At 34.7% G+C, this 72,089-nt stretch overlaps 5 protein-coding genes, 1 long non-coding RNA gene and 2 pseudogenes across 6 annotated transcripts in view; 4 read left to right on the forward strand and 4 right to left on the reverse strand.

The window, feature by feature from the left end:
* Nucleotides 1-375: 375 nt before the first annotated feature.
* LOC148170571 (uncharacterized) lies at nt 376-6,980 on the reverse strand (annotated as a pseudogene).
* Nucleotides 5,258-14,463, forward strand: LOC148170572 (uncharacterized). Its single transcript, XM_088041343.1, has 4 exons — nt 5,258-5,351; nt 5,416-5,966; nt 6,019-6,120; nt 14,329-14,463. The coding sequence occupies exons 1-4, from the start codon at nt 5,258-5,260 to the stop codon at nt 14,461-14,463; spliced, it is 882 nt and encodes a 293-aa protein (XP_087897469.1).
* Nucleotides 14,464-15,082: 619 nt separating this feature from the next.
* On the forward strand, nt 15,083-21,217 carry LOC148170573 (uncharacterized; annotated as a pseudogene).
* A 2,276-nt stretch (nt 21,218-23,493) lies between these two features.
* LOC148170574 (uncharacterized) lies at nt 23,494-26,515 on the forward strand. Its single transcript, XM_088041508.1, has 2 exons — nt 23,494-23,574; nt 23,633-26,515. The coding sequence occupies exons 1-2, from the start codon at nt 23,509-23,511 to the stop codon at nt 25,730-25,732; spliced, it is 2,166 nt and encodes a 721-aa protein (XP_087897634.1). The 5' UTR covers nt 23,494-23,508; the 3' UTR covers nt 25,733-26,515.
* A 772-nt stretch (nt 26,516-27,287) lies between these two features.
* LOC148170575 (uncharacterized) lies at nt 27,288-40,087 on the reverse strand. The gene is made up of 2 exons (XM_088041347.1): nt 39,064-40,087; nt 27,288-30,073 (listed from the first exon to the last, which is right to left on the reverse strand). Exons 1-2 carry the CDS (start codon nt 40,085-40,087, stop codon nt 27,288-27,290), a joined length of 3,810 nt encoding a protein of 1,269 aa, XP_087897473.1.
* An 8,561-nt stretch (nt 40,088-48,648) lies between these two features.
* LOC148170576 (sperm-specific sodium:proton exchanger-like) lies at nt 48,649-59,394 on the reverse strand. The gene is made up of 6 exons (XM_088041354.1): nt 59,390-59,394; nt 53,420-53,594; nt 53,017-53,372; nt 51,803-52,807; nt 48,899-49,286; nt 48,649-48,849 (listed from the first exon to the last, which is right to left on the reverse strand). The coding sequence occupies exons 1-6, from the start codon at nt 59,392-59,394 to the stop codon at nt 48,649-48,651; spliced, it is 2,130 nt and encodes a 709-aa protein (XP_087897480.1).
* A 3,136-nt stretch (nt 59,395-62,530) lies between these two features.
* Nucleotides 62,531-63,208, reverse strand: LOC148170577 (uncharacterized). Its single transcript, XR_015770414.1, has 2 exons — nt 62,952-63,208; nt 62,531-62,894 (listed from the first exon to the last, which is right to left on the reverse strand). It is a non-coding gene; the product is annotated as an uncharacterized LOC148170577 (long non-coding RNA).
* A 6,909-nt stretch (nt 63,209-70,117) lies between these two features.
* The window catches only part of LOC148170578 (putative multidrug resistance-associated protein lethal(2)03659), a 2,412-nt gene continuing 440 nt past the window's right edge, over nt 70,118-72,089 (forward strand). The window contains exons 1-6 of the mRNA XM_088041131.1: nt 70,118-70,473; nt 70,520-70,631; nt 70,679-71,393; nt 71,440-71,716; nt 71,765-71,915; nt 71,963-72,089. The exon at nt 71,963-72,089 is cut by the window's right edge and continues 104 nt beyond it. Of these exons, the coding sequence (XP_087897257.1) occupies nt 70,732-71,393; nt 71,440-71,716; nt 71,765-71,915; nt 71,963-72,089 (1,217 nt within the window). The 5' untranslated portion in view covers nt 70,118-70,473; nt 70,520-70,631; nt 70,679-70,731. The remainder of the gene's footprint in view (nt 70,474-70,519; nt 70,632-70,678; nt 71,394-71,439; nt 71,717-71,764; nt 71,916-71,962) is intronic.

The raw sequence follows: 72,089 nt of genomic DNA on the forward strand, positions 1-72,089 counted from the left end.
TGGTTTCTAACAGATTGCATAGACTTACCATATGGTGCATTAACCATTAGTTTCCAGAAATCTTTTTCAAAATCATTTTTCGCCTTCTGTCTTTGTTCAGTATTAAATTTTACATATGGTGCTATGAAATTTGACTGAGTAAATTTTATACCTCTGTGAACCTTTGTTATTCTAATACCTAAACTTTTGTAAAGTTTTAATGTTTTGTAATGAATTATATAATTTTTCTTATCATAGAAATGACAAAGTAGTTTTTCTACTTTTCCGCCCGGGGGAATTTTATTTTCCGGAGCCAAAGGCAAGTCATTGAATTTGTTATGAATAGCCAAGTCTACAGGTAATGCTAAATCGACTTCTAAAACATAACCGGTATCACTATCTGATAACAGTATACCATCAACATTTTTAATTTCATCACAAGTCAACCATTTAAAGTTTTTTTCTGGTTCTCTCTGAGATAAAGCCCATCCATATAGATTATTAGCATCTATATAGATAATCTGAGTATTTTCATCTGCCTGCGAATACCTGTTACTACACTGTGAAATACCTCCTCTAATTCCGTTTTCAAAAAACAAATACATTTCATAATCAGTTAATAATTCCAACTTCACTGAAGTATATTTGAGCATACAGTCCCAAGCTAACCCCGGAGTTGTATAATACCAAACAGGATCCAGTCCATAACTCTTTTCTAAACATAAATCTCTAAAATTTTCAAATACATCAGTTAATAGCAAAACATCTAGTTTTAAGTATAAATCATGCCATTCACCCAAGTTTTCAATTTTAAAATATTTCCATACTTTCACTGCATGTTTGAATTCTTCTTGAGAAATTCCTTCTTTTGTGAGCGAAGAATAAAATTTATCTATTGATGGAAGTTTTGTTTCAGAAAATTCCTTTTCTAATTATCTTGCTTTTTTCTTTCCTAAATAACACATCTAATTCATGATTTGAAAAGTATTTAATTATTTCTCTCAACTGACTTGATTCCAGGTTAGATGACAAATTGTCTAGGCTACTTGCTAAAAATCTAAATGAATCGATAAATCTCAGTTCGATATATCCATTATCATCCATTCTTAAAATTTTACTGAAAGAAATATATTTCTCTTCGTTATTAGGTATTAATTTCAATTGACTTTTATCTTCTCCTAGATTTTTTATAAACAAATGACAATCGTAAGCGCTTAAATTATGAAACAAAATTGGAATAAACAATGGTTGTCTATATTTCAAATTGTATTTTCTACAAGCAGCTCCTCTATATTTTCCAGTGTAGTGATCATGATCTCTTACTTTTGGGTTTTCTATAGAAAAAAGATAACAAATTTTTGTTTTTTTATATTCTTCTAGTTCGATATCTTTTATGGGTTTATTTTCTTTTAATAACTTGTATATTGTTCTGGCATATTCAGTTATTCTTTTTATAAAACATTTATCACTTTCCTCTCCTCTGTAAATTTCCAATGGGTTACCAATATTATTATAAGCACTCTTAATGTATAATCCATAACCACAGGGAATATGAAATTGTGTTTTATGAGTATATGATGATTCAGGATTTGGTTCGCATGTATGAATAGGTTTCAGAATAGATTCAAAATCAGAATAAATTACATTCTTTGAATATTTTTAAATTTTAATATATTATCTTCAGGCATGTTCGGAACACATGGTTCATTACTAAAGCACACATTTTGATGTTTCTTTAAAGCATCTTCAGTTCTAGTGGAGTAGTTTAAACATCTTCTACAGAAATGTTTTTTGTTTCTATTTACTTCCAACTGATCATTCAACAATCGACTCAAATTCTTGATCCAACAATAATGATTTTTGTCTTTATTTCCAAAGTATAGTAAGTCGATATTCATTTCATATATTTGCTTATTAGTATGATACAAAGGATAAAATATTTGTTCTTCGTAACTAAACACGGTAACATTAATTTTATTATGTGATTCAAATTTAGGTATGTCCTGGATTTTGACAGGAATTTAATTCATTTATATATTCCGGCTTATTATAATGATTCAGTCTATCTACGTGTTCTTTTGCTTGATGTAAACATGATATTACGCTGTACATAAAGCATTTATTATCGTTGTTTTTAACATTAACGCAAGCTTTTTTATCTTTAATCCACTTGGGTAATTCTACATATGAATTTCCGCTTAACGGTGTATATTTGTTTATATTAATGCGCAAATAATTTATATTTTTCACAGTCCATCCAGATCCCTTATCTTGCAATTCATCACATCTTGATATAAATAAATCCTTTTGTTCATCCCAATATTCCTCCAGATCATCTTGTTCTCTTAGTATAACATTTGGTAACTGAAATTTATGTATCATTATAAAGTCTTCATTTTCCAGTTTCATAAACTCGCATTCCATCTCTAAATTGATTTTAATATTTTTATGGAGATTTAAAGCATTTATAACTACTTTAATAGCCTTTTCTTTTATCATATCCATATATGTTTCTATATCTATACCTTCTTCTAGATTATTATGCTGATAGGTTAATAATCTTCCTTTAAAAGCAACCTGAACTAAAATAAAATCTGGCTCTGGATTATGTCTTGCTTTATGCAACTGCATTCGACTTTCCTTAATATATTTTCCACATTCATCACACTTGATCTTTTTTACTCTTTCTTTTTTCGGTTTAGAAAATATGCCATCATTAAACGGAAAGCTCTTTTTGTTTTCTCTTGTTATTTTTAATTGCTCTTCAGCATGAATAATCTCGTTTACCAATTCTGCCTTATTGTATCTTTTAATGTATCTTATACCTAAAGATTTTGCCATATTACGTAATTCAAGCAAACGACGACTATTCAAATCATGTTTTAATTTATGCAAATGTATTCGAGTTTCCTCGATATATGTTCCACATATATCACATTTGATCTTCTTTACTCTATTTTTTTTTGGTTTAGCAAATATATCGTCATCAAACTGAAATGTTTTTAGGTTCTTTTTGTTTTCTTTCTCTTTATGTAGCTGCATTCGGGTGCTTTTGATATATTTTCCACATATGTCACACTCGATTTTCTTAACTCTCTTTTCCTTTGGTTTAGCAAATAAATCATCAAATGCTTCGCTCATTATTTTGTTTTCGTTTTTTATTTTCTCATGTAATCGCTCTTCAGCTTTAATAATAGCTTTAATCAAGTCTGCTTTATTATATTTTCTAATATATTTGATGTCTAATGATTTTGCAATATTAAACAGATCAGATAAACGTAGATTACTCAAGTTCCTTCGTTCCATTTATTATAGAAAAAAATCTAACAAACAATTTTTAGCAAATAAATAAATTCAATCCATTTTTATGCAAATCTGTTTTTATATGCCTTTTAAAATTAGTTCTAGTGTAATATCTACCACAAACACATACCAAACGAGTAGAATTAACTGCTTTTTTACATTGTTTACATGTTTTTTCATATTTATTTTTATAGTTATAAAAATCACCTGGACATTTTGGTTCTAAACAAACCGAGCAACGACTAGTCATTTATTAGAAAATTTATTCATCAAAGACTTCAAGATTAGGAAAGTGTATTTTAAGAAAACCTAATTTTGCCAAGTTTAACATATTGTTTTCATACATTTTAAATGGATTATGCATATTTTTAAATACTAATCGTTCAAAGTCATTATTTGGTTTGCTTCTCATATCGTTAAACTTTTTTTGAAACAGTTGCCATGCTTCTTGGTCATCGTTATGTAAGCGATTCATTTAATTTATTACATTTTTTTTCACAAGAAATTATCCATAAACAGTGAGTGCTAAAACACACTGTCCCTGTTTAGGTAAAATTGTGAGAAGCCTCGAGATTCAAAAAATATGTGTTGTATATGGAGGTGATCAATTTAATGTTTATTTAATTAATTGTCGAAAAAAATAATACTTGTAATCAATCAAATTACATATGAAGAAATAGAGTAGATGGAATGAATGAATATATACAAAATGATTAAAAATTTTAAAGAATTAATAATGATGTTGAATAACAATAAGGCAAAAAAAGTTATGAAATATTATTTTAATTAAAAGAGTTGGTAGATAAATAGGAAAATTACGGTAACGAATATAATCTTTTAAAGCAATATAAAATTAATCCTAATCCATTAAACCAGTTTGAGTTTATAAATACAAATAACTAGTCCTATAAAATTAATTTGAGTACGTGGTTTACCGATCTATGGTTTCCGTTATTCAAAAGAAAAATATAATAATAACAAATGATCTTTTATGCTTTATACAATATGGAATTTCAGTGGAGGATAGCTATCTCCCACTGAATTTACACGATATTAAGAAAGATTTAAAGAAAATTTTAGGAAATTATAAAATACAATACCAAATAATAAATTATGATAATATTAAAAATGAATTATCATATTATAAAAAAAAATAATAACAAAAGATATTATATAGGTTTCACCAAATAATTTAAAAAAAACAATAAGGATTTTATTGGGTGTTCGTAATTTTAAATCCCTAATTATATAAAAATTATTAAATACAAATACAAAAACAGCTCAAGAAATTAGAGAATACTATAATATTACTTTGGAAGAAATATTTTATTCATATTTGGAATACACTAAAGACTTTTATTTGAATATAGAAAAATCACTCCATAAAGAGAATCAGATAAAGCAAATTGAAACGATAATCTGAAATTAAGAGAGATTGTCATGTTTTTTAGTCCGCATAAATCTAAGTGTGGGAAAGACATGTTTTCATGATAATTTAATCGATGATGACAACGTAAACAGATAACTCATCTTTTGATAACAAAAATTTTTGGACTGCAGATGTAAGGATCATTTTTAATGTATTTTGACACGCTGAATTCAAATCTGTGCTCAGTTTTTCTCCATCAAGTATAGATTTTGAAATAGCATATGATTGTTGACCCCTCGTGATTGGTCGCGGGTCTCTGTCAAACTGAAAATATATTCAGAAATGGCAAGTAGAAAGTGTATGTTGTGAGTATGTTTTGCGTGGCTGTGATAATTATAACCTAAACCTACCTACCCAGTGTCATTTGTATCCAAACATTCCCTAATGTAAATTCTGAAAATTCTTGGATGTAAGTTGCTGTAGGTACCATCGGTGCCCTTTAAAAACTGGTACAGCAAAAATTTGTTTGCTGTAAATGTTGCTTTACAATTATTGTCAATTTATTTGTCAGCGTCGGTTGATTTGTCACATCCAGTAAATGTCAGCATGCCGAGACTAAATAACATTCAAAAAGAGACAATCGCAGTGCGTTTAAGGGATGGGGTTTCAATTCGTCAAATTAGCAATGAATTAGGTGTGAGTAAGAGTACGGTTTTGCTTGCAAAAAAAAATTAATGAGTACGGGAGCATCGTCAGAAAAGCAGGTTCCGCAAGACCGCGAGTTACCACTCCCCAGGACGATCTGCAGCTAACGAATTATCTAAGAGAAAATTCTTTTGAAAGCGTCATATCTGCTAGACAAGCAACTCTTTTTCCGGCATCTTTGAAAACCGCCCGTAAACGAGTGCGTGAAACTGAACTACGGAATCGATGTGCGGCAAACAAAATATTTTTAACGGAAGAAAATAAAGCACAAAGAATACTGTTTGCTCAACAATATGTTAATGAACCGCAAGACATGTGGGACAGAGTAATATTTTCTGATGAAAAAACTTTTCAATCGTGTAATAATGGACACATCAGGGTTTATAGACCTGATGGGATGAGATATAATGAGAGATATGTGCACGACTACAGTAAATCAGGTCGATTTTCCGTTAACGTATGGGGTTGGATTAGTGGCATGGGTCCTGGAGTCTGCCTAATAATAGAAGAACGACTTAATGCGGCTGTTTACCGAAACATTTTGCGAGATGTAATGCTCCCATCGGTGCTACCAGTATTTGATAATGTTGAAAATTTTATATTCCAGCACGTTGGTGTTGATTTACTATTTTAAAATATATTTTTTCAATGTGTTATTGTAGGACATCTGTCCGGTCCACAAAGCTCGGATAGTAAATGAATATTTAGAAGAACAAGGCGTAAATGTTTTACCTTGGGCGGCCAAGGCGAAAATGTTTGGGCACGTATGAGAAAGGTCATTTATACCAACGATTTTCGTCCAAGAAATGGAGACGAACTTCGTCAGAGTATTGTTCAGTTTTGGGAAAGCATTACTCCCCAATTTACAGCGCACCTAGTTTCTTCTATGCCCCGCCGTCTCCAGAGTGTAATAGACAGCAACGGCGCTATGACCAAATATTAGTTCAGTTGCTTTAAATACTCATAAATGCTTAATTTGTTATTTTTCGAATTACTCTGTGTTTTACAATTATTTATTCAGAAAAACAATTTGACAAGTTGTCATCTAACGTCATGGCAGTTATAACCTAATTTAATAATTCTCACAAAACCCAGGTTAACACGATACAAATTTTCAATTTTTGACACTAATCAGTTGTCAATTCGTACCAGTTTTTAAAGGGCACCGATGGTACGTTCTTTTTGGGAAAATCTTGTGAGAAATTACTGGATGACAAGTGCGAAGTCAAATAATAAACGTTTTTATAAACTGAATATAGGTAGGTATGCCCCTTTAATTATTCTATTAATTGCTATCATGTTTTGGGCGTGAAAACAACGTTTCTTCTTTTACGACATTGGAAAACGATACACTATACCACGTGGCTGTTCAGATGTTTCATTTATTTTAATTTTCGACACAACCGTTAAAAATTACCGAAAAGCAGACGACTTATATTTAACTTATAAACTTATAATACTATTAATAAATAACAAGACATTTTATTACTTACCAGCAGCTTTAACAATTAACACCAAACCAAAACTGAAACGACTGAAACTGTCAATCATCTGTCAACGCAGAACGCAGCGGAACGGACAAAACTGAATTATCGACCGAAAGAGCGTCGCGCGCCATCCTGGTCTAGATGGCGCTAAGCATATTACCGTTTCAAGACCGACTCTATCCGTATAAGAGGCCTGTTCGCTCCCTATTAAAACGGGTTCCCGTCTAGCAAGCCATGGACGTGCGGATTGTGGCGTCACCTACCTGCTAATTCGAATAACTAAATTGTCAAATCTCCGCTGTCAATCATTTTCCGATTCGTAATTCATCGTTTTGGTGTCTTTAAGTTCCTCTTTTGTGGTTACCAGCATTTCTCATCTAACAAACCAACCCTCTCTTGCGTTCTCCTGCCCACGGACTTGCTTTGTCTTCGTTACTTCGTGTTCAGGACTCCACTTGACCTTGATGCCGCAGTTTAGAAGAAACGGTGGGTGCTGTGCGGTGTGCGTCTCGTTCATTTTCATTTAGGGGGGTTGTTGATCGAGTACGTCGCCTTTTTTTCACTTTGGCTAACGCGGTTTTAACTATTGAGATCGAATTTCTTTGATCTCCATGGCATGGCTGCACCCGACTACCTTCCGCGGATTGTTTCTTATTAGACGGCACCACTTTATGAAACGGTTGCGTTATATTGTAGAAAATCTCATGTATCCGTCGATTACTACCCCAAAATCTTCGCGGAGTCCCGCGCAGAGGGTTCTGTTGTTACTTCCGCACCGATAAGGGCTGTCAGACTTTCTCTTCGAACCCGCTTCACGCGCCTGGCGTAGAGAGTCATCATGCGTTCCCAATATTAGCGTAAAAGTGCCTATTTTCGATAAACAGTGTAACTACTGGCGTAATTGACAAATCAACATAACCTATTTGTCTTGTTAGTGCATTGACTTTAACTAAATAACCTAGATGGTGCAAAGTACCCGCCATGATGTTCCTACTCACCAGCCATATTGGAAATAGTGGATTCAAATTTTTAGACAACCCGCAATTCTCAAGAGTAATGTTTTACTCTAAGTTGAAATAAACCACCGAAAATAGTTTGAAGAAACATGCAAAATTTAATAAATTATGACTAAAGTTGTATACCAAACAACCAAAATAATAAACAAGAGCTTTAATTAGAAAATGCTAGGTTCTATTTGACCAGTTTAAAAATTTTCGAAACTTATCATTATCACTCCTACATTTTTAAATATTTTTATACAATATAAAAACTACAGACCATTTAGTATTTACACTTATTATTATTAGATTACAATAAATTAGGAACTAGTTTATCAAAAATCACTGGAAATTCTACGGCAGCAAAGAAAAGAAAACAGACTATTTAACTTGACTTTTTACAAATAAATTTTTATTATAAAACTCATTATTTTAATAAATAACGATGCTTGTCAACTTGTGTTAATGACGTCGTCGAAAAAACATCTTAGATAAATTAAAATTACATCTTTTTTGCTTTTCAAAATGTAAAACGGATTTTGCAATATAGGCAACATTTGATACACCGGTGTACCAGATTTATATCATTGCATACACAAATGCTATTTCCAAGATGGCCCATGCCAGGAACACGGATTTCTACCACCACCACCGGCTTTTCACCGTCTAGGTATATTATAACACGTCACTGCGTTACTGACAATGACTGTCCCAGTAGTAGGGGAAAATTTCACAAGACGGCGCCACAATCCGCACTTTTTGACAGGAACTTCTAAAAGGCCCGAGCGGACAGGCCTCTTAAGGATATAGTCGGCCTTGATCGTTTTTATTATAAAAATGTGTAATCACAAAATAAAAAAACCTCAAATTTAGTAAGTTGTGTAACAAAAACAAATTATACTTATACCGTTCGCAGGGTTACTACGAAACAATAATGACATTATTGGTTGCCTACCGTTGAATACAACAAACAATTTCTATAACGGGAAAAACGAGTTCTAGCGTATTTTTGAGGGATGTTTATAGACCATACCAACGCTCGAGCATCGGCCGTCTTCTATTTAATGAAAACGCTCAAAAGTCAAAATGCGTTATTCGTTATTAAATTTAAACGCTGGACGATCGAGCGTAATAAATAAATTTAGATACAATTGTTATAATTTGTTATAATTAAATTTGGACAAAGACCTCATGAGCGTCCACACAGTGGACTAGTGCGTAGCATGCGAAGCAAATTTATTTTTTTTAATTAATAAGAAAATTAGCATAAACGTAATACATTCAATCCGAAACCGTTTGTATAAAATCCATTATAGGCGTGCTGATAAAACAGAACCGTGTTAGCCCGGAAGTTTAAGCGTCGCACTTTAAACATGTGCGCTCATTTGTTGCGTGTTCAAATCTTGATAAAGCGCAAAATCTTTTTCATAGCGATAGAATATATTCTAGTTGTAAAATAAAATTCGCTCCGCATGCTACGCACTAGTCCACTGTGTGGACGCTCATGAGGGCTTCGCCTGAATTTCAAAACGAATCAAAAAATTCCAAAAAATTTTAAAGGGCCTTATGTTTAGTCACAGCATAGACAATTAAGCTAGGTTTAACGATCTGTGAGTCGCAGACAGGAAGACTTTATTCTCTTTTTGTCTGCTAGATGGCAGATTTTTATTAACTAATATTAACAATGTGCATAATCGTAGATGGGAAGCATAATACTTGGTTCATCTATTTTGAGGTATTTAAAAACAAGAGCTCTTATTTGTCTAATATTTTTACCAGTCGCCATTCCGACCGGTGAATTTTTCGCATGCGCCAATGTATTGGTCTAGAAGTAAATACATTTTGGGGTGACTCAAAACAAGGAATTCTGGTAAGGTTTTTTTTGGGTGCTTTTAACATAATTAGGTTTGATTTTGGATGATTTACAACAGTTTTCTCATATGTCCAATTTCTGATGGGCTATTGATTTACAAGAAAAGAAACTTTAGAGTATTTTTTGCTCACATTAAAAACTATGATTTTTGAAGGATTTTATGTCTTTTTCGGTTGTTAACTTTTGGGAAAACATAAATTTTTAGGATCCTGCCTTGTTTTGTAGGGCGCCAAATATACCTCTTTGATTTGGTAATGTTTTTACTTTTTTTTGCATGCGCCAACTGGTCTGGTCCAGAAATACAAAGCCATTTGGAATGTCTAAAAACAACGGATTTGGAAAGTTTTTCAGAGTGCTCTTGAGATGATTTTGCATTATTTTGGGAGATTTTAACGGTTTTTTCATGTGACCAATTTTTGGTGGTCTACAGATATTTGGGTACTTTTGGAGTGGATAAAAATTAATGCCTTTTTTGGTTGTTGACTTTTGAGCAAACAGCTAAATTTGTAGGATTCTGTCCTGTTTTTTAACACGCCAAATGCCCTGGTCCAGAAATAGAAAGCCATTTTGGGGTGTTTAAAAACAAGGCATTTTCTAAGTTTTTTGGAACGTTTTTGGTTGTCTACTTTTGGAAAAACACTAAATTTGTAGAATTCTACCCCGTTTTTTCGTGTGCCCAATTTTTGGTGGTCTACAGATATTTGGGTACTTTTGGGGTGCATAAAAATTAATGCTTTTTAAAGGGTTTTAGCCCTTTTTTGGTTGTTTGCTTTTAGGCAAACAGTTAAATTTGTAGGATTTTGCCGTGATTTTTAAGACGCCAAATGCCGTGGTCCAGAAGTAACATTTTATAGTCTACTGTTAAAATAATATTTCTGCTAAATTATAGCTAAGAAATGGTTTGAAAATGCTTTTCCCTAAAGTGAAAAGAATCGCTGTATAATTTTCTGATATGTTAATAAAAGTTTAAACATTATTTCTGCGAAATTTAATTGAAATAATCGTAAAATGTTCATGCAAGCGCTGTCTACAGGGCGATTGTGACGTCATCATTCTGTTCGGCTAGAGAGATGCGGCCACCGTATATACTCGATTCACCGTGGACGCTCATGAGGTCTTTGTCCAAATTATAACAATTGTATCTAAATTTATTTTATCGAAACATGAACATTAAGATGTATCTAATACCTTTGTATGCTTACGTGTAAAGTACATCATAATAGTGATGATACAAATAATTCATAATAGCATAGTTACTGTTTCATAATAGCATAGTTACCGTTTCATAATAACACAGTTGCCATTAATCCATAATATTCAACGTTTTTATGCAAACGAAAGCAACTCCAAAGACCAAAATTAAAAACATTCTGAAGATCTGCATTTATTTATATTAATTCTAACATAAAATATCTTGGATAATGCTTTTCTCGCTGTTTCATCGCGTTCAAAACTTCCGTCAAAAATTGGAAATTTGCAGAACTGTTGAGTGGTAACATTGCCACCTTCGTACATGTTTCGATAAAGCTTTGTATTTACTACGGATATTAAGTAATTCATAAAAAACTCGGACGTTAACAAGTAACGTCCTCGTTCATTATAAATTACTTAATATCCTTCTCAAATAAATAGCTATATTACGCTCGATCGTCCAGCGTTTAAATTTAATAACGAATAACGCATTTTGACTTTTTCATTAAACAGAAGACGGCCGATGCTCGAGCGTTGGTATGGTCCAAGATAGATAGAAGACTGGTACGCCAACTCGGTAGCCATTTTGTGTCGTAATTTTGGGCCCAGGTCAAACACTCGCTAGGATAGTGTAGGACTGTCATCGTACTGACAATTGTCAATTAACTGTCAATCTTAAACTGAAAGCCGTTACCTCAACCCGTAACCCAACCGTTACTAATAAAAGACACAGTTTTTCAGTTCTCTGTACGGTGATTTTGTGTTTAAACATTAAACAAGAACCATTAACCTTTTCACTGCGCAATGTTTTTTGGAAAATTTTTTGTAACTCTGCGCGGTTTGTCAGCTCCTGCGTTAATATACGTTCCGAGCAGTTGATCGCTGTTTTGCCTTGGCGTTTATTAACGTCTTGAGCACTGGGCCGATTAACTAGTTTTACAAATGTTCATAGAGATTTTAATTTTCCACAAAGTCAATATATTAACAAGGTAACATTGAGATGAGAGCTGATTATTATGGTGATATTACCTGGCCCTTAGTTCGGACCTACTTTTAAACTGCGTGGATAAAAAAATGTATGGAATAGATTTCAAATGAATTTTAGTCGTAGACGGATATATACTTTCTGAGCAGGGAACGGTAAAAAAAATGTATTTAAAAAAATTAAAGCTATTGTGACTGTGTTTGTTTTGAGCAGTTGACCATTGCAATCAATGCGAATATATCCGTTCGGAGCAGTTTGAGCGAAATATTATTTTGTGGATTTTTCCGGGCCGAGCAGTGTAAAGGTTAAAAATGAAGAAGTGCGTCATTTGTGGACACGTTAAACTTTTAAGGGCCCCACAAACCTCGTTCTTGGACGACGTGTTTGAACGACGGTTTCAACGGTCGGAAAAACCGAGGTCTGTGGGTAAAACTGTCGGTCAACACGGCGGTTTTTGCCCACAGACCTCGGTTTTTCCGACCGTTTCGTTCCAACCGTCGAAACCGTCGTTCAAACACGTCGTGCAAGAACGAGGTTTGTGGGGCCCTTTAAACAGTGATGTTTCTATTTTTAGAGTTCCTTCGGTAATATACACCTACATATTTATTTGAAAAATTACTCCTTAATCAACATGAAGATCAGTACAAAATTTTCTTAACCTCAAAATCACAAATTGACAATTACCTGACAGTCCTTCGCTAGAGTGTCGCCATCTATGTGAGGTTTTATCTGGACCCAAAAATACGACACATTTTTACAGTAGGGAGTTGACGTACCAGTCTTATATGTATCTTGGTATGGTCTATAAACATCCCTCAAAAATACCCTAGAACTCGTTTTTCCCGTTATAGAAATTGTTTGTTGTATTCAACGGTAGGCAACCAATAATGTCATTATTGTTTTGTAGTAACGGTGCGAACGGTATAAGTATAATTTGTTTTTGTTACACAACTTACTAAATTTGAGGCTTTTTATTTTGTGATTACACATTTTTATAATAAAAACGATCAAGGCCGACTATATCCTTAAGAGGCCTGTCCGCTCGGGCCTTTTAGAAGTTCCTGTCAAAAAGTGCGGATTGTGGCGCCGTCTTGTGATATTTTCCCCTACTACTGGGACAGTCATTGTCACTAACGCAGTGACATGTTACACTTTTCCAAGTTGAGACTCGTTATTATGGCCCTGCAATAACGGTTACCGCTAACATTATCAGTGGTTTCAAGGTTGTAAAGAACCCTGCCATAAATTATTTCCTAGGTAGTCCGAGAGATCTCAAACCAGGAAGGGCTGCTGACATTTTCTAATTTTTTTCTGATTTATTTTTAAAATTTAGCAAATGTAATAAATCCTAACACTACTTAGTAAAATTGGTACATATATTTAAAAAAAAATAAAAGAAAATATTTAGGGTTTAGTGTCACGGATAGCTTTGGCACCAAATGCAAGTTTTGTGTCCGGTGCGGTTCTGGTCGAACCCTACTGATGACCTGCAACCGCACTTTATGGTCTGCATTGTGAAGAAATTTAACTTTTACACAAAGAAGCACCCTCATAAAAACGAGTCTCAAATTGGAAAAGTATATAATATACCTAGACGGTGAAAAGCCGGTGGTGGGGGTAGAAATCCGTGTTCCTGGCATGGGCCATCTTGGAAATAGCATTTGTGTATGCAATGATATAAATCTGGTACACCGTTGTATCAAATGTTGCCTATATTGCAAAATCCGTTTTACATTTTGAAAAGCAAAAAAGATGTAATTTTAATTTATCTAAGATGTTTTTTCGACGACGTCATTAACACAAGTTGACAAGCATCGTTATTTATTAAAATAATGAGTTTTATAATAAAAATTTATTTGTAAAAAGTCAAGTTAAATAGTCTGTTTTCTTTTCTTTGCTGCCGTAGAATTTCCAGTGATTTTTGATAAACTAGTTCCTAATTTATTGTAATCTAATAATAATAAGTGTAAATACTAAATGGTCTGTAGTTTTTATATTGTATAAAAATATTTAAAAATGTAGGAGTGATAATGATAAGTTTCGAAAATTTTTAAACTGGTCAAATAGAACCTAGCATTTTCTAATTAAAGCTCTTGTTTATTATTTTGGTTGTTTGGTATACAACTTTAGTCATAATTTATTAAATTTTGCATGTTTCTTCAAACTATTTTCGGTGGTTTATTTCAACTTAGAGTAAAACATAAGTCTTGAGAATTGCGGGTTGTCTAAAAATTTGAATCCACTATTTCCAATATGGCTGGTGAGTAGGAACATCATGGCGGGTACTTTGCACCATCTAGGTTATTTAGTTAAAGTCAATGCACTAACGAGACAAATAGGTTATGTTGATTTGTCAATTACGCCAGTAGTTACACTGTTTATCGAAAATAGGCACTTTTACGCTAATATTGGGAACGCATGATGACTCTCTACGCCAGGCGCGTGAAGCGGGTTCGAAGAGAAAGTCTGACAGCCCTTATCGGTGCGGAAGTAACAACAGAACCCTCTGCGCGGGACTCCGCGAAGATTTTGGGGTAGTAATCGACGGATACATGAGATTTTCTACAATATAACGCAACCGTTTCACAAAGTGGTGCCGTCTAATAAGAAACAATCCGCGGAAGGTAGTCGGGTGCAGCCATGCCATGGAGATCAAAGAAATTCGATCTCAATAGTTAAAACCGCGTTAGCCAAAGTGAAAAAAAGGCGACGTACTCGATCAACAACCCCCCTAAATGAAAATGAACGAGACGCACACCGCACAGCACCCACCGTTTCTTCTAAACTGCGGCATCAAGGTCAAGTGGAGTCCTGAACACGAAGTAACGAAGACAAAGCAAGCCCGTGGGCAGGAGAACGCAAGAGAGGGTTGGTTTGTTAGATGAGAAATGCTGGTAACCACAAAAGAGGAACTTAAAGACACCAAAACGATGAATTACGAATCGGAAAATGATTGACAGCGGAGATTTGACAATTTAGTTATTCGAATTAGCAGGTAGGTGACGCCACAATCCGCACGTCCATGGCTTGCTAGACGGGAACCCGTTTTAATAGGGAGCGAACAGGCCTCTTATACGGATAGAGTCGGTCTTGAAACGATAATATGCTTAGCGCCATCTAGACCAGGATGGCGCGCGACGCTCTTTCGGTCGATAATTCAGTTTTGTCCGTTCCGCTGCGTTCTGCGTTGACAGATGATTGACAGTTTCAGTCGTTTCAGTGTTGGTTTGGTGTTAATTGTTAAAGCTGCTGGTAAGTAATAAAATGTCTTGTTATTTATTAATAGTATTATAAGTTTATAAGTTAAATATAAGTCGTCTGCTTTTCGGTAATTTTTAACGGTTGTGTCGAAAATTAAAATAAATGAAACATCTGAACAGCCACGTGGTATAGTGTATCGTTTTCCAATGTCGTAAAAGAAGAAACGTTGTTTTCACGCCCAAAACATGATAGCAATTAATAGAATAATTAAAGGGGCATACCTACCTATATTCAGTTTATAAAAACGTTTATTATTTGACTTCGCACTTGTCATCCAGTAATTTCTCACAAGATTTTCCCAAAAAGAACGTACCTACAGCAACTTCCCACCAAGCAAAAAAAGCTTGATGTAAACTTTCCTCAAACTTGCGAATCAAAGTGTAAGTTTCCAAGCATACTTGCGATAAGCTTGCTGAATTCTTGCATAAACGTTGAAAACGACTTTCTTAAGCTTGATTGTGCAAGCTTGAAACCATAAGCTTGACACAAGCTTGAAACCACAAGTTTAGTGCGAGCTTGAAACGACAAGCTTTTAAAACGATTGTAACAGAAAGGTTATTTTAAGTTAACATATGAAAGGTTATATTAAAATTGCAGTTCTGTAAATAAACTCAAATTTTCAAATAAAGATGTTTATTCTAAATTCAAAACGAAATACAATAATAATAATAAAATAATGGTAATGGTATAAAAGAGAAACAAGAAAGTCGGTCGTCGTGATCTAATTCTAAATGAAAACGGTTAAAAATGAGTAAAAAAACTTATAGTATCATCAAATTAGTCTGATTTATACCATAAATTTATAAAAATGTCTGGTCTACTACAATGGGACAGCTTGAAAAGGTCCATAAGTGCATGTAATGAGGGTTTATTTACCCGAATTTGCACCCTGCGATGAAAATACTATGTCCAAACAGGTCAAGCTGTCTCGTCATAAATATCAAAATACCACAAAGCTGTCCGGTTGTGGTAGGCGGTAGAACATAAATTTATATGATTTTATAATAGCTTAGATTAACTTGGATGAACTATAAACTGTAATAGTTGCCGGCACCAAATAGTGCTTTTATGGTTTAATTAGGGTACTCACTACACAGAAGGGCTAAATCGCCACAGCACTTGATTCTTAATTTTGTTTTTTATGCTAGGCATATCGAGATTACCCCACACCCCTTCTCAAAACTAAAACCGACCATCAGACAGCAATGGTCAAATAGTCAATTATGCCAATGTCTGTCATAAAATAACAACATTTTAGAATCTGCTAATGCGGTCTTTTAGTCCTTTTGTGTAGTGAATTATGCTAAAAAATCACTAATTGGTCCGGCAACTGCCCTTACGAGATTTTCGCCAGCCCGCTTCAACCTCGTTCTCGAATGGTTGAACCAATCCATCATAGCCATCTTGAACTCGCGGTTCGTGACTGTCGAAAATGAACTTCTTACAGCATCTATAGTTAAAGAAAACAGAACTACTTATAAATAGTTAGCTTCAAGAACGAATGACACTTTTTCTATAATTCTTGGTTTCTTCTCTGAATTGGTACACGCACATGCGCCCATTTTCATTTGTACTTACCACATCAACTTTCTGTAAGCTTACTATAAACTTACCAAAACAAGTTAATCTAAAGTTTCGTAAGGCAGCTTATCGCAACGTTGCTATTAAGTGTAGATGGAAACTTACACATCAAAGTATATTGTAAGTTTATTTTAAACTTTCAAATTTAAGTTATTTTGTCAAGTGAATATCAAGCTTTTTGAAAGCTTTTGTAAGTTTTCATGTTTTGTGGGTTACATCCAAGAATTTTCATATATTTTCAGTTTGACAGAGACCCGCGACCAATCACGAGGGGTCAACAATCATATGCTATTTGAAAATCTAGACTTGATGGAGAAAAACTGAGCACAGATTTGAATTCAGCGTGTCAAAATACATTAAAAATGATCCTTACATCTGCAGTCCAAAAATTTTTGTAAATTTTTGTAAACCTGTGTTATCAAAAGATGAGTTATCTGTTTACGTTGTCATCATCGATTAAATTATCATGAAAACATGTCTTTCCCACACTTAGATTTATGCGGACTAAAAAACATGACAATCTCTCTTAATTTCAGATTATCGTTTCAATTTGCTTTATGGAGTGATTTTTCTATATTCAAATAAAAGTCTTTAGTGTATTCCAAATATGAATAAAATATTTCTTCCAAAGTAATATTATAGTATTCTCTAATTTCTTGAGCTGTTTTTGTATTTGTATTTAATAATTTTTATATAATTAGGGATTTAAAATTACGAACACCCAATTCTTTCTTGGATTATAAAATTAAAGAAAATAATCCTGATTTTTATTATTATTAATTATTTCTAATAGCTTTATTTATATTATTATGTTCTAAAATAATTGCTGTCTTTTCCCTTGAACCTAGGTTGATATCTAGCTTTTCATTCATTTTATGTAGACTTTTATAATACGTAGGCCTCGTATATTGCACTAGATCGCTTTGATTACAAGTATTATTTTTTTCGACAATTAATTAAATAAACATTAAATTGATCACCTCCATATACAACACATATTTTTTGAATCTCGAGGCTTCTCACAATTTTACCTAAACAGGGACAGTGTGTTTTAGCACTCACTGTTTATGGATAATTTCTTGTGAAAAAAAATGTAATAAATTAAATGAATCGCTTACATAACGATGACCAAGAAGCATGGCAACTGTTTCAAAAAAAGTTTAACGATATGAGAAGCAAACCAAATAATGACTTTGAACGATTAGTATTTAAAAATATGCATAATCAATTTAAAATGTATGAAAACAATATATTAAACTTGGCAAAATTAGGTTTTCTTAAAATACACTTTCCTAATCTTGAAGTCTTTGATGAATAAATTTTCTAATAAATGACTAGTCGTTGCTCGGTTTGTTTAGAACCTAAATGTCCAGGTGATTTTTATAACTATAGAAATAAATATGAAAAAACATGTAAACAATGTAAAAAAGCAGTTAATTCTACTCGTTTGGTATGTGTTTGTGGTAGATATTACACTAGAACTAATTTTAAAAGGCATATAAAAACAGATTTGCATAAAAATGGATTGAATTTATTTATTTGCTAAAAATTGTTTGTTAGATTTTTTTCCATAATAAATGGAACGAAGGAACTTGAGTAATCTACGTTTATCTGATCTGTTTAATATTGCAAAATCATTAGACATCAAATATATTAGAAAATATAATAAAGCAGACTTGATTAAAGCTATTATTAAAGCTGAAGAGCGATTACATGAGAAAATAAAAAACGAAAACAAAATAATGAGCGAAGCATTTGATGATTTATTTGCTAAACCAAAGGAAAAGAGAGTTAAGAAAATCGAGTGTGACATATGTGGAAAATATATCAAAAGCACCCGAATGCAGCTACATAAAGAGAAAGAAAACAAAAAGAACCTAAAAACATTTCAGTTTGATGACGATATATTTGCTAAACCAAAAAAAAATAGAGTAAAGAAGATCAAATGTGATATATGTGGAACATATATCGAGGAAACTCGAATACATTTGCATAAATTAAAACATGATTTGAATAGTCGTCGTTTGCTTGAATTACGTAATATGGCAAAATCTTTAGGTATAAGATACATTAAAAGATACAATAAGGCAGAATTGGTAAACGAGATTATTCATGCTGAAGAGCAATTAAAAATAACAAGAGAAAACAAAAAGAGCTTTCCGTTTAATGATGGCATATTTTCTAAACCGAAAAAAGAAAGAGTAAAAAAGATCAAGTGTGATGAATGTGGAAAATATATTAAGGAAAGTCGAATGCAGTTGCATAAAGCAAGACATAATCCAGAGCCAGATTTTATTTTAGTTCAGGTTGCTTTTAAAGGAAGATTATTAACCTATCAGCATAATAATCTAGAAGAAGGTATAGATATAGAAACATATATGGATATGATAAAAGAAAAGGCTATTAAAGTAGTTATAAATGCTTTAAATCTCCATAAAAATATTAAAATCAATTTAGAGATGGAATGCGAATTTATGAAACGAAAATGAAGACTTTATAATGATACATAAATTTCAGTTACCAAATGTTATACTAAGAGAACAAGATGATCTGGAGGAATATTGGGATGAACAAAAGGATTTATTTATATCAAGATGTGATGAATTGCAAGATAAGGGATCTGGATGGACTTTGAAAAATATAAATTATTTGCGCATTAATATAAACAAATATACACCGTTAAGCGGAAATTCATATGTAGAATTACCCAAGTGGATTAAAGATAAAAAAGCTTGCGTTAATGTTAAAAACAACGATAATAAATGCTTTATGTACAGCGTAATATCATGTTTACATCAAGCAAAAGAACACGTAGATAGACTGAATCATTATAATAAGCCGGAATATATAAATGAATTAAATTCCTGTCAAAATCCAGGACATACCTAAATTTGAATCACATAATAAAATTAATGTTACCGTGTTTAGTTACGAAGAACAAATATTTTATCCTTTGTATCATAATAATAAGCAAATATATGAAATGAATATCGACTTACTATACTTTGGAAATAAAGACAAAAATCATTATTGTTGGATCAAGAATTTGAGTCGATTGTTGAATGATCAGTTGGAAGTAAATAGAAACAAAAAACATTTCTGTAGAAGATGTTTAAACTACTCCACTAGAACTGAAGATGCTTTAAAGAAACATCAAAATGTGTGCTTTAGTAATGAACCATGTGTTCCGAACATGCCTGAAGATAATATATTAAAATTTAAAAATATTCAAAGAATGTAATTTATTCTGATTTTGAATCTATTCTGAAACCTATTCATACATGCGAACCAAATCCTGAATCATCATATACTCATAAAACACAATTTCATATTCCCTGTGGTTATGGATTATACATTAAGAGTGCTTATAATAATATTGGTAACCCATTGGAAATTTACAGAGGAGAGGAAAGTGATAAATGTTTTATAAAATGAATAACTGAATATGCCAGAACAATATACAAGTTATTAAAAGAAAATAAACCCATAAAAGATATCGAACTAGAAGAATATAAAAAAACAAAAATTTGTTATCTTTTTTCTATAGAAAACCCAAAAGTAAGAGATCATGATCACTACACTGGAAAATATAGAGGAGCTGCTTGTAGAAAATGCAATTTGAAATATAGACAACCATTGTTTATTCCAATTTTGTTTCATAATTTAAGCGCTTACGATTGTCATTTGTTTATAAAAAATCTAGGAGAAGATAAAAGTCAATTGAAATTAATACCTAATAACGAAGAGAAATATATTTCTTTCAGTAAAATTTTAAGAATGGATGATAATGGATATATCGAACTGAGATTTATCGATTCATTTAGATTTTTAGCAAGTAGCCTAGACAATTTGTCATCTAACCTGGAATCAAGTCAGTTGAGAGAAATAATTAAATACTTTTCAAATCATGAATTAGATGTGTTATTTAGGAAAGAAAAAAGCAAGATAATTAGAAAAGGAATTTTCTGAAACAAAACTTCCATCAATAGATAAATTTTATTCTTCGCTCACAAAAGAAGGAATTTCTCAAGAAGAATTCAAACATGCAGTGAAAGTATGGAAATATTTTAAAATTGAAAACTTGGGTGAATGGCATGATTTATACTTAAAACTAGATGTTTTGCTATTAACTGATGTATTTGAAAATTTTAGAGATTTATGTTTAGAAAAGAGTTATGGACTGGATCCTGTTTGGTATTATACAACTCCGGGGTTAGCTTGGGACTGTATGCTCAAATATACTTCAGTGAAGTTGGAATTATTAACTGATTATGAAATGTATTTGTTTTTTGAAAACGGAATTAGAGGAGGTATTTCACAGTGTAGTAACAGGTATTCGCAGGCAGATGAAAATACTCAGATTATCTATATAGATGCTAATAATCTATATGGATGGGCTTTATCTCAGAGAGAACCAGAAAAAAACTTTAAATGGTTGACTTGTGATGAAATTAAAAATGTTGATGGTATACTGTTATCAGATAGTGATACCGGTTATGTTTTAGAAGTCGATTTAGCATTACCTGTAGACTTGGCTATTCATAACAAATTCAATGACTTGCCTTTGGCTCCGGAAAATAAAATTCCCCCGGGCGGAAAAGTAGAAAAACTACTTTGTCATTTCTATGATAAGAAAAATTATATAATTCATTACAAAACATTAAAACTTTACAAAAGTTTAGGTATTAGAATAACAAAGGTTCACAGAGGTATACAATTTACTCAGTCAAATTTCATAGCACCATATGTAAAATTTAATACTTAACAAAGACAGAAGGCGAAAAATGATTTTGAAAAAGATTTCTGGAAACTAATGGTTAATGCACCATATGGTAAGTCTATGCAATCTGTTAGAAACCAACAAAATATTAAATTATATTGTGATGAAGAAAAATTACAAAAAGCGATAAACAAACCTAATTTTAAACACAGAACTATATTTAGCAAACACCTGGCAGCAGTTCACAATTATAAAACCAAAGTATTGTTTAATAAACCAATTTACATTGGGCAAGCCGTATTAGATTTATCGAAATTATTAATGTATAACTTCCATTACAATGTAATTAAAAAAGAATTTAATGAAAAAATAAAACTTCTTTATGGAGATACCGACAGTTTCATATATGAGATTAAAATGGCTGATTTCTATGAATTTATGAAAAACAAACCCGACTATTTTGATACATCTGATTATCCAAAGGACCATCCATTATATTCTGATAAAAATAAGAAAGTAATAGGGAAATTCAAAGATGAATTGAATGGTATTAAGATATTAGAATACATAGGTTTAAGGTCAAAAATGTACAGTTACTGAACTGAAACGTGTGTTTCAAAAAAATTAAAAGGTATCAAGAAAGCAGTATTGAAGAAAGAAATAAGTTTTGAAGATTACAAAAATTGCTTATTCAATCAAACTGAATACTTCCATAGACAGAGAGTGATTAGGAGTCATAAACATGATATTTTTACTGAAGAAGTAAAGAAAAAGTCTCTAAGTTGGAAAGATGATAAAAGATATCTTTTACCTAATTCTACAGATACATTAGCTTATGGACACGTATTAGTATCATCATAGGTACGTTCATGGACACTGTTGAACTATTTTTTATTAGCGTTGAAGTAATAAATTAAGAAAACAATAATAACAATTACGATAATAAACGCAAGAATAAAAATAATAATTTTTAATTTATTAACTTGTTGAATAAGACTTTTTTCTGAATTTTGGATATTCTTCATTGAATATATTTAAATTCTTGAATACAGTACTTTCCATTTAATTTACAATTTTTGAGTTTTTTCATTTATTGCTCTCATATTTTTAGTATGTCTTTCAAATATTTTGAGAGTTCTTTTCTTTACATCATCGATGTTTGATGGTATTACTACTGTTTTGTTTCTTAATTCTGCTAATTTCTTAGGATCATAATTATTGTAGTTGTCTAATTTATATTCCAATTCATCGATTTTATTATTAGCGGATTCTAGTTCACAGTCTGCCATAATTAATTGTTCAAGGAATAAATTAGCTGTTAGCTCTTGCAATATATTTATCTACTACTTCTTGTTTGAAACCGACTATTTTTGCTCCATCTTCTAATCTGTCTATTTCAGTAATAATAGGTTTTAAATCTTTTTTCCATTTTTCTTTCTCACCGTTGGGAATGTATGAAACTAGTTTGTCCATTTATGATTGAAAAGTTTCTAAAGATTTACTAATTAATTTATGTGCTTCTTCATCTAAACTTATATTTTTACGACTACCTGCTTTATGTTTTACATTATCGAATATTTTTTTATTTTATTTTTTCTCTCTTTTGTTCCCAATTGTTCCGATTTGTTCTCTTTTGTCCCGGATTGTTCCCGTTTGTTCTCATTTGTTCTCGTTTTACATGCAATCTTAATTCCAACTGAACTTAGTCCCATATTTAGGGAATTTCTAGAAATATTTTTAGATTTGCAAAATTCTGTCTTTGTTAGTTTTTTATTTACAGTCGAATTGAGATATTCAATGGCAAAATTACGATTTCTCATTTGAGTTACTTCATTGAAATTGTTGGAGTTCAGATGGTTGTCTTGTTTTTAATGGTGTATAATATTCTGCTACAATTTTGTTCTCTTTAGTATTGGTCATTTTTTTATTTATTGTAAAAAATTTATTTTGAATCTTTTTAAATCATTTTGAACGGAACTTTGTTAATATTTTTTTACTCATACAGATTACAGATAAAAAAATTCGTTGAATATAAAATTTTTTTCAGGTAGATCTGATGGAGGGCTCCTCATCCTCATCAAGGCGCAAAAAAGTCGAAAGTAAACCTGTCTATTCAGACCAAGTAAGACCAGACATATTATTGTATCACACGGTAACATGGTATTACACTTTTGTTATAGGAATTACTTGGATTAAATTTACTGGATGATGTAACATCTTTGGACACTTCCGGAGGCTCAAATGAAAGTGAAGACGTAAGTAACTTGCTTCGAACAAATGTACAATTTGTTTTATGTTCAAATAGGAATTCATGGATATTACAATTTGTTATGTCTTTTCAGGATCCTGACTTGGTTTTTGAAGTTCTTCGTTGGACATCGACTTTTGTGGACAAGTCTATGTTTATTAAATGCGTTATGAAGGATGCACATAGAATACTTCTCACTGCACCGCCCAGATTTGGCAAGACTATGGCTTGCAAAATGCTGGAGAAGTTTTTTGAAATTGTCAGCAGTGAACAACAAAAGTTGGAGAAATATAAACTTTTCCAGGATCTCAGAATTTACAAATGCACTGAAGAATGCATAGAGAATCATGGTTGTGGAAGTAAAAGATTTTTTCGCAAGCATTGCGGACAGCATCCAGTAATTTTTCTTGATTTTGCACAATTATCAGTAACGTCATATAGCGACTTTTTGGAGAGTCTTAGAAATATGATAATGAAGCTGTTTAGAAAATATAAAACATGTTTAATTCATAAAGATGGTGAAAAATTCAGCTGGTCAAGTAACGATATGGGAGAACTGGATATTGAACCTTTCTTGTGCTATTTGAAATATGCCGATGATGATGATCATTGGAAAGAGGCAATAGATCGTAACACAGCACAATCATACATAATGGTGGCTTTTGAATATTTGATCGAGGTTTTGTCGGTCCACTATCAAACAAAACAAACCCATAAGAAAATTATTATATTGATTGACGAGTTCGACGCACCTTTTATGAATATGTTATTTAGTGAAAACTCATCAGACCGACAGATTATGTTTTTCATACGAGAACTAATGCGTCTTTTATGTAAAGATGAGATATCAGCACAATTTGTTCAACGAGTAATAATTTTTTCTGTCACTGCATCAGGCGGTATGCTTTCATTAGGAGCTAACAATGTGCAACGTAGAACATTCTTGGACAAGGATTATGATTATTATAAATTCTTTGGATTTACCAGAGAAGAAGTAAACGCTTTAGTTAACAACTGTGTCAAAGAAGGAAGTCAAAGAGAAAAAGCTCTTGATGAAATTACTCTTTGGTACAACAATTACACTGTAGTGGGAGACAAAGATACAACTATTTCTAATCCTGTGTCTATTACCAATTATTTACCGAATCTCGTACGAAAAAGTTATTGGATTGAATCGGTTGGAACCAAATATATCTGCCAACTATTTAAATTCGAAAAAATGCGGGAGAAGGTGTTTCCTGCCGTTAGAGACAATGAGAAAATTTCCATCATAGCAAAAACTATAGAGTTGAACGATATTTATAATCTGAAATCATTACGTGAATCAATTTTGAATTGTATCGAACTAGTGCAGGTAGACTTAGCTCTTCAGTTTCTCACACAATGTGGGTACTTTAACGTTATTGACAAGAATGATGGGAATTGGACATTACAAATTCCGAATCTAGAATTGAAACAAGTATTTACAGACAAACTTCAGGAGGCTTTGGTAAAATTTAAAACTAACCTGTTTACTGTAGAACAACAAGAGTCATTTGTGAATGCATTAAAGTCTTTAGGAAGTGGAGAGAAGCATGAACCTATGAAATATGTTGCGTTTAAAAAATCTGTGGAAAATTTGTATACCGACCGAGAATTACCAAAAGCTCATTTTCACTTTCACTGTGACCTTTGGATGTTAATTTCTAGTTGTGGGAAGTTGGATTGCTTTTCTGAATTTGCAATCAAAAAGGGATGCTCACCCAAGCTTGATTTAATTATTATTTCAAAATGTGCAGTAATTATAATTGAACTAAAGCGGCATAAACAAGATTCTGCAAAGAAGGCCCTAAAACAGTGTCTACGGAAAAAATACTATGAAGCATTTGAACTTGAAGGAAATGAAAGAAAGGGTTTAAAGAAAATTTTAATTGGTCTTCATCTCTCTGATGATCGTAAAGTTAGCATCAGGTATTTAGAAAATTTTGAGAAAAAAACACTGCAAGATGAACCAAACATAGAAACAATTGTAGAGGATAGCTATGAATGTTAAAATCATTCTCTCTGTTAGTTATGTACCCTGTTTTATTTTATGTGCATTTCGCTGATTTTAAGGTAGTTTGAGAATCTGTAAATTGTAATGGAAAATAATCTCATTTTTTTTGCCTTTAATCTTTGATTAAATTATACATTTCTACTGAGTATTTTTTAATATTTTATTAAACCGGGACTTACGACTTTATGTTAGTTGGTACATAATATTTGATATGGTAAGAAAATAAGTTGAAAAAAAAACAAACTATTATTATTTATATGTTCAATGAAAATTATAACTAAATATAAACAATTCTCTTAATTACAACAAAGTAAGATAAGAAAATCTGTACCTTTTTAATATCACAAAATAAGAAAATCAATTTTAGTTAGTAGTTGTGTTACAAAAACAATTTATATAATTATAAAGCAAACAAACTAATTTTTCGTTCGTGTCGTTACTTTGGTGTAATAATAATTTATTTTTTCTACTCCCATAGTAGTAAGTAACTAGGCAAGAACCCTGTCGTTTGTTGATTAGTAACTATGACACTATGAAACATGCATGTAATATGTAGATATATGTATGTATTTTCATTATACGGAACTAACTCACGTGACTTTAGTAACTTTTCGACTGTGAAACCAACGTTTTAGTTCCACCATGCCATTTTTAAGGTTAGAGTTTTCAGATGTCACTAATCTGACAAATTTCAAAGAACTAGTCAATTATTTTATTTATCAGTTATTTCACTTATTATAATAATACATAATTAAAAGTGTCACGCCAAATATACAGAAATATTCTTATTTCGTTTGCTCCAATTTGAATTCACATCAATTCTCAAAATAGTTGTGGATGTTTGTTGAAATCTTGAGACAGCATAAAGATGTTTGTGAAGGAATGCTGTAAAACTTTGGCGGATTTGAAAGATGTTAACGCAGGTGGGGTTAACTTCCAAATTATCGGGTGCTGGTTTCTACAGTTTATTTTACTTGTACATTACTGTCTTACCGCCGACAACACACTGCTTGTGGCGGCGGCTAGCGCATCCCCACCACACATCTCTGTCTGAATCAGTGTGGCGCTTTCCATGAAAATGCATGTGCGTTGGGTACGCAACATAGCCGCCCCCCTTGAAGGTTTGTAGGCTTCAACAAAAAACTTGAAATACAATAAATAAATAAAAAATAAACAAATAACAAAAACAAAAAAATCAAAACACAATTAACAAAAAAAATTGAAAGAAATAAATTTTTCAAGAAAACTCACTGTTCCCCTTTTCACTACTTGTCATTAATTGGGAGCACACACAACTTAGAAACACCACGTTTGTACACTCCTTTTGTGGTTCGAACCGAGGCCACTCTTGCGACACCATCCCTTCCTGGATGGATTGCCTGGATACGCCCCAAGGCCCAACATAGTGGAGGTAAACCGTCTTCTACCATTAATACCATAGCTCCTGGTTGGAGGCCAATTGCATCTCCGGATCTCCATTTGGAGCGGCCTTGTAGCTGAGATGTGTACTCCTTCTTCCACCTGTTCCAAAAATGCCAGCGCATTTTCTCTATTAACTGCCAGCGCGAAGCGGAGCAGTTAGGACTTCTCCAATCAAAAAGTGAGCAGGGGTTAGAGCCATCAAGTCGTTCGGGTCGTTTGATAATGGAATTAAAGGACGGGAATTAAGGCATGCTTCTACTCGCGTTAGCAGTGTGTACAACTCCTCATACGTAAGCAAAGTGTCTCCCACGACACGTTTGAGATGATATTTAACTGATTTTACTCCAGCTTCCATTAAACCAGCAAAGTTAGGTGACCTTGGTGGTGAAAAGGACCATTTGATGTTATCATTGGACAAAACGGTGATAACATCTTTATAAAAGTCGGAAGTTTTGAAGAATTCAGCTAATTTGACAAGTTCATTATTAGCTCCGACAAAATTTTTTCCGTTATCCGACCGAAAATGTTTGACCATGCCTCGTCGGGAAATAAGTCGTCTTAAGGCGCTCAAAAAACTGTCTGTTGTCAGATCTGTGACCAGTTCAAGGTGAATCGCCTTGGTGCAAAGACAAATGAACACACAAATATATGACTTCAATGTTTTTCTACCGCGACCTTTAGACTCCTTGATCAAAATAGGCCCACCATAGTCTACTCCAGTGTTAACGAAGGGTCTAGCCGGCTCTAATCTGTCTTGCGGAAGATCACCCATTTTTTGATAGGCAATAATTGGCTTTACCTTGAAGCATGATATACATTTATGGAGTACTTGTCTCACCTTGCTCCTTCCGGCAACAATCCAGAACCTTTGCCGCAGCGCTGATAATGTGGCTTGGGCGCCCGCATGTAAATTTTGTTTGTGATAAAATTGAATTATTAAAGAGGTAACAAAATGATTCTTTGGTAAAACCATGGGATGCTTCTTGTCGAATGGGTATCGAGAATTTTTTAGTCTACCTCCTACTCTTAGTACTCCGTTATTATCAACAAATGGATCTAGACCTTTTAATGAACTGCCTTTATTAACAACATTTGAAGATTTTAATTCTTGAATTTGTTGAGCAAAAGACTCGAGTTGCATTAATTTGATGATTAACCTTTCTGAGTTATTTAGCTCCTCAGAACTTAAATGACCTGTTTGTTTCGCGTTTCCTTTTTTGGTGTTGTTTGCAAATCTCAAAATGTATGCTATGATCCGTTTTAATTTAGTAAAACTTGAAAATCTGTTCAACAAGTCACATGAATTCGTACTAACCAAAGTCGTTTTAGTTATCCTTTTTTGTTCCGGAATGTTTTCAAAATCCTCGTTTTGGATAAATGCGTCTGAACACATTTCACGATCACAAATTAACCAGTTGGGGCCATGCCACCATAAACAATTGTTTATCAATTGTTCAGCTGTACTTCCTCGCGAAATTATGTCAGCTGGGTTTTCATTACTGGCTACGTGGTGCCAATCATGAATGTTTGTCAAGTTTTGAATGTCCGCAACTCGATTTGAGACAAAGGTTTTCCAGGTAGATAGAGGTTTTGATAACCAACAGAGAACGATGGTTGAATCTGTCCAAAAATTGAGCTTGTCGAATTTTAAATTTAATGATTGTGTTGTTTGATTTGTTAACTGAGCGAGCAGTTGCGCCGCAAGAAGTTCAAGTCTGGGAATCGTTTGCGTTTTAAGAGGAGCCACGCGCGATTTTGCAATTAATAAATTTGCATGCGTTTCACCGTTTGAATTTGTGCATTTTAAATACAGGGCAGCTCCATACGCTCTTTCCGACGCATCGCTAAAACCGTGGAGTTCGATAGAAACCGTTTCTGCTGGTACCACGTTCCGAGGAATTCGACATTTTCCGATTTTTTGTAAATCGTTGGCCAATTGTGTCCACTGTTCACTAATGTCGTCAGGTAGCGATTCATCCCATGATAATTTCAATCCCCATAGTTGTTGCATAAGAAGTTTTGCCACTGTTACAATCGGGTTAATTAAACCAAGTGGATCGAAGATGCGACAAATCATCGAAAGTAACGTTCTTTTTGTTAACTCACTTGGTATAAGAATGTTTTGAACATTATACCGTAACGTATCTTTATACCGTAACGTATCGAGATTTATTGTGGTATCTATTAAATCCTTGGCAGAGCTTGGCAATAAGTTTATGTTGTTTATTTCTATCAGTTGATGTTGAATTGATTGTAATTCTTCAATTGAGTTACCGCCCGTAATTAAGTCGTCTATGTAAAAATCTCGTAAAATAATATCTGCCGCCTCCGGGAATTTTTCACGATTTTCATGCGCCAATTGATGTAAACAACGTACGGCCAAGAATGGCGCCGATGAAGTACCATACGTGACCGTTGTTAAGCGATAAGTCCGCAATTCGTCATCGCTATCGCTGCGCCAAAATATACGCTGATAATCAGTTTGATTCGAATCGATTAAAATTTGTCTGTACATTTTGACGATATCAGCACAAAATACGTACTGAAATGTACGAAAACGCAGAATGATGGATAATAGTTCGTCTTGAATTGTGGGGCCCACGACCAAATTATCGTTCAAACTTTTGCCATTGGTCGATTTGGCGGAAGCATCAAAGACGACGCGTAATTTTGAGGACGGTTGTTTGTCCTTAAAGATGGGATGATGCGGTAAATAATACGTTTCTGAATTGTCTGATTCATTATTCGAGACTAATTCCATGTGGCCCAAGTCAGAATATTCCGTCATAAATTCGACATACTTTGCTTTAAGTGCTGGACTTTTCTTTAATCGATTTTCTAGATTAAAAAAACGCCTTTTGGCTTGTTGGTCTGATTGACCTAGTGAGATGACGTTGTCCTTTATAGAAAGATTAACTACAAAACGACCATCATCACGTGTGAACGTGTTCAAGAAATGCGTTTTCGCAAATTTTTCTTCGAAAGTCAAATGTTTTTGGATGGGGTGATAACCTTCAAGTTCCCAGAATCGTTCTATTTGGTTTTCCAAGTCCAGAGATTAATTTATGGCAAGGTTACACCGACTTACTTTATTTCGCGGAATATCAAGCGGTGCCGCAATGATCCAACCTAGTTGGGTATTCTGTAAGTACAGCCGTTTACCGTCAATTTGAAATTTACCATCTAGCAGAAGTTCGAAAAACAATTCTGTGCCCAAAAGTAAATCAATTTTATCTGAAAGGTAAAATTGATCGTCCGCTAAAGGTAACTCGGAAGGAAAGTGTAGGTTATCAATTGAGAAACTATTTGAAGGCAAGTTTGCACTAATTTCTTTCAAGACAAAACATGTGACGTGTGCGTTGTAATTTTTATGAACCGATTTGATTGTAACGTCTACGGATTCTGTCGAGACGGTTTGCTGATTACCAACGCCTACGATTGCATTATTCGAAGAAGTCGTTTTCAAGCCTAACATTTTACGCATTCGTTTGGTTATAAAATTTGACTGTGACCCGTTGTCGAGTAAAACTCTGCATTTCTGTAAATAACCATTAATGTCCTTTATGAGAACAATAGCAGTTGCGAGAAGCATCTCTTGCTTTGAACCGTTCTTAGAATGAAGAGAAGAGCTTGTTGACGTAACCAACTCTTTTGAATCTTCACCGGAATTGTGATGCAATAATGTGTTATGATTTTGGTTGCATTCGCGACACGTTCGTTTTGATTTACAATGTTCCGTTTGGTGATTATCATGTAAACAATTAACGCATAGCTTTAACGAGTTTATTTGTTTTATTCGTTCCGCAACTTTCATACGGAGAAAATGATTGCAATTGTAGATAAAATGATTTTTACCCTTGCAAATTACACAGTGTCTTTTTTCATTTGTTACGACATGTGATTGAAATTTAGGTTTAGAGTGTCCCTTTGTTAGAACAGTTGCGCTTTGAGGCTTTTGAAAATTGTATTCAATTGATTCTTGATACTGACACCGAGATTGAAGAAAGGTCTTTAATTCATCCAATGTTGGCAAATTGTTTGTTAGTCTTGATTGCCATTCTTTCGAAGATTGAAAATCCAATTTTTCTGTAATAACTGGAATCAGAATCGCGTCCCATGTATCAATTGATACGTTTAAGGATTTTAACGCTTCAAGATTAATTGATAAGTCATCGACTAGTTGTCTTAAATTGGTAGCCAAACTTTTTGGAATATTTGGGAAATTCAGAATTTTCCGAACATGTGCATGAATTGATAATCGCTCGTTTTCGAACCGATTTTTTAACAAAGACCAAGCCACTTCGTAATTTGTTTCAATTAATGGAAGGCTCTCTATTGTTTTGGATGCATCGCCCTTGAGAGATGACCTTAAGTAATGAAATTTTTCGATGTTATTCAGTTCTGGATTGTTGTGAATCAGAGTCTGAAAAATATCCCTGAATGCTAACCATGCTTCAAAGGCTCCATTGAATTCCGGAATTTGAATTGTTGGCAAAATTAATTTGCTACGATTTTGACTCTTCGCATCTTTGAGAATAGCTGTTGCAGTCTCATTTTGTTGTACTGAATTTTCAATTAAATTTTCTAAATTTGATACAATACTGTAATATAAAGTTTCAAATTGTATTTGTTCATTTGCCTGTGCTTGTGATTCAACTGGTGTCCGGTCAACAATGTCGAAGTTAACTTTTTCAAATTCTGCAAGTGTTGATCGAGCTACATCCAAACGAGACTTAACCAAAGAAATTTGATCAGTTGGCTTGAACGTAGTGATGAATTCATTAATTCTGCCTAATTTGTTAAAGATTTGCGATCTTTTGAATTTGAGATTTATTAATTTTTGTTCTGCCATTTTAGCAAGTAAAAATCGCGATGCTTTATGAAAAGTTACACACAATGCCTATTTGAGCAAGCAAAAAAGGGATAATGATAAATGGAAGGGCTGACCTTTTTGATGAGCTGTCGATGAATATGAAGTCGTCTTGTTGACGATCAATGTGAAAATTTGTCTTGTTGACGATGGCGTCTTGGTGACGTCGCTGTGAGTGTGTACACCTGGTGTTGATACCGGTGAGAGAGAGGATGCTTCCACGACAATTTCTCGCTGATTTTCGCAGTTTTCTGGCTTGAATTCGTAAAGAAGAGCTCGAAATCCACCAAACCACCAGTTTTTATTAAAATTCAACGGCTAAATCGCGAGGAAAACGGCTGAAATCTGCACGAAATCATCAAAATTCTTAGAGAAATCCGCTTATTTCGATGCAAAACGACAATTTCTCGCTGATTTTCGCTGTTTTCTGGCTTGAATTCGTAAAGAAGAGCTCGAAATCCACCAAACCACCAGTTTTTATTAAAATTCAACGGCTAAATCGCGAGAAAACGGCTGAAATCTGCACGAAATCATCAAAATTCTTAGAGAAATCCGCTTATTTCGATGCAAAACGACAATTTCTCGCTGATTTTCGCTGTTTTCTGGCTTGAATTCGTAAAGAAGAGCTCGAAATCCACCAAACCACCAGTTTTTATTAAAATTCAACGGCTAAATCGCGAGGAAAACGGCTGAAATCTGCACGAAATCATCAAAATTCTTAGAGAAATCCGCTTATTTCGATGCAAAACGACAATTTCTCGCTGATCTTCGCTGTTTTCTGGCTTGAATTCGTAAAGAAGAGCTCGAAATCCACCAAACCACCAGTTTTTATTAAAATTCAACGGCTAAATCGCGAGGAAAACGGCTGAAATCTGCACGAAATCATCAAAATTCTTAGAGAAATCCGCTTATTTCGATGCAAAACGACAATTTCTCGCTGATTTTCGCAGTTTTCTGTCTTGAATTCGTAAAGAAGAGCTCGAAATCCACCAAACCACCACTTTTTATTAAAATTCAACGGCTAAATCGCGAGGAAAACGGCTGAAATCTGCACGAAAACATCAAAATTCTTAAAGAAATCCGCTTATTTTGATGCAAAACGACAAGTTCTCGCTGATTTTCGCAGTTTTCTGGCTTGAATTCGTAAAGGAGAGCTCGAAATCCACCAAACCACCAGTTTTTATTAAAATTCAACGGCTAAACCGCGAGAAAACGGCTGAAATCTGCACGAAAACATCAAAATTCTTAAAGAAATCCGCTTATTTTGATGCAAAACGACAAGTTCTCGCTGATTTTCGCAGTTTTCTGGCTTGAATTCGTAAAGGAGAGCTCGAAATCCACCAAACCACCAGTTTTTATTAAAATTCAACGGCTAAATCGCGAGAAAACGGCTGAAATCTGCACGAAAACATCAAAATCCTTAGAGAAATCCGCTTATTTCGATGCAAAACGACAATTTCTCGCTGATTTTCGCAGTTTTCTGGCTTGAATTCGTAAAGAAGAGCTCGAAATCCACCAAACCACCAGTTTTTATTAAAATTCAACAGCTAAATCGCGAGAAAACGGCTGAAATCTGCACGAAAACATCAAAATTCTTAAAGAAATCCGCTTATTTTGATGCAAAACGACAAGTTCTCGCTGATTTTCGCAGTTTTCTGGCTTGAATTCGTAAAGGAGAGCTTGAAATCCACCAAACCACCAGTTTTTATTAAAATTCAACGGCTAAATCGCGAGAAAACGGCTGAAATCTGCACGAAAACATCAAAATTCTTAGAGAAATCCGCTTATTTCGATGCAAAACGACAATTTCTCGCTGATATTCGCTGTTTTCTGGCTTGAATTCGTAAAGAAGAGCTCGAAATCTACCAAACCACCAGTTTTTATTAAAATTCAACGGCTAAATCGCGAGAAAACGGCTGAAATCTGCACGAAATCATCAAAATTCTTAGAGAAATCCGCTTATTTCGATGCAAAACGACAATTTCTCGCTGATTTTCGCAGTTTTCTGTCTTGAATTCGTAAAGAAGAGCTCGAAATCCACCAAACCACCACTTTTTATTAAAATTCAACGGCTAAATCGCGAGAAAACGGCTGAAATCTGCACGAAAACATCAAAATTCTTAAAGAAATCCGCTTATTTTGATGCAAAACGACAAGTTCTCGCTGATTTTCGCAGTTTTCTGGCTTGAATTCGTAAAGGAGAGCTCGAAGTCCACCAAACCACCAGTTTTTATTAAAATTCAACGGCTAAATCGCGAGAAAACGGCTGAAATCTGCACGAAAACATCAAAATTCTTAGAGAAATCCGCTTATTTCGATGCAAAACGACAATTTCTCGCTGATTTTCGCAGTTTTCTGGCTTGAATTCGTAAAGAAGAGCTCGAAATCCACCAAACCACCAGTTTTTATTAAAATTCAACGGCTAAATCGCGAGAAAACGGCTGAAATCGGCACGAAATCATCAAAATTCTTAGAGAAATCCGCTTATTTCGATGCTAAACGACGATTTCTCGCTGATTTGTCTTGCAAGCCGCCACTTTGCAAAATTTAAATGATAACGATTTATTAGAAAAAGCTTTAATATTTGTGGATTTATATCAAAAAGACATATCGGTCTCGTTTGCCAAGAAAATTATTAGTTTTTGATCCACTTTTCTTGTATTTTCCGTCTTTACAGTTGTATAAAGTTCGCGAATTTACACTTTGATAGTTATTTCTTTATTTAAGGTTGGCATCGTGACGACATTCTGAGATGACGAGATTGGCATTAATGTCCTCCCTAAATTTGACATTTGTCAGTTTTGAAATGAAATTTCGTGTGGAAAAACAATAAAATCTGATAAGAGACCATAAGAATTCCAAGGCTAGGATAAATTAAATGAAAAGAAAATTGAGAAATTTTATTTAACAAAGAGTTGCAAAAACGATTTTCACGTATTTTTCAGTCAGAAAAGAACATTTTATTAGACTCCTTTCTTGTATCCTCCATTCGAAACGATTCCGTAGAATCACTTCCTGCAATGTCTGTAGACAAAAAGTCACTTCCGGTCATACTGGCTTTACCAAGGACAGAAGATCGACTTTTTGTAGTCATAATCTGCAATAATTTTATTGAAGTAATATTTTAGGTATGTTTCTAGTATTGCTTGTTACATATACAGAGTGCACCCAAATAAAATGCAAAGATTTTAACCCCAATACCAGTTAGAATACCAATGTCAGTCCAGGCGATCGAAAAGTTAGGAATAAAAACGTTAATATAAAAGTGGTAAAAAATGTCTTTATCGCGACTCCACGGATAATCCGAAAAATTTTTGCCTTCGATTTTTTTGCAAAATCATTATCTACAGCGGTTAAAATCTTTACACATTATTCGGGTACACTCTGTATATTTTTTGGCATCAGCGCCGCAAAACCTACAATACAGAGTGTGTATTGCTATTATACTGTTCCAATTCTTCTAACGTTTTTATGGCAGACGGTTCTCATTACCGCAAAGATTATGAGGGTTCTTAAAAGTGCCAGCAACCCCATTGTAAATCATTTTCAGGTACCCGAAAGTGGTCAAGAACGAATTTGGGACAGGGCCGGGTTAAGAATAAGAATTAAATCGGAATTAAAGTAAACACAATTACATGTTTGTTGCTTTTTATTAATTAGAAAGAAATCAATCGTTGTCGCTTTCAGTGAGGAGTCGTTCCTTAATTGCCTGAATTCTCTAGATTTTCTGTACTGTTCTTAGACTCTAGATTTCCACTAGAATTTCGAGATTCTCTAGATATCCAGTTTCGTTAGACACCCGCTATATTCTGCAATTTTTGACTCTCAGTTCATTTTCTAGGTGCTCTAGATTTATCAAGGTTTGCTAGACATCCTCTAGATTCTCCAAAACTTCTAGACTCCCAGTAAACTTTCTAGACTCTTTCTAGTTTTTTTAGACCAGATTTCCATTAAATTTTCTCAATTCTGTAGTGACTCTACATTCCCTCTAGATTCTCAAGATTACCCAAGCTCACTAGATATCCTCTGGATTCTCCACATTTTCTACATTCCCACTTCTAACTAAGAACTTTTTCATCATCAAGAAGTTTTCTAAAACGTATTAATCTGCGCTGTGTTAGCATTTAAGTAATTTTAAAACTTAATAAAACGTGTCTAGATATTAAGATTTTTTAACCAATAGCATTTTTTGTATGAACTCGTCAAAAAACCAACTTCGCGATGTGTTTTATCCTGTAACTTCTATACGATAAGACATAGCAATACATTTATCAATGCTCCAAAAAGACAAGCTCTTAATCTTTTTAATAATGCATTACAAAAAGGAACTGATATAATATAATAATTCTATATACAAAATTGCATATAAAAATCAGTAGAAACTGCCTTTTTTTAGAACATCAAGATCAGTTTCTCAAAAATATCATGGAAAATATATACTTATCCCAGCAATAAAATTTATAGGTCTTTGGAAAACTAATCAAATTAGCATTCCAAAACACTGTCGAGCAATCCCATAACTCTGCAAGTTTTAAGAAAAAGTCAAAAAAATTAATGTTTGTACGCTAGAACCTAAAAAAATAATCTCTGAATCCGGAACTTATGGAGCAAAACGTACAACCCCAAGAGAAAAAGTCCGAATTTTGATTTGCTTTTTAGTGTTATTTAATACAGGGTGATTTTTTAAAAACGGCTGACGTAGAATTTTTATTTATGAAACGATTTCAAAAATTAAAGAAACAAATTAAACGGTTTTTAATTTACTGTAAACTGATGATTTTAGAATTTTTTTAAATGCCTTAGTATCTTTTGGGCGATATTCAACTTTCTTATTTTAAATTGGCACCCATATTTTTTTGGATAATTTGGAAAATATTAATTTTCTTGCTTCAGAAATGTGTAATATGTTCTACTTTTACAAAAAAAAATTATCAAAATGAAAAAAATAGACAAAAATTTGTTTTTTATCACCAATAATTTTGTCGTTGCGTCGCTTTAAAATTGTAATGTGTAAATTTTAGCCATTTTTAAGGCATAGTGGAACAAAACGCTAAATGATTTTTTTAATACATACAGGGTGTTCGAAAAATGGCGGACCAACTATTCACTACGTGAATCTTCAGATAATAACTAGTAGCTAAATTAACTTTTTTCAATTATTGAGTGCTTCGTTGGAAATCTACAGCCACTTAAATGGGCGCTAATTATGGCACAAATTTTTCCTTATAATGAACTCAAGGTTTACAAAATTCAACTAGAGTTCATGTTTTGGGTGACATTTACATACTTACAGTCTTTAAATGCCTTAAATGTTGATGCAAAACGTTATTTTGCACTTTTAAAATTAAGCTCAAACGCGCAAAATTAATATGGCAACATTACACTTCAAGAATTCAGTAATTAATTGTTGCCTAGTGCCTGACAATGACCAGTTTTTTAGAAAAGTCAAACATTTTTTAGGTGTCACTAGAGGAGTTTATTTCTCTAATGATGTATAATTTTGCTGAATATACCGACACCTGAAGGAAACAGTCGAGAAGCAGCAAGGGGCAGTAAGGCTTGTGAATTTCCTAACTGGCAAATTCCCTCCAAGAATACTTTTCAACGAGTTTATCAACAGGTACGTGAGATGGGCCGATTGGAACCAAATTTATCAGGATCATGGAGGACCCAAGACTATTCGCACGCCAAGAAGAGAACAAATGGTTCTTGATCTACTTTGTGACTTTTACTGGTCAGGTGTTATCAAATTTAATTGCAAACCATAGTAACAATTACATGATTTATTAATAATTGTAACTACCAAAGTGTTGCTCTGGTCTCAAAATTATACCACAATATAAGGATCTATCAGTATGGACAACTAAAGGATTTTGCATTTACCGATTTTTTTGACGTTTGCGCGAGTATTGGCGGTCCTTTCATTCTCTAAGTGGTGGCGCCAGCTGTTTTAATTGCAGAATAAATCCAAACACGTCGTTTTAAATAAAAAAGACACTAGAGAAGTAACTTATTGTGTAGGTATCCGAAAACTCACGTAGGCGATATTTTTCCAAGCAATAAATTCAAGTCCACGATTAAACAAAGGTGGTGGCCTCTAGTGTTCAGAAAACCAATAATTTGCTTGGCGCAACTTTGTTTTGAATTGTGCCATGTTACTGTTGGAAAAGTCATATTCGACTTGTTTGTTTTCATAAGGTTATTGGGGCACAGAAAAACTCTGCTTTTAATTATAATTAGCTAATTTACTGTCGCATTCAACAGTAGCGACATCTACAAACAGTAGCGAGAAGGACCGCCAACACCGTTGAAGGTCATAAAAAGCTGCGAGTCAACTTCAAAGGGGCCGACATGAGTTGTTCATACTGATAGATCCTTATATTATGATTATACTCCTAATAATTACCGAAAGAATTGAACACTGTTGCCGTTTTTCGCAATATTTAAAGTTATTTTGCTCCCGTACAAACCTTCAAATAAAAATTTTAAACAGCATTTCCAATTCACAGCGTCTTAGAGTTTGACGTTCTTATCAGTTGGTCCGCTATTTTTTGAACACCCTGTAATCATATCTAAAATGACAACTGAGGAGATATGTTTAACACATATATATGTATGTGTTAAACATATCTCCTCAGTTGTCATTTTAGATATGATTCAAATTGCTTTTAAAATTTGAAGAAAAATGCGTTTTTATCAAATGTGTCAAAATTGGAACTACGCATACACCAAACGATCCTTTAGTTCACTTTAGATTGGATCAAAAGCCCTACGATCTCAAATACCTTCAGACAAATAAATGAAGTGATTTGTGAAATTTGGAATATAAATGTAGTTTACAAGTGTTTCGTCATGATATTGTAGCGTTTTTCGTGTTCGTTAGATTATTTATTAAACCCAAAAAAACGACTTTATAACAACTTTTCAACAACTCTTGCACTACTTTCAATTCTCCCCTATTTTTCTAATGTCAATCTCCCCTCGCCGCCTCCGTTGTTGTTTTCCCTACTTGATTTCGCTCATTCTGATCCGTTACATTGCCCCCTTCTTAAATACTCTTCGTCCCGAAGTGTTTTTCCGGTCAGCCTGTGAGCAAACTTGTATTTAGATCCTCTCTTGCATCGAGAGGTCTCGAAAAAGTAGCAGGGAACAGTCTTTTCAGGTGGCGATAAAGTTCTAACCACGCCTTCTTCTTCCCCAAAGTATGGTGATAACCGATTGAAATGGATCACTTTCATTTTGCCATTAGGAAGCTTCTTGATAGCATAGATGACGTCATTGATGCGGTTGACAACCCGATATGGCCCTTCCCACGAGATTTGTAACTTTGGAGACAACCCTCGACGACGACGAGGGTTGTAAAACCAGACCAAATCCTCGGGCTGGTAACCACCACGGTCTGCGTTGACGTCGTATGCTTCCTTCATCCGATCGCTAGCTATCTGGATGTTATGACGCACCCGGTGGTGAATATCGTCCATTTTCCTGCGTAGCCCACTGACGTAGTCTTCACCTGCGATATCTTGTCCAGGCGGACATCCAAACATTAAATCGCAAGGCAGACGTAACTCACGACCCATTAAAATACTTGCAGGCGTTTGTCCGGTGGTCTCATGAACCGAAGAACGATATGCCAACAAAAAGAATGGAAGATGACGATCCCAGTCTCTTTGATGGTCAGAGACAACTTTCGTCAGGTACCGATTCATTGTCCTATTCATTCGCTCCACCATCCCGTCAGATTGCGGATGTAACGGAGTTGTTCTGGTTTTGCGAATTTTTAGAACGCGACACATCTCCTGGAATAACGCGGACTCGAAATTTCTTCCTTGGTCTGAGTGTAGTTCAAGCGGAACTCCAAATCGGCAAACGAGCTCTCTTACTAAAACATCCGCCACAGTTACAGCTTCCTGATTAGGCAAAGCGTATGCTTCGACCCACTTGCTAAAATAATCCATAACCACGGCAATATACTTGTTTCCGTCGTCAGTCTCTGGAAATGGACCAGCAATGTCCACGGCCATTCGCTCAAAAGGACTACCAACATTGTATTGACACATGGGTGCTTTTCGACGTCTAGGCGGCCCATTACTTGCCGCACAGGTCACACATTTCTTTGTCCATTCCTGCACATCTGCCTTGCAGTTTACCCAATAAAATCGCTCTCGCAGTTTACCGAGCGTCTTGGCTACCCCCAAGTGCCCCCCTGTAGTACCACTATGGACCTCTCCTAGCACTTCGGATATTCGATTCTTCGGAACTATAAATTGCTTTCTGTCTTCCTGACTCTCCGATGTCCGCAATACCCTTTTTCAACAATCCATTGTCGACGACAATGGAGTTCCATTGAGCCCAGTAGGATTTCACGACAGGTGAAAACCGCGCGACCTCCTCCCATGTCGGACGGCGGTCCGTTTTTTTCCATTGAAGCATCAGCCCCAGGTCAGGATCATTTTCTTGATCCCTTTGAAGCTTCTCATTCTCCCAACGGTCGTTCACTACTCTAATTCTGCGAGCAGATTCATCTTTCTCCTCCGCTCGCTGACAATGTTTACAATCCTCTTCGCAAGGTCTTCTTGATAAGACGTCGGCATTTTGATGGATTTTTCCAGCTCGGTGCTCGGTGTCGTAATCAAATTCCTGGAGCCTCTCAATCCATCTGGCCACCTGGCCCTCAGGATTCTTAAATTGCAAAAGCCATTTTAATGCAGCATGGTCTGTTCTCAGCAGAAATCTCCTTCCATACAAGTACTTGTAGAAGTGCTCAACAGCTTTAACGACCGCCAATAACTCTCGTCTAGTGACACAATAGTTCTTTTCAGGTTTCGACAAGGTCTTACTGAAATAACCGATGACCTTTTCTTGTCCGTCTTGTTCTTGAGACAGTACTGCTCCTATTCCCACATTACTTGCGTCGGTGTCCAGTATAAACTTCCCATCAGTCATCGGATAACTGAGCACCGGGGCACTAGTCAAAGCCTCTTTCAGCCTCCCGAAGGCTTCCTCACTTTCTTCGTCCCACTGGTATTTTCGTTCTTCTTCAGTTAGTCGTGTCAGTGGCTTAGCAATGTTAGCGAATCCCGGCACGTAACGGCGGTAATATGTGCACAAACCCAAGAAACTACGAAGCTCATGTTTATTGGTGGGTCTTGGCCATTTCTTCACAGCGTTGATCTTCTGTTCATCGACGGCGACTCCGTAACTCGAAACAATATGTCCCAAGTACTGGACTTCTTTCTTAAACAGATGACACTTTTTGGGACTAAGTTTCAAACCGGAACTTCGTAATCGATGGAAAACTTCTTCTAAGTTTTTCATGTGGTCTTCGAACTGCTTTCCTACCACGATGATATCGTCGAGGTATACCAAGCATGTCTTCCACGATAACCCTTTCAGCACTGTCTCCATTAATCTCTCAAAGGTGGCGGGAGCATTACACAATCCAAATGGCATCACTGTGAATTGCCACAATCCAGAACCGACGGTGAATGCCGTTTTCTCGCGATCTTCAACTGCTAACTCAACTTGCCAATAACCACTTTTTAAATCCAGGGTTGAAAAAATTGCAGATCCAGCCAAAGTGTCTAATGTATCGTCGATTCGAGGTAAAGGGTAGCTGTCTTTCTTTGTAACATTGTTTAACTGGCGGTAGTCGACACAAAATCTAGTTGAGCCGTCCTTCTTCTTCACCAAGACTACTGGAGAAGCCCACGGACTATTCGAAGGTTCAATTACGCCTTCCTGCTCCATTTCTCGAACAATGTTTTCAGCTTCTTCCCTTTTGGCAAATGGTAATCTCCTTGCCGTTTGCCTAATTGGACGCGCATTTCCAATGTCGATCTGGTGTCGAACAATTTTTGTTCTTCCCTTCTTCCCATCTCCAACGTCAAAGATGTCTTGATACGAGCTGACCAATTTTCTCAGCTTTTTCTGCTGGAAAGTACTTAAATCCTGAGAAGATGTTGTAATCAGTGAGTTGAGCTGGACAGGTAGCCTTTCTGATGTTTCCTCCACAAGGCTTAATTGTTGGACAATTGAAGATACAAGAGAACAGTTTCCCAGAAAGGTGCCTTTCTTCAGTGACATAGAGTAATAATTCACATTCATTACCCTCACGGGCACCACCTTGCCTGCACAGAGCAAATTTTTCCCAATCGCTAGCCCCCGTCCAACTTCGTTGTCGTGGCACCTGGGTTCAAAAAGTAAAATACTGCCGTCACGTGTTTTTCCTTCCAGACGTGCACTTAAGATAACCTCGCTTCTTTCTGGAACCGAGGTATCTTCTGCTAGGACTACGCGAACCGCTTTTTCTCCAGCCCGGTGAAGTACAACCTCTTCGCCATTTATTTTTAGTGTTCCCTTTTCAAAGTTTAACTTGCAACCTTTTCCATTCAAAATGTCCATGCCTAGTATAACTTCGTCTTCGATGCCGGCTACTAGAACCTTATGTTTAAACGACGTACTTCCAATTGTGATGGTAGCTTCAACTTCTCCATGGATTACAGCTGCTTCCCCGGTGGCAGTACGTAATCTCCAATTGGTGGGCGATACTTTCTTGCCAGTCTTGATAACATCCGATCTTACAATTGTCTTTGTCGCACCTGTATCTAGCAGCAGCACGTGTAACTTTCCGTCAATAAGGCCATCCACGAAAGCGCTGTTCGGTTGGTGTTTAAGCGATGCAATTTGTGCTCTTGGGGCTTGCTGGCGATAGGTCGACGGTTGCCCCCTTTCCTCGACCCGCCTTAGTTTTCCGACACCGACGAAGTCGACGCCTCCTTGAGCTTTTCTTTGCAGTAACTACGTATATGCCCCTCTTTTCCGCAGTTCCAACATCTTATCGGACGTTTTTTTTTCATGACCTCATTCAAGATCGGCAGCCTCCAGATCTTCTCCCTTACATTCCAACTCTTCGCTCTCAACCATTCGAATCTTTTGATGGCTTCTTGATGTCATCTTCGTTGTTTCAAATTCTAAAGCACGAGCAAGCGCATCCATTAATTTCGCGGGATGAGCCATCAGTAAAGAGTGTCTCATATCGCTGTCACGAAGGCCGTCTATGAACGCGTCCACCGCTAGCCGTTCCAGCACGTTCTCTGGAGTCGCGGGGTATGCTAGACGCGTCAAACGAGCCACGTCGGCCTCGAATTCTTGTAAACTCTCATTTAGCTTCTGGGACCGGTTCTTTAACTGGCAGTGGTATACACGTTCCAGATGAGCTTGTCCATAGCGCATTTCTAGGTGTTTCACCAGTTGCTGATAATCGTGTTGTTGTTCTGGAGGAAGAGCTTGTAAAACCTGAGTTGGATCACCGCGCAGGGCCACAATCAATGCTGTTGCTTTCTCCGCTGGAGTCCATCCATTCGTTGCTGCCACTGCTTCGAACTGAAGAACGTATGTGGCCCATGAGGACTTTCCATCGAAGGGCGGAGGTTTTAGACGCAGTTTTGATGTTTCAAATATAGGCAACGTTGCTTGAACATTCTTCTCTTCTATCTTTTCCTCTAATGCCAGCAATCGACGTTCTAAGTCTGATAGATCATCCTTCAATTGTTCCGCTTGTTCTTTAAATTCTTTACGCAGCTCTCTAGAATTTACCAGCATGTTTTGCTCCAACTCAGTTGTTCTATCAAGCAGTTTTTTTTCCAAACCCTCAAAACTTTCTAAAATTTCTTTTTTTACGTTTTTCTGTTGTTCTACATTTTCTCGAATGCTCTTGTCCATCATCTGAAGCATCGTAGTCACGTCGCTTGGAATTTGAAATAAAAATACTTCTGGATCTTCTTCTGAATTTCGTAATGCCTCTTGCAGCCGCTGTTGGAGTATGGTCTTTTTACCCTCGGCGTCCAACTCGCGTTCCTCTAGCTCCCGCCGTAGGTCTGCTACCTTCAGATCCTTTAACAAGACTTTCCTCATAGCCATTTTATGTCTCTTAATTCACAACCCCACACCTGACACCAATTGTAGCGTTTTTCGTGTTCGTTAGATTATTTATTAAACCCAAAAAAACGACTTTATAACAACTTTTCAACAACTCTTGCACTACTTTCAATTCTCCCCTATTTTTCTAATGTCAATCTCCCCTCGCCGCCTCCGTTGTTGTTTTCCCTACTTGATTTCGCTATATCTGATCCGTTACAATATTGAAAACTAGCGTTTTATCTCAAATTTAAACCACAATTTGCAAAAAATTTAAAATAAAAACAAAAACTTTTTTATCACAGTTACGTTAAAAAAAAGAATTAGCGAGTGTTTTCCACTAAAACTCTAATGGTGCGATTTTGGTTCTCTAACGATAATTATCGGTACCGAGCATTTCGTTTGTTTACATCACGTGACCATTTTATTTCTCTGTTTTATCGGTCCCGTGGACGAAATTTTGCCAAAAGAGCGACACTATTCTATGACTTAAGTCTGCCTTAACACAATGCATGCCGTTTTGGCTCTCAAACGACAAATAAATTTTTTGTTAGTAATTTTTCAGAGATCTCATTGAGGTTGGTAATTTGGTTCTCCCTAACACGTCAAGCGCTGTTGCCACATCTTTTTGTTAAACGCTAACTTCAAGTGTATTTTGAAAAGTTAATATCTAACCTAACAAGTGTCGCAGAGCATGTAAACCTGCAATTTAAACCTTCAAGAAGCCTTTTTATAATGATAACAATATTTGTCTTTGTGAACCATCGCACGAAGCAGTGTATTTTTTTCGATTTCTGACGTCCGCCGTTACAAAAGTTGGCCTGATAGTTTTTTAACTGTTATATGCCGGTAATGTTACTTCTCTTGGGTGTTACTTAACATTTACAAAAACTTCGCTCCTCAGGTTTGATTTTAACAAGGATTTATCGCCAATCTTCCGATTCCGGTTCAAGTTTGGTCAAGTGTGTTACTTTTTAAAGCATGTGCAATTTGGCTTAATTTAATTCCTTTCGCAAGAACGGGGAATAGAAGGGTTAAGTCAGGAATCGTTTAAAAGGCAACTCTGTAATAGTTGATACATTTAATCTTCCCTACGAATAGTAAAAAACATCTCATTTTAGAAAATAGATAATAGATAACATTTCTATTTCAGTTTAGTGAATTTTTTAAAGACACAATGAATAACTTGATGTCATGTGAGAACCTGACCTGACTCCGCAGATACCAGTGGCCACTCGCCATATGAGGCAAATTAGGCTGCGCCTCACCACTTTTGTATCTGGCAAATTTAAAATCATACTAAATTTATTATTATACTTTTGTATATAAATTTTAACATTAATGATCACTTATTATAATCATAATTCTTGAAAAAAAATAGACTTCAGTTTGTTGTTTAGAATATATCGCATGAGGCTCATCATTTTCAGTTTCAGTTCCAATCATTTTACATGCGATATTCACGCGAACTGGAACATCTCCAGATGACCCGGTGTACTCGGTAATCTTCGTCGTACAATATTTTGTAATTGTATTAAATTTACCTACTCCTGGAGGACGTGTGATGACTTTTATCTGGTTTAATCTGTTCTATAGGTTTAATTATACCCAATGCGGTATTCTACATAAGAGGTAACTTATGGTTACTCCTAGCCTTTAAGGCGAGTGCCAAGACATTTTTCTTATGGAGAATCCCATGTAAAGTATCGTCTAAATATTTCGCTTATTTTTTCATGTATCAGTTTCGTTCTTATTCTCAACGGCTTGTATTCATATTTTCTTCTAAAACTAAGAATCAAACATTGGAAAAAACATTTAATTTAAAAGTTAAAGGACTTGAAAATTCGATAATTTAGGGGTAGTTTTACGAATAGAAGTTTATGTCCGATTTTTGTGAATTTTTAAACTTAGAATTAGTAAAGAATACTTTCAAAATCACTTTCCCGCTAAATTTAAATCGATATCATTAAAATTGGTCTAGTTATGAGTGAGATAAACTAAAAATTTTTCAATCGAAGCTCTGAGCTTTGCAGATAATTTACGACTAGGTTGATTTATAAGCGTACCCTCATTTGCGGTTTCTTGACCAGCTTTGGAAGTTGTAAATCAAGGGATTTCTTCTAAAATTTTTACCTGCTTGTTTCGCACAGAGGATAATAAAATGGTTACAATTAGAAGAGCGTTATTAAAAGTGCTAATAAGTACAAGCACATCGAAGTTTCATAATGCTTGATGTATGAAATTATAGAAACAACTATGTAGTATGAAAATTCATTTAATTTATAGTCATGTTTTCAACTAAAGTCTTTCAATGACACACGAATTAATTTCTCGACTACTTCACGGTGTTGGACGTAAAATTTAGAAAATGAAATTTAATAAAATAGTAATTTATTATTATTTTTCTTATTACATATTTTATTATTTATGTTTATTTTTTCTTATTTCATTAGAATTTAAAAGTTCATCAATGAATAAAAAATGTTGAATGAAACAAAATTGTTTTGAATGGTATGACTCTATGGAGCGACCTGACCGGATGCAATTTACCTGATGTTTGCAATATTGGATTAGAGTTTATCTAAGAAACTGACCGGAGTTTTACTAGGTGATGACAATTTCTTTCATTTTGCCGCCGGCCGGTTCAACTTTTACTGAAAAACCCACTAAATCTTGTTCCTTTGAGAACAATATAAATTTTTTTTGGGAGAATAAAAAGGTTGACTTCTGGTAACTAGAAAAAAATGGAACATACATTTTAAATTCAAATCATAATTGGTATTACCAAATCCAAGGGCAGTTAAGAATAACACGAAAAAAAATGTGTATTCTGGGTGTTTGGTTTGGACAAGAAAATGATATGAAATATGAATATGTTTATGAAGACACAACTTTTTGGAAAAAAAATGGAACCAAAATTGATTAAGTTTTATTTTGATCACATGTTGCTGGAATTAATTGACTCTAGGAAACAAAGATTGTCTATTCCGATCCGCCGTCATTGAGTTTGTATTACCTATGTATTAGTTAATTGTCAATATTGTAAATAAGTACCTATTAAGTAAATACCACTTTTCTTATAAATACTTACTAACATGTACATATTATACACATTATTATACTATGTATTTTGTATCTTTTGAGTATACCTTCATACCAAATACGTATCTATTTGGAAACAAATAAAATTAAACATAAAACAGATATGTTTAGTTTTTTTTTAGAAAATTTCTGTTTGGCATTCTAATATTAAATAATACTTTGATCTATTTATTATTTGACTAATTAATTTTTGAACAACGTACTGATGTACTTACAATTTTAAAATAAAAGTTTTTTATTCATATTATTTTACCCATGAAAAAGTATTTCTACCAGACAGAGACAAAATAAGCATTTATTATTTTACAATCACTTTACGATAGCACACTAAAGGGCCCCACAAACCTCGTTCTGGCACGACGTTTCTGAACGACGGTTTCGACGGTTGGAACGAAACGGTCGGAAAAACCGAGGTCTGTGGGTAAAACTGTCGGTTCAACTGTCGGTTGTCAAACTGTCAAACTGTCGGTTTTGTTCCGTCCAGACCATGGGGCAGACTTACTCATTTACTTCGTAGTAAGATAATGACTGGAATCATCAACGGAAATCCAGTAACATTTTATTTAATCCTATTTAACGAGATTAATTATACAAAAATTCTGAAATGCATTGTTTTTTTGCAAAGTTTTCTCTAGAGGAGCGTCTAATTTCAATGATTCTGTGCGTTCTGTGTTGAACTGTCCGGTGCGTTCTGTCTTGGTTCTATGTTGAAATGTCCGCCGAACCGATGACGAACAGACAAGATACATAGTTCGTTGAATTGAAGCAGTAAACTTTGTATTGTAAGTAAATTCTCATATAAACCGTCGTAAACAGAAAGATTCAATTCACAGAACAAAATTAAAAATTCAAATCTTCAGGTAATGAGTCGGACCAAATCCACAAAAATACAACCTGATGTCGGTTACTTCAAAAGGATAAATCCACTTACAGAGATAAGAAACCTACCTACCTGCATTCATTCACGCCTGTTTTCATACAATGATTCTGTAAATTTCAATGCAGGAAATAAATTGGTTTATCTACATTTATCGCCATTTTTATTAACATTAATCCACATTTATACGTGTTATTTACCTTATTAACATTATGATAAAAAATTTGTGTTTAAATTAAAAGAATTGGACTAATTAAATCTGTTGGTTATCATCAAATGTAGCAGTCCGTGTGGAATCGGAACAGAGGATTGTAAACCAAGGGTGCAATAGGATTTGCAAATTTTCTGACCGCAAAATATGGTGCAATAACTCAAATTCCATCGTAAATCAAATTCTGTTCTCTCTAGAACGGACCGTGGAAATGAGGCTTTAGACCCAAGCACTGGCCTGGTAATTTTTGTGACTGAAGAAGTGACAGTAATCTACAGAGCAGGCTAGGTAGCGACCGCTCTTAAATTATCATATTGCTCGTAAAATGAATCACAAAACAAATTAATCGGAAAATCAATAATAAATTTTTTGCATATTATTACTGCTTGGACTGCAACAGAATTGAACAGAATTCGTCGATGCAATATTTTTATGCGTCCGGTCCTGTTAAAACCTTTCTGGACAGTCGAAACCGCAATTTATGAGGGGTATTGTGTGGGTTATTAGCGTTTCTAAGGGTGGTACTGCCATAAAAATGTTAGAAGAATTGGAACAGTATAACATACGGCTAAAAACATGAAAATTGACCGTACCGAAGGAGCCTGACTCTCCAATGAAGCCAGTGTCTTACGTCGACTTAGTCGTCGCCTTCGCCTCCTCATTCGATCTTGCGCTGCGTGTTGAAGACATTTTGAGGTACTGTACCTCAAAGTCTGAAATCAGATTACATAAATTTCTATAATGTACTGTCTTGAGTCTTACCAGTTCACAGGCATCCTCTGCAGAGACGATGATATCACACTCAGTCATCCCTTTGACAGGAATTATTAATAACTTAGTAACTACGTCGATGGCAATATTAATCAAGCTGTTATTGGGGAGAATTAGTTTTCGAATGGTCCTGACAATTCGACAGGGAGCGATGTACTTTTTATTGGTGTTCATATCAGCGACTAGGCCTTCGATGAGGATGATGTCTTCGATGACTTCTGTCACGACGAAGAGTTTGTAGGATGACAGATCTGGAACAAATGATCGTTCCAGAATCTGTTTGATCTGATCTTTTGAGTGGGATTGGTAGACTGGGGTGGACATTAGGACGGGGATGGCTATTCTTATACCGACTTCTTTCCAAATCCTGGCTTCCAACCTGGAACGAACAAAAAGTCTAAATTATTTAAAATGTATTATGTCGGTTTTGCTTTTAGGGATTATTGAGTTTTCAGGTTTCAATGTTATAAAATTGAAGATAATTAAAAAAATCATGAACTATGGAATTTTATTTTGAGTGTTTATAAATGTTTCTAGCATCAAAGGTGGCTCTCTAATTCCTACCATGCACTACTATTTTGCCGCTTTGTTTTCATAGTGAATATAACTATGTTTAAGGTTCAAGTGTACCCCCTATCTCGAAAACGGTAAATTCAAAAATTTTGAAAAAAATCCTGAAGATGTAAAATTTTATTCTAAATCATCACATAAAATTTAAAAAAAATCTGTCCTGCGGTTTTCATGATAATTTTAAAAAAACTTAGCTTTTAGGTACTTTTTAGCTGTTTTCTTTTAAACTGGTGGTTAGAGTCACTTCAAATTTTAACATGACTTGCCTTGTAGACTCAAAAAAATGTGGGATTTTTTTATAATTTTTGAATTTACAGTTTTTAAAATATGTGTATTTTTTGATAACTTTCGTTAATATCTACTATAATTGCTTTTTTTTTTCAATATACAAGTTATTTAAATATTTCTCTCATATACAGGGCTATTCACATAACTGTACGACCTGTAATTTCAAAAAATGCAACCCATTATACATTTTCAAAGCAACCGTCGCTTTTAGTAAATTGAAATATATTAAATCGATCTCAACGATGCCTGCATGGTTGATGCTTGACATTTTAAAAAATCATCACACCTGACATTTATTGTTCAACGATTTATTAAGATGACAAAACTGGAAGCCAAATTTATGTAACAGTAACAAATTTAACAAAAATTGGAGACAAATCATCGTAACAAGTGTTGAAAATTCTGCCCATTCTTTGCTTTGCAACAAGCTATTCTGTTCATAAAGGATCGCCGCACGCGTTTCAAAGTTTCTGGTGTTACCGTAATCTTTGCTCTTCCAGGTTTCCTTCAGCTCTTAAACCTTCATGATATGGTATAGATAAAATTGGTTAGCAGAAATAATTCTTGAAACTGCTGGCAGACTGGTTCCAACTTGACGTGACACAAAATTTTGACTGACTTGCGGATTTTCTGTAACATCTTAAAGAATCGCAACTTCATTCTTCATACCTGTGGCTGTTCTAATTGTAACTCGTTTCTGTTGGGGCCAGTTTTCTCTTAAATCTTTTTCTAATTTTCGGAAAATTTTGTCTGTTGGATGTGCAACAGGGTCAGGATTCTTTGTGCATATAAATCTGCAGCCGCTACAGCATCATCACTTTTCTCGTCGTTAGAACATTTTCGCGAAGATAATAAGATAAGAATAGATAAGATAACTAGGAGTATTAAGTTTAGTTTGCAAAAATGGCAAAAATTGACAAATCTTTATGACACCACTGGTTGATATAAAGCATCTCTGATTGTATTTTTAAAATTTTAATTTAGAAAAGCCAAGTCAACACTGGAAATGTATTGTTGGTTGCATTTTTTGAAATTTCAGGTCGTACAGTTATGTGAATAGCCCTGTATTTACCATAAATTAGGATCAATTAAATACACTTTGTAGCACAGAATAGTCGGGAAAAAAATAATTAAAGCTGGCACATTTCGATCAAAAACTGTGCTATAGGAAGTGGTGTCCCCAAACGGCCTGGAAATAATTCAAATTATTTTTTCTATCTTATAATAGAATGCGCTTTCGTCGCCTTGTTGATAGATTCTTTTCTTACGGGCAAAAAACTGCATCAAACACGCTGTGTGATTCATACAATTGCCCATTAAAATACTCTATAAGGCTTGTTCTTACGAAATGCAGAAAAAATTATATGTTCGACTGGAGGTTTATTTTTAGCCCAAAAATGCATGTGTTGACAGAGACAAAAACTTACTTAAAGTTGCTACTGTTTGTATTTCTTCCTTTCATAATATTGTGCAAGATGCAGAAAAATCTAGCTAATAGTTTTGGCGGCTGCGACGCTCGCTTTAAAAATGTAATTTTTAGCGATTTGTGAGAGTTTGTGGAACCAATCTTTGATTTTTTTTAATATCTTAGTTGTAATTTATACAAATTGTTTTCAAAGTTTGATGAGAAACAAAAATGCTGTTTTATCAAGTTAGTTTTCAAATTTATAGTCAAAATTGGAAACTACTTTTATACCAAATGTCAACATCTTGTATGACAAATGTCATCTACCCTTTAGTTCACTTTAAATCGTAAAATTAAATTGTGGTTTTTTTGATGGTAATTAACAATTTGTAGGGTCCAGAAAAATTAAACACGCCCGCGTTACTTGAAATTGACCTTCTTACAATAAATGTAGTTTGCAATCTTCAAAACTAAGTTGATAGGTTTTTTCAAATTTTACACATTATTTGTATTAGATTTAAAATAAAAATTGATATAATATTTTTATCGCAGTTATGCTGAGAAACATTTATAAACACCTTGTATCCTAAAAAAACTTAAATCTACAGCCTATAAAATTTTGAAAATCTCACCCGAAAGACGGATCCGGGCTGAGCTGCATGGCCCTGTTGAGAATCCCATAGCTCAAAACGTACACTTGACTATGCGTATCCGCCGTAACCCTGCAGTTGAAAGGCCTCAAAGTCAAAATGCTGTGCTCGCCTATACAATTCCCCGAAACAATATAATCTACAGACTGCTCGTCATAGGTCGATCCAAAATGATAATCGACAATCGGCAAAACGCCGTACTCCTTGCAACTCCTCAAGATGTACGGATTCGGGGTGTACGAAACCATAAACACTCCCGTTACTACGATGTAGATGACATTGGCAACATGTCCCTCGTCGAAGATGACTTCTCCAGGTTCGAACGTCTGAGCCGTGACGTTTTCAAACAGGAAATTAATCACTTCGTCGTCGTCAGACATCCAAGGGACTTCCTTAAATACGACTTTCGGCGGGCTCGGTTGCACTTTCTTAATCAAATTCACGTTCTTATGCAATTCGTTCAGCGACTCTAGAAGGAGATCGAGTTCTTGGGTGTCGACAAATCCGCTCGATTTCAGAACCATCACAGAATCGTATAAGCCGCTGAGGATGGTTCTGATGACTTGTTTGGTCTTGACGGTGATGGCGATCCACGGACGCTCCTTCTGGACGATTCCCATGAGCTTGGTGATGGTTACCCGGTCGATCTCCATTTGTCTTCGGATGTCGTCGCGGATTTTCTCGTTGGCGATGATGTGCTGGAGCATCCCAAGAACTTCAGATTCGGCGGCCGAGTAGCATTTAGCGAGTTCGTAGGTGAAAGCCATTTTAGATTCGGCGATTTTTTCCAGTTGTTTCAGGATGTTCTGATAGAAGGTTCCAAAGATCCGCAGGAGACGAAGGAAACGTAGCATTTCGAATATTTCGACGACCCTGCGTTTCACAGTCAAGGTTTTGTTGGCGCAGTTGCGCAGCTCGTTTATGCTGATTTCGGTGCTGCACCAGGAGATGATCATGAAAACGAAGTCTTGAATGTTCCAGAAAGACCTAGGAAGTGATGAGTTTTACCAGTTTCTAAAAATTATGATAAACGCCATTTCTTTATAAATCATTGTAATATACTTTTTTTTTAAATATTTCTTGGGTTCAAAGTCCCTCTAGATCTTTTTTGAATTAGACATGTTTTTATTGATTTTCTTTAAATCATCTTCAATTTTTTAAAAAGTGTAAAAGTGACAATCAATTGGAAAACTTACTTGAAGTAGGAAACACAGCCATCTTGGATGATGTTTCTCCAAGACAACGCCAACACTTTGATGATAAACTCCACAGTGTATATGATGGTAAAAATTGACTTCATCACTGTGATAAAATAGTCCAAATAGATAGTATGTTCTTTTCTCCCACCCATTACAAGAGATGGATGATAATTATAGTCCACCAGTAAAAGACAACAATGTACAGCTACTATAACTATCATTATCTTCTCGAAAGAAGATTCCAACACCAAATGGTAACAAAGTCTGCGCCAATATGTCAACGGTGGGCGAACCTTTCTTCTGCTTTTCTTAATAGCTTCTAGACGTTTCCTCGCCAATCGTTCGTACCATTTCTAAACCAAAAAGTGAAATAAATCGGTTATAAATTCTAGAAACTCACTTCTTCAGAAAATCGTCTGTAGAGATCCTCTACGCGGATCTTTGTGTCTTTGGAATCCATCGCCATTTCGATGGCTTGGGACAGAATTCGCATTCCTTCGTTTGAAATCATGCCGTTTTCATGTTGGCGCGAATATGATATTTTTTTTGCTTTTAAGACTCTTATTTTTGCGTCCCTAAAAAGTGATGTTTGTTTCAAAACAGTCTAAATAGAAAATTTTGCACCACAAAAAAGAAAGAGTTCAGAGCTCCAAGCTGGAAGGTAAAACCTACAATGTTAAAGGCAAGGACTAGAAGCTACAAATTAGTTGCTAGAGGTAATAAAAACAATTTTGAAACAAAGAGTTAGAAGCTTCTAAATGGAATTCAGCAAGCTAAAATGGACAAACTAGAACCTAAAAGCTGCAAGCCAAAAGTTAGATTTGCAGATCGCCATTTAGAAGCTACAAGCTATTTTAAAAGTTAGAAATTGCAACCTAGAAGTTAAAAATTACAATTTATTCCCCAAACACCAAAATTGACAAAAAATGCTGACGCGCGTTTCGATAGCAATGCTATCATCATCAAAGCGATGATTAAACTAAAAACTAACAAATAATTCGTCCTTATATACTAAAAGCTTGTCGACGCGCACCCTTTGGCGCAGGTAGAAGGGAGTAGAGGGAGGAGGAGGGGATGGGTCCGTCGTCTGAGTTCATTATTACATTTTTGTTCCTAAAAATTTCTAGACTTTCATAAATGTCTAGAATTTTACAATTATTTACATTTTTAATTAAACGAAGACAACTTTCATCAATGTGGTGGTCATTGTCAAAAACATGTTGGGCAACGCTTGGTTTTTCAAACCTTCCAAATTTGAGATGAGCTTGATGCTCTTTGAACCTTTTTAAAATTGACCTTCTTGTTTGCCCAATATATTTCTGATCACAATCTTTACATTTAATTTCATAAATCCCCGACTTTTCTGTTGTTCCAACTCGGTCTTTAGGATTACCTAGAAGACTTTGGAGGCTTGGACCCGAAGTAAAAACTACTTTGAGATCCAAACCCTGGAAAATTCTTTCCAGTCCCTTTGTCACTGAAGGTGAGTAAGGGATGGTGACAAAAGAAGTCTTCTCAGGTGTTTTCTGAAAAGTAGAACATTCATTGACCAATTTCTTAAATCTAAATTTTTTAACAATTTTATCAACAATGTTGGAATCGAAACCGATACACCTGGCAGCATCTTTAATTAATTTTAATTCCTTTGTGAATCTGAATTTGTTTAATGGAAAATTCAAAAGCCTGTGAACAAGAAAATTTAGACTTGCCATCTTATGTTGAGGACAATGATGGGCTTCCCGATCCAAGGATCTCAACGTATACCATAGGGTAAGTGCTAGAATTAAGTTAATTGGTGCAGATATTAAATTTCTAAAAAGCTACAAACACCACGGTGTTTTTCCAAATTTCATTAAAGTCAGTGTTACCAGTAATTGTAAAAATAGTGAGAGAATAATATCTCTTGCTAAACGGAAGTGGCTTTCTTCAGAAATTCAATATCTGTACTCCAAAAGAAGTTTGCTTGAAATTCAAGCTTACGAACTTTGGAAAAAACTAACATTAGGTCTTAATAATTTAGAATTTCAACACTGATCTGACTTTCAAAGGAAAATCTGGGTTAGGTATGTGGATGACATTTTTGCCATTTTTGATACAAACAAGTTAAATATTGATGACTTTTTAATCAAAATAAATAACCGTTATCCAACGATAAAATTTACTTGCGAAATAGAGAAAGACGGAAAACTTCCATTTTTAGACACAATTGTAATTAAAAATAACAACAGATTAGAGATTGATGTTTATAGGAAAGAAACCAGTACTCTTCGCTACATCACTGCAGACTCCCATCATTGTCCTCAACATAAGATGGCAAGTCTAAATTTTCTTGTTCACAGGCTTTTGAATTTTCCATTAAACAAATTCAGATTCGCAAAGGAATTAAAATTAATTAAAGATGCTGCCAGGTGTAACGGTTTCGATTCCAACATTGTTGATAAAATTGTTAAAAAATTTAGATTTAAGAAATTGGTCAATGAATGTTCTACTTTTCAGAAAACACCTGAGAGACTTCTTTTGTCACCATCCCTTACTCACCTTCAGTGACAAAGGGACTGGAAAGAATTTTCCAGGGTTTGGATCTCAAAGTAGTTTTTACTTCGGGTCCAAGCCTCCAAAGTCTTCTAGGTAAAAATCACTTAGTAATCTCCCATATCGCTTATACTCCCACCACCCGTCAGAGGGTGGCAATCTCAACCCCTCAAACACCACCTCCGATTATTTTGAAAAATCCGCAATGTAGCCCTATGAATTTGACATGGAAAAATTACAAATAAATCACTTAGTAATCCCCCATATCGCATATACGGCCACCACCCGTCAGAGGGTGGCAATCTCAACCCCTCAAACACGACCTCCGATTATTTTGAAAAATCCGCAATGTAGCCTTATGAATTTAAACTCGAAAAATCACAAATAAATCACTTAGTAATCCCCCATATTGCGTTTTCTCCTACTACTTTTGAGAGGGTGGCAATCATAACCCTCTTTCTACAGTATCCGGCATTTTTCGAAACACCTCAATGTAGCCCGTTCAAAATAATATAAAAAAATGTATAAATAAATCGTCTGTTAATTTACATAAGGATTTGCCCCCACCGTCAAAGAGTAGAAAACCAGCACCCTTTATGTATTCACGTTCTGGTAAATGTAAAAAATTTAAAATTTAGCATAACGTCATTAGTATCAAAAAAAATAAAAAAAATTACTGAATAATGTTTAATTTCAAAAATAGCTTTACTAACTCTCAAAGAGTTTTATTTAAACAAAATAGCCAGTTTTTTTTATCTGGCAACCCAGAATACAGATTCTCTTTTTTAGATTTGCAGACTTTACAGGGGATACATTTTACAAATGAGGAGCAGACTTTCTTTCAAAATGCAGTTTGTCCTTAATTGCATATTTTTAGAAATTAATAAAATTTGCAGCTCCTTTAAGAAATAACTTGCATTTTTAAACATGTGGCAATAAAATGAGGAAAATTATGTACTATTTGCACACAAATTTCACGACTAGAATAGAAGAGAATTTCGCAAAAAAACAAAATGGCGCCAATATCTCAATTTGTGAAAAAATGGATAAACTGCACTTTGAAAGTCTGCTCCTCAAGTTGGATCTGAAGAAACGTTATTTCATTTGAAAACATCGTAGACAAAATGGCGGGCCGACTGATTATGTAGCCAAGTGCATTTCATATTGTAAATCAATAAAGAGCTAGGTAAATTAATTTAAATTAAAGGAAATTAAATGGTTCCGTCACGAAACTAAATATTACAATTTCATGCCTAATAGGTGCTAAATGACAAAATGTGCAAGAGGTTACAAAATGTTACAAATCGAAATTGCAAATTCCAAGTAAAATTATCTATACGCATGTTCCTATTCCTTAAAATATCAATTATTATCCTGTGTAAGGTAGACACCACCCAGGGTTTTCCATTACAGTTCACCAAACGATCTAGTGCGGTTGTGGCTTTGACTTTTTAAACCGTTTATAGCAATTTTACCGCAAACCTTCATAAACATAATCGTCCTCAAGTGGTTGGGTCTTATCTGCATTAAAATAAACCCCTAGGATAGACGTATTTTGAAGAATTCTATTGTTTCGATTTGTAAGACTGACCAGCTGGGTAAAAATGTGTATTCCGGTTCAGATCTAACCACCAGAGAATGTTTATGTTTATGGGGGTTTGCGGTAAAGTAGCTGTAAACGATTTAAAAAGTCAAAGCCATAACAGCACTAAATCGTTGCGTGAACTGTACCTACGTGTCGACTCAGCTCCGAGCCTTGACAAAATCACGTACGTCTGATAAGTAAACGATTAATGATAACAATCACATACATAAATTCTGTTGTAATTAATTCCAGCCACCCTCACATTCACATATGTTCAATTAGTCACATCTCATAACTCTCCCTTAAGACGGAGTGGGGGTGCGACTATTCCGACCACGCATTTTTCTTAGATTTTAGATTTAATTCTTAAGAGGTACTGATCCGGACTCCAACCCGGAATGTAAATATTAGCAATAAACCACAATTTAAGGAATCTCGCTTTTTCACTAGTTAATCCCCGTAAGCACGACAGAGAAACACAACAGTGGTGTCAGGTGTGTGGGGTTAAAGTTTTTTTGTGTGTGTAATTCGTCGAAGTGTATTTCTGTGCATTGTTTTTTCTAATTACTTTGGAAGTCGGTACTCATTAGTACGCATTCGCAGTCCAAGTGAATTACGAAATAAAAGTGCGATAGTGCGAAAAATTTACGGAGTGTCCAAAATTATTTTGGGAAAAGTCGAGTGCTCCAAGTCCATCTACAGAAATTGTGTCCATCTACAAAATCATCAGTACCCATTTGAATTTTCATCTAATCATCCATCGTCATCGAGATTCATCAATTGATCTGTCGTCATCGAGAATTACCTTTCGATCGCCGTCTTCTACCTCCGATCAAGAACGGACAACAAGATCCAAAGCAACAAGATAAGTGTTGTGTTGTTTTTACTTTATTTTGAAATTTTTATTGCTTAACTTTAGGTAAATTTTGATATTTTGTCGCTCCATTTCATGCACGTTAGTTTTAATATTATTTTAGTATAAATGCCAGAATCTGGTGAAGATAATCCCCAAGACAACACAATGAAGTATTCACTAGATATTGCTTTAAAAATGATACCCGATTTCTCAGGAAATAAATATAATCTGCATAAATTTTTAACTTGTGTCGATATTGTCTATGGGATGTGTACCCAAAATTCACACAAAATTAGTCTTTTAAATGTCGTAAAAACAAAATTGTCAGGTCCCGCGTATGATCTAGTAAAACATAATAACTTTGAATCTTGGGAATCACTAAAAAATGAATTAGAGAATCAGTTCGGAGAAAAAAGATCAATTGCTCAAATTCAAACAGAACTTTTGAGTATTAAACAAAATAAAGATCCGGTGCGAGAATTTGCAAATAAAATCATACAATTGACATCCGATCTGGACGACGCGTGCATCAAAGAACAAGGCGCAGATGCGTCTCAGTACGTCAAAAAGTTAAATAAACATTCAGCGTTAAAGGCCTTTGTAGACGGTCTGAATGAGCCAAGTAAACTAATTATCAAAGCGTCGCGATTTCAAGAATTGCATGAAGCTATAGAGGCTGCAGTTGAGGAAGAAAAATCAGCTAAACTGCAAGGTTCTCAAAAATCTAATAATTTAAATTTAAATCGATCCTCTTTTAATTCTTATCACAATTCCAACAATGCAAATCAAAGGTCTCACAACAATCACTCTAATTATAATTCTAATAACACGAATCAAAGACCTTTCACAAATTCAAATCGACAAAATAATTTCTTTCAAAATCCAAATAATAATAACAATTTTTGTCGATAAAATGTAAAATAAGGGGTCATACCATAGATGTATGCCGAAAAAGAGAATATAATAATTCACGTTATAATAATTCGAATAACTCACAAAATTCTCAAAACAATCCGGGAAACGAGCCTGCTCCGAGTTCATCGGGCAACGGAACTCGGATGCGCAATCTCGAAAACGCCCATTAAATGGTACCGCAGAAATTCATTCAAAAGTTTTCAACATCACAATAAAGTCACAACCAAATTTTGTAACTGTTCCGATAGATTTAGCTGCGTCTAAAACAGCAAATTTAATTCTAGATACCGGTGCTGATCTGTGTATTTTTAAACGAAACGTGGCAGATCAAGACTTTATAGTAAATACCGCACAGACGATGAAATTAAAAGGCATTACCAATGAAAACGTTAAAACTCTTGGTGTTTGTAACGCACAAATTCAATTAGGCGACACAGTCGTAATCCACCCGTTTCATATAGTTCCTTCGAACTTTCCCATACCCCATGATGGTATATTTGGCCGAGATTTATTAGCAAAACTAGGGGCAGTAATAAATTTTAATCAGGATGCGGTCAACTTTGAACACGGATTTCAGTTGGAAATCTTGCCGAAAACTAATGTCAATCTAAGCTCCCCTAAACAGATGTCAAATAATAAGCGTGAAATACCCGCCTGATCCGAAATCAGAGTGCAGGTGCCGATCGACGCCGATTCAGTCAAAAAACCTAAATTATGCGTGCAAAAGGAATTAGTAGCAGGGTTGTTCGTTCCCAACTGCATCGTCGGAAACACCAAAGGTCATTTTATCCTAAACGTAATTAATACCAACTAGACAGCTGTACAATTTGATCCGCACGACTTAGAATTCCATAATCTCGAAGATTATCACGCCATATCCTTATCGCAAAATAATGTTGAATCCGAAAGATTGAAAAAATTGGAATCCTTAATTCAAACAAATTATATGAATATAGAGGAAAAAGAATCAATAATTAACATTTGCAGAGAATTCAACGATATTTTTTATTTAGAAGGAGATCAACTTACTTATACAGATGCTCTAAGACATCATATTTCCCTATTATCTAACAAGCCTGTTCACGTTAAACCCTATCGGTTACCCGAAAATCAAAAACCCGAAATTCGTCGTCAAATTAACGACATGTTACAAAATGATGTAATTGAAAATAGCAATTCACCCTATAATTCGCCAATTTTAATAGTCCCTAAGAAAACAGATGGTAACGGTAATAAAAAGTGGAGATTAGTGGTCGATTTCAGGAAACTTAATGATGTTACGCAATCAGACGCTTATCCTTTGCCTAATATTTCCGAAATTTTAGAGCAATTAGGAAATTCGAAATATTTTTCAGTTATTGATTTGGCAACAGGATTTCATCAAATTTTATTAGATGATGAAAGTAAACCGTGCACAGCATTTTCTTTTGAAGGGCATTACCAATACAAACGTTTACCTATGGGATTAAAATCGTCACCAGCAACATTTCAAAGATTGATGAATACTGTACTCTCAGGTCTGCAAGGGATAAAATGTTTCGTCTACCTTGACGATATAGTTATATACGGTGGTTCATTACGGGATCATAATACTAAACTAATTGAAGTTTTTTCAAGACTCAGACAATATAATTTAAAATTACAGCCTTCTAAATGTGAATTCCTTAGAAAAGAAATCACTTACTTAGGTCACCTAATATCCGACGAAGGTATTAAGCCGGATCCGAGTAAAATCAGCGTCGTAAAAAATTACCCTAGACCAAAAAATGCTGATCAAGTTAGATCATTTCTTGGACTTGCCTCTTATTACCGAAAATTTATTAAAACGAAATGTTCCTTTTGTTTGGTCCGCACTGTGCGAAGAATCTTTCGAAACATTAAAATTGCAATTAACAAATCCGCCAATCTTACAATACCCCAATTACGCTGAAGAATTTATAGTGACTACAGACGCGAGTCAAAATGCAATCGGCGCTGTTTTGTCACAGGGACCAATTGGTCGAGACTTGCCAATCGCGTTCGCGTCCAGAGCATTAAACAAATCGGAAAAGAATTATTCCACCATCGAACGAGAATTGTTAGCGATTATTTATGGTGTTCAACACTTTCGTCCCTACATCTACGGAAAGAAATTCAAAATTTTAACAGATCATAAACCTTTAATTTACTTATTTTCGATTTCAAACCCATCTTCACGACTCATGCGATTCAGATTAAAATTAGAAGAATACGAGTACGAAGTAATTTATAAGCCAGGAAAACAAAATTCAAATGCCGATGCTCTAAGCCGAATTTACTTAACACAAAGTGAACGAGATGAAGAGTTCGAACAATATAAATCAGCTGTAGAAAAAACCGTGATCAACAATCCTAATATCATTGATACTACGGATTCAATCGCAGATTGTTCCGATGAGTACGATCATTTACATTTTACGGACATAAACTTTGATACAAAAATTGAACACTACAACAGTTTATTCGAGCTAAAAGCGGAAAATGCCGACATACAAGAAATTGCTCACTTAAAGTCAGATGGAAGATTTTTGATATACTTAATCGTAAAAGATAACGTTGCAGATACAGCTTCCAATCAAAACGTTTTTCGAGGATTGATTAATTTAAAAAGTTTTTGTGAACATAATAAAATCACAAAAATTGCTATTTCAAGCGCATCCATAAAAGCTCAAAATCTGAAAACTTCAGCAGTTCGTTCAATGCTTCGATACATTTTTAAATCATCACCAGTTCAAATTCTAATTTTTCATGACAACACCAGAATAGTATATTAAAATACGAATTGCAGAAGGCATGCATTCAAGCACGAATTTGAAATTCCGAAACAAGCCGCGAAGTGGCGCGTTGAGGAACAAATGAGTGCTTGAATGCCCTTCTGTAATGAGTGTTTTATATTATTTTTTCTAATTTGCCCTCTCATGCACTTTTATAAATTAAAACAGAAAAAATTTCAATCTAGGGATTTTGGAAGTGGTTGGTAAGATTTATGTACAATATTTTAAGGCGGCTTTGAAAAAATTAATTTAAAACGTCAGTGTCAATTTTTGCGTAAAATGAATGCTGAAAGAAATACATCTCTTACGCCGCCAAAAATTAAAGAAATTGCGAAAAAAACGTTAGAATCATTACTGCCGGACAAGTCGAGATCCCAGTATGAAAAGGAATTTCAAAAATTTTAAGAGTGGCGTCATGAAAATGACATAGAAGGAATATCCGAAAGTGTTCTACTTGCGTATTTTGATCTTCAACGCCAAAAGTATAAGTCATCTACCTTATGGAGGATCTATTCGATGTTAAGATCCTGTATAAACATCAAAATGGATGTAGATATCGCCAAATACCGAAAATTACAGGCACTGTTAAAAAGATCGTTAGGTTACAAACCAAAGAAATCTGAAATCTTAGAAGAAGGGGATATTCATAAATTTATTCAAGAAGCAAATGATGAAACATACTTGGCGATGAAAGTAACTAAATTTTACTTTTTTGATTGTTGCTTTATAACTGGTGAACTTTTAGGTCATCCTGATATTTGGATATAACGGAGCATGTAGGCGTGAGGAATTAACGAATTTGTCGATTGAGGATATTGAATATAGATTAGATTCTATCATGGTGTCGATTCTTAAAACAAAAAACAACGTTCCAAGACAATTTCTAATAACACATCCACAATGGATTAATTTAATCAAGAAATATGCTAACTTAAGACCTAAAAATGTGACACATAAGCGATTTTTCTTAACTTATCGGAAAGGTTTCTGTGTGAATTCTCCAATTGGCATTAATACCATGGGTAAAGTGCCAAAAGAAATCGCAGTTTTTCTCAAGTTGTCAAACCCAGAAGGTTTTACAGGACATTGTTTCCGAAGAACCAGCGCAACGGCTCTCATGGTGGTGATCTATTAACCATTAAGCGCCACGGAGGCTGGAAATCTTCAGCTGTTGCTGAAGGTTATGTTGAGGCATCTACAAGAAAAAAAATTGAAGTGTCTGAAATGCTTGGGTCAGTTGCTTCGAACCTACCAAGCTGTTCTGTTAATTTAGAACAAAATAATTTGCAACAGAATATTGTATCAGACAAGAATGTCCATGGTGTCACTGTAAATTCCCATGACACTTCTCATATAACAGTTAATGTTTATAATAACTGCACTTTTCTTAACAATAATTAATTAAACACAATTTCTTTTCGTTTATTGGTGAGTTTCATTTTTCACGTTTGTCGTTGACAGCGGTTGACAATTCAAGATCAACGCTACCAACATCAATAGAGTAAATTTTACTAGTTTATTCTCGCACGCCAACGTCTTATTCTAACACCCAAAATACGTCATTCGGGTACTTGAATAGATTTATTCTAGAAGCAAATTAGAAAAAAAAAATATTCATCACAAGAAATACAGGAAATATTACGCGAATATCATTTAACACCTTTAGGTGGTCATCAAGGTGTTAACAGAACCTTTAATAGATTAAAATCAAATAACAGTTAAAATCAAAATGCCAATGCAAGTATCGACAACATCGGTAAAAGCATTTGAAAAAGTAAACTTAGATATTTCTGGACCATTCCCAATTACCGACAATAACAATAAATACATTTTAACAATCGTGGACGACTTAACCAAATTTGTTATAAGTGCACCAATACCGAATCAGGAAAGTACAACAGTTGCAAAAAGTTTTGTTGAAAATGTAATATGTCAGCACGGAATACCCGATTCCATATTAAGCGATCAAGGAACGAATTTCATGTCTACTTTATTCAAAGATATTTGTAAATTATTGTCAATTAAAAAGTTACATGGAACTAGTTATCATCCACAAACCCAAGGAAGCGTAGAAAGATCACATCGAACATTAAACGAGTATTTGCGAAATTTTGTCAACAAAGACAGTGACAACTGGGATAATTTTCTTCCTTATGCCACCTTTACATACAATTCTACTCCTCATTCAGCTACAAAATTTACACCTTTTGAATTAGTCTATGGCAGACTACCCAAATTACCTACCTCAATAAAAAAATCCCCAGAAGTATCCTATAACTTAGACGATTACGCCAATGAACTTAAATCTAAATTACAGCATTGTCATCAAGCAGCTCGAGAGAATTTACTTAACGCCAAACAAAAAGCCAAAATTTATTACGACAAAACTTCTAAAACTGAAGATTTTAGTGTGGGCGATTTGGTTCTGTTAGAGGATGAAAGTGTTCCTGTTAGTAAATGTAAAAAGCTCCAACCAATTTACAAAGGCCCATATGAAATTGTTTCCGTCGACTCTGATGTCAATTGTACCATTTTAGTAAACAGAAAACACCAAAAAGTCCATTTCAATCGTTTAAAGAAATATAATTTACCAGAAAACGACGTATAATTATTTTTGTTTCTCTTTCTTACGATTTTTTTTTCACACATCCGAATTGATCCTCGTTTCAACTATTTTCATTTTAAATTAGGAGTGTTTTACTATCATCACGTATCAAATTAATAAATTAAATACATTATTCTATTTTTGATGTTATGTCCCACGAATATGTATGTATGTACCACATTATATATTGTATAATGTCGGAATTAATTTCATATGTATATACAGGGTCCGGCAACACTTGTGTCCACCCTCAAAATCGTCTTTAATTTTAAAGTTACAATTTTGAAAATTTGCATACGCTCACAGTTGACAAAGCTCTACAAGCTGACGCAAAAATTTGTTTTTTATCACTGCTAGTTTTGGCGTCGCGACGCCTTAATAGTGTAATTTTTAGTTAATGGTGAAGGTTTGTGATATCAACCCCTAATTTAATTTTTTTTCAATATAAATGTCTTAAAAATTTCTTAGTTGTTATTTTAGATTCAATGCAAATTCTCTTCAAAATTTGGGAAAAAAACGCTGTTTTATCAAGTTAGTTTTCAAAATTCTGACAGCGCAGCGGCAAACTACGTTTACACCAAAATTTCACAAGTCACTTCATTCATTCTTATAAAGGTTAATTTTGATTAACACGGGCATGTTACACTTTATGGACACCAGAAATCGTTAAATAACATCGACAAAGCGACAATTTCACCAAGTATGACTTTTGTTACAATCTAAAGCGAGCCAAATGATAGATGTCATTTGTGACACAAAATGTTGACAGATGGGTGTAAACGTAGTTCCCAATTTTGACGTAATGAAATTGGAAACTAACTTGATAAAACCGCATTTTTTTCCCAAATTTTGAAGAGAATTTGCATTGGATCTAAAATAACAACTGAGATAGTCTTAACACATTTATATTGGAAAAAAAATAAATTAAGGGTTGATATCACAGACCTTCACAATTCCCTAAAAATTACATTTTAAGGCATCGCGACGCCAAAACTATCAGTGATAAAAAACAAATTTTTGCGTCAGCTTCTAGAGCTTTGTCAACTGTGAGCGAGTGCAAAATTTTCAAAATTTTATCTTTAAAATTAAAGACGATTTTGGGGGTGGACACAAGTGTTGCCGGACCCTGTATATATATTTTTTAGCATAGTTTCTATCATATATTATTTGTATTAATTATGATTTAATTGTTTTTTTTATCTCACAAAATATTCTTTTGTTAATGTCGTATTTCAATTTTTGTATATTTTATATTAGTTATTACTACTATTAGATTGAGACTTCATGCATTGTTTTATGTTATATATTTTCTTATTCCTTTTGTTTCACTTTTGTAAAAATTTTGCGACTAGCCGCAAAATTTTAATTCAAGGGGGGAGGTGTTGTAATTAATTCCAGCCACCCTCATTCACATATGTTCAATTAGTCACATCTCATAACTCTCCCTTAAGACGGAGTGGGGGTGCGAGTATTCCGACCACGCATTTTTCTTAGATTTTAGATTTAGTTCTTAAGAGGTACTGATCCGGACTCCAACCCGGAATGTAAATATTAGCAATAAACCACAATTTAAGGAATCTCGCTTTTTCACTAGTTAATCCCCGTAAGCACGACAGAGAAACACAACGGCACACAACAATTCCTTGCTGGTGACGTGTCAACGAAAAGGATGGTCAAAACAAAACAACCAACTTAGCGAATTTTTTATTGTTATTAGTCTAATTAGATAATTAGGTGGGTACTCAAAACATATAACATCCAGAGTGTCTCAGAACTGGCGAAGATGAGTTAATTTGCTAAAAACAAATTAATTAATGCAATATAAAATTAAACAATCAAATACGTTTCTTTTTATAACAAAAACGATGTTGCTAAGTATCTAACAATGTATGGTACATTTGAATATTGATTCATAAAATATTTGTGATTGGTTAGCGTTACATTGCTCTAATGTAAAATCTAAGGAGCTATTTCAATTTCATTTGCTTAATGCAATAATTAGCCAGAACCTGAGGTTATCGAGTCGTTCAGAAATTCTGAGACACCTACATAGTATATGCATTGATTTTCTCAAAATTATTTGTATTTATTTACCTTATAAATAAAAAGTAAATTTAGTTAAAATAAAAATCCAAAGTCCATGCAAAATTGAAATTTCAAATGTGTTACGAAAACCTGCTGCAGCTATTTTTTAAAGAGACAGCAGAAGGGGACATAACAGATAGCTATTTCCTTTAAATAACAAAAAAGTCAAGCAAACCTGCTTGGTAATCTATAATCTATAAAACCTCTATTTTTGTATCTAAAGTTTAAAGAAACTAAAAGGAAATTTTAATGAAAACCTCGAGACATTTTGCGTAAGATTAAACGGCAAAAACGGGCAGTTTTAATTTTCAGATAAAATATCGATTTTAACGTATTCTCGTAAAAAATCCCATGTTCAGTAATTACTTCATAAAAATTCTGGTGCATAGTCAAAAACACAATGGCCGTAAATTCAATAGAAAAAATTAGAATGCAACCTACAATTTAACAAGGTGCATTCTGGGTTGCCAGACTAAAAGGTATTATTTTGTTTAAACAATTACACCTTTACCCTCTAACAGTTGGAGGGTGTAAACCGGATATAAGAAATTAGCGATGTCATCGGACTAAATAAAAGTTTTTTGAAAAAAGTTGAAAGTTGTAGAAAGGGGTTGAGATTGCCACCCTCTGACGGGTGGTGGGCGTATATGCGATATGGGGGATTACCAAGTGATTTATTTGTAATTTTTCCATGTCAAATTCAAAAGGCTACATTGCGGATTTTTCAAAATAGTGGGAGGTGGTGTTTGAGGGGTTGAGATTGCCACCCTCTGACGGGTGGTGGGCGTATATGCGATACGGGGGATTACTAAGTGATTTATTTGTAATTTTTCCATGTCAAATTCAAAAGGCTACATTGCGGATTTTTCAAAATAATCGGAGGTGGTGTTTGAGGGGTTGAGATTGCCACCCTCTGACGGGTGGTGGGCGTATATGCGATATGGGGGGATTACTAAGTGATTTATTTGTAATTTTTTGATGTCGTATTTATGAAGAAGCTACATTACTATTGAAGGTTGAAATGAATAATAATTTTCTAGTTAGGTTAAGGGTTGAGTTTTACCACTTTGTTCTCATGTAGAAGGAGAATTTTGATTGAAGATGGGGCAGAAGGTCATTACGGTGTCATTTGGTCAAAAATTGTGTGAAAAAAAGACGACGATCGGTGGAAATTCGCATGTGAAAAGTGCGACCGGCATGCATGCGTCATTTGAGGCGAAGTACTGCGGCGTTTAATTTATGAAAATGAATCCGATAAAATGACGCTAACTTCAACGACGTTCCTAATTGTACCTTTATCGTGATATTTATCTTCATTTACGGTTTTTTTCTATAATGCTAATAAGCCACAACGTATCAAGCAATTACCAGAAAAATATTTTCGTCCGGACAATCTCGTACTTTATTACCTGTCATTGTGTAAAGATTAATTAATACCAAACCAGAAATCTTTACCTAGTCAGTACTGTAGTGTCCCACTTCAAATTTAAATTTCAAACTTTTCGCGCCACAACGACAGCAGGAATTTTTGCGTTAAGAAGTTGGTGGACTTGGTAGTTCACCGCCGCCACAGCGGAGGAGGCGGGCGACGCCGGAGGCATTCATTCTTGGTACGACTTTGGTAGTTACCAAGGTGCTGTGTTATCGAGTGCGTTTCGCCAAATTTTTCCAAGTGTTAATTTTAATTCCTATTTTGTTTTAATTTTTCATTTTGTGTTTTGTTAATTTGTAGTTTGTCAAAATCTTGTAAATAATTTTTTTTAAACCCATTGGCTTTGACGGGCGTGTAGTGACTCTTTTAGGGCTTCTTGTAGAAGCGCTTGTGTGTTGTCATCTTTTGGTATGTAATAATTTTTGTCATTTGTTGTCTTAAGAAGGAAGTTTCTCCGGATTCATGTAAAGTAGCTATTTTCTGTACAATTCTAAAGTAACGCGTTTTTCCGATGACGTAAGCGTCTGGATTCAATCAGTGTTCGCCCACCGTCCGATAAGACACGTGCAGAAGCAGTTTAGATTCGTGGAAACCCGATACTTTTGGGAACTTGAATTTTATTCGATTCTGTTCAAGGAATTTTTACTGTTGAGTTCGAAGGATTAAAAATAGAATAGGATTTTAAAGAAATTGTGAAATACATCAAATTAACTGGGAATGTCTTTTTGAATCGCTCTATGTCATTCGTGAGCAAAAACGAGTACATTTTTCCTAAAGTCCACGACTTTCTCTTCCATTGTATTTTATTGAAACTGAAACTGAAAATTTATATGTTTATGTATTTTATGTATGTCCCTTGTTTTCGTAGCTGCTCTGTACTTGTCCGAACCCAATGCTCCTTTCCAGATTTTCTTCGTCACAAAAGACTCAACATAACAAACAGCCTCTCGCGTTAATATTAGTAGATTTTTCAGAGTGTGATCAATTCAAAATTAAACTTTGATTTTGACTTTCGAAAACCCTCCAGTGCTGGAAGCTTGTTACGTGGGACTCGCGGGGTAGTCAGGGTTCACCTAACTAGCGGGTCTTCCGCGGGTGAGATGTTGGTTACTCTTAATCTGGCCATAATTTGTTAGTACTCTCGATAAGGCACCGCCTGTACTATGCTTGCGGAATAGGAAGGATTATTTTCGGGTCTTCCGAAAACCTAATCCCGTCCTGTTTCTGTGTGTCGCCTTTGAAAATAATTAACTTTTATTATTAATGTTTATTGATAAATTGTTTGTATATGTTTACTTGGTAAATTGTGTGTTGTTCTTCATTGTTATATTGTTTTCAATAATTTTTGTAGTTTGATCACACTCACAACAGAGCGAATGGGAGATTTTTGTAGTTCTTTTGATGTAATTCACTTTCCGTTAATTTGTTTATTGCATTTTTGTACCGAAACGTTTCTTTGTAAAGTGACTTCTTTTGACATTAAAGATTATTAAGAATTTTGTAACATGATCAGTTCGTCTGTTCAAATGCTTGTAATTCTTGAACAATTAGCTGTAAAATTTAAATCAAAACCATTCAAACTTTTAAAGTCTGAATAAAACAAGTTAAACCACATTTGGTCTGGTGTATTTTATTGCTTTGTGTTGGTACGCTCTTCCCCAAAAGACGATGCACTGCTTTGTATCCAACGAACATCCGCCTTCACAACACAACGTAGGTCCTAGCCGTTTCAGACGATCACGATATTCGGCCATTTTATTTATTTTAAATTTCGCGGTTCTTGAGTTTGGCGGTTCATTTGAATTTTGGCGGAATTGGGTTACAGATCATTACAGTCCTGTCAATGTTACAATGGATCACAAACCAAAACACCAAAGAATCAAACATCCCAAAGACACCGCCAGCACTTTATCTCAAATATGTTTTATGTGAGTACACTAAACTTGCCAACATCACATTTCAATTATTTAATTTAGCTACGCCATCAAGTTGTTGAAAAAAGGGTGTCACACTCCTTTTACAGAAGACGATTTATACGAAGTTCCCAAAAACCTGAGATCACAAAAACTAGAAAATATGTACGAAATCTCCTTGGAGGACAACAGTGCTTTTCGCAAAACATTTCTAAAATGTTTTGGACTTTGTTTTTTTAGTCTTGGACTGATGAAACTACTAGCCGATACAATTTTCATGTAAGGAATAAAATCGCTTTGAGCGTTTAATACGACCGATTTTACAGTATCAGCGAACCTTATCTTTTAGAAAAAGTGTTGTATTATTTGAAAAGAGATTACTTTACTGCGGGGTTTTATCTGGTGGTAATGACACTTTTCAAGTTCTTAAACAGTGTTTTTACACAGAATTACTCTCTTTACATGGAAGGTTTCTGCTTCAAGGTGCGCACAAGACTGTGCTCTTTACTATACACGAAAATATTGACATCGAATCTGACCCACACAGACACGTTATTTGGAACTGTTGTCAGCCTCTTTGCTAAAAACGCCATCGTCATCGATAACTTCATGAAAACTGCGAACGAGTTGTGGATAACATTCGTAAAACTAACTGTAGTTTCGTACTTTCTCTACTTGCGAATTGGGCCCACAGTTTTAGTCGTTACATGTATAATTTTAGTGGTACTACCAGTGCATGGTAAGCTTTGAAATATTTCAGAATTGCTCAACCTCCAATGTTGCAGGTTTGATTGGAGAAAACATCATGTTTTTTAAAAAAGAAATGTTTGGGGAAACCGCGCAACGACTCTCTTTCCTGGCGAAGAAAAACCGGTCCAAAACTTTGGAAGCTAGAAGGTGTATTTGTGTCAAAGTGTTAAATCAAATTAACTGTCAATTTGCAGTCAAGAAGTTCTTCTACTTGAAAGCGTTCGGTTTTACCATTGGGCATTTAACAATGAGGGCGATATTGTATGTGTCAATTTTAGCTCATCTTCACGTGGGAAGTGAGGCGTTGCTTTACCTTCTTTTTTACATTTCTATGTTGTCGGAAAGTCTGAGCACGAAGCTTCCACAAGCAGTTTATTCAACATCGGAGTTCCTTGCAACGCTTAGAAAGTATGAAGAAGTTTTTGAAGAAGTAGGATTGCTCCAAACCTCTCGAACTGACTTGATGGAGCCGTGGGTCTTTGATTCTACCATTCGCCAGAATATCTTGTTTGGCCAACAGTTTGATGAGGGTCGTTACGAAAAAGTCTTAGAACTATGTGAACTATCGGAAGACGTGGACAGCTTGGAGAATCGTGACCTGGCGATGGTTGATGGTAACTCGAGTTGTAGCTTGAAGTATAAAATCCATTTTGCTAGAGCTACATACACACAAAAGGGCGAGGATTTCTGGACTGCAAGTTTGGACAAGTCGCGAGTTTCTTTTAAAGATAACGAAGATAAAGACGACAAGTTGTTAGACGTAGAAGACTTTTCCAGCAAGTTCAGGCTCCAATCTTACAAGAAGTACTTTCTTCTGACGGGTGGTCTTGCCACGTTTATGATAGTTTTCACCTCTTTTGTAATGCTACAAGTTGAAGATAGTTACATGAATAATTTACTGACTTTTGAGTATGTATGCTACGAGTGTAAACTTTGAACTTACGATTTGTTTAAGGACGAACATGACAAGTACCAAAAGCCCGAAACTAAGAATTTGGTACCAAACATATGGAATCATGAATCTGCTCTTTGGAGCGACTTTCTTGGTAAAAAGCTTCGTCGTCTTTAACTTCGCCAAGAGGTGTTCGATGAAATTGCACAAAACTTTGATTAACAACATTTCGATGGAGTTTTGTCAAAACAACACCATTAGAAGCCTCATTAACCGATTTTCTAAAGACCTCAGTGCAGTTGATGAGGTGATACCCTTTTTGTTTGGTGATCTACTTCAGGTAACAAAACTGATTGGAATACAACACTCTACTTCTGTTTTCCAATAGATCTTACTTCAAATTTTTGAAATCGTTGTTGCGATAGTTTACATAAACGTGTTGTTTTTGATTCCAACGTTTGTCCTCTTTGTTGTGTTGTTCATACTTCGTCAGTGGTTTCTCGAAAGCCTAAGAAATTTCAAAACTCTTGAAGCATCAAGTAATGGTAAGTTTGTCTGACTTCCTAAAACTGAGTTATATTTTCAGGTGTTAGTCCTATAATTGGATACATCAGTGCAACTATGAACGGTTTAACAACAATTGGTTCTTTTAACATGAATAACAAACTCAAGGAAGAATTTCATGAACATTTAATAAACCAACACACTTCTGC

The sequence above is a fragment of the Gnatocerus cornutus genome, chromosome 7 (genome assembly GCF_029298725.1).
Source record: "Gnatocerus cornutus isolate USDA-ARS CGAHR chromosome 7, icGnaCorn1.1, whole genome shotgun sequence".
Taxonomy (NCBI): domain Eukaryota; kingdom Metazoa; phylum Arthropoda; class Insecta; order Coleoptera; family Tenebrionidae; genus Gnatocerus; species Gnatocerus cornutus.

Bases quoted from the DNA above. Each gene is read 5' to 3' on its own strand.
- LOC148170572 (XM_088041343.1), top strand. From the start codon at position 5,258: ATGCCGAGACTAAATAACATTCAAAAAGAGACAATCGCAGTGCGTTTA. The intron at 5,967-6,018 runs GTTGGTGTTGAT...GTGTTATTGTAG, and splicing joins AAAATTTTATATTCCAGCAC to GACATCTGTCCGGTCCACAA. The intron at 6,121-14,328 runs GTATGAGAAAGG...TCTCTACGCCAG, and splicing joins AGGCGAAAATGTTTGGGCAC to GCGCGTGAAGCGGGTTCGAA.
- LOC148170574 (XM_088041508.1), top strand. From the start codon at position 23,509: ATGGAGGGCTCCTCATCCTCATCAAGGCGCAAAAAAGTCGAAAGTAAA. The intron at 23,575-23,632 runs GTAAGACCAGAC...CTTTTGTTATAG, and splicing joins AACCTGTCTATTCAGACCAA to GAATTACTTGGATTAAATTT.
- LOC148170575 (XM_088041347.1), bottom strand. From the start codon at position 40,087: ATGTGTCAATACAATGTTGGTAGTCCTTTTGAGCGAATGGCCGTGGAC. The intron at 30,074-39,063 runs GTAACGGATCAG...GTCGTTTTGTAG, and splicing joins GTATTTAAGAAGGGGGCAAT to TTAATCTTTCTATAAAGGAC.
- LOC148170576 (XM_088041354.1), bottom strand. The intron at 52,808-53,016 runs GTAAGTTTTCCA...ATCACTTCCTAG, and splicing joins GGCTGTGTTTCCTACTTCAA to GTCTTTCTGGAACATTCAAG. The intron at 49,287-51,802 runs GTGAGATTTTCA...TGTTCGTTCCAG, and splicing joins AGCCCGGATCCGTCTTTCGG to GTTGGAAGCCAGGATTTGGA.